Source organism: Adiantum capillus-veneris, chromosome 9 (assembly GCF_014529385.1).
Source record: "Adiantum capillus-veneris isolate H3 chromosome 9, ASM1452938v2, whole genome shotgun sequence".
Lineage (NCBI taxonomy): Eukaryota > Viridiplantae > Streptophyta > Polypodiopsida > Polypodiales > Pteridaceae > Adiantum > Adiantum capillus-veneris.
In genome coordinates this window covers 88,848,921-88,909,479 of record NC_140939.1, presented here as the reverse complement: position 1 = coordinate 88,909,479, position 60,559 = coordinate 88,848,921, and the positions used below count along the sequence as shown (strand labels likewise).

Below are 60,559 nucleotides of genomic sequence, written 5' to 3'. Positions count from 1 at the left end.
TGGGAGCTCTTACGGCGTGGCCTGGAGCAGAGACAGCCGACGTGCACGGAGGAGCGCCTACGACAGCCCCTCATTTGGAACCCCATGGTTAGCACTCGGAGAGGCCACTTGGTTGGCCTCATGTTTCCTGGGGTCCCATGGCAGCAGGTCTAGCGCACTCTCTAGGTGACTGGCTAGAGTTCACACGTTTTTCAGGGAGGTGCAGGGGCTCCAGCTGCTGCAGGGAATGAGAGGGGCGTAGAGCATGTGTCAGGACATCTCAGAGTCAGTTCCAGCTGAGTGGCTCATGCCTCTCGAGCCAGTAGCACCCCGGTGGATGGGAGCCTTCACACGACTGGAGGTTCTCATCTCAGTCACGGCCTGCTCAAAGACTGTCCCAGCCCTGTTCTTCAAGCTTCAGGGTGGGGGACGACTACAGCGAGCTGCAGTAGAGACCGTTTTCAGAGGATCCGAGTAGTGGGCATCTGTGGGAGGACTTGCATCATAGACCCTGACCCAGCAGCTCTTGAGACTGGGCACTGGAGTCTGTGGGCTTGGGAGTGTTGTCCACTAGCACGAGTACAATGGGATCCTGGTGAGTGGCTATGGAGGGACCCCTTCTCTTCTGCAGACCACCTAGGAGTCCCGTTCTTTCAGTACACTGTTTGACTGGGACGTCATATACTAGCAGCACAGAGAGAGGCCCGCCCCACTGCAGCACGTCATTGGCAGGAGGAGGGTCTCACAGTCGAGTTCTTGGTAGCCTTTTGGGAGAGTTTGTGGGACTCCAGACAGCCGAGGCGAGTCACCTTGTTTCAGTGGCTGGTCGCACACAGAGCTACAACAGTAGGGAGCTGGCTAGTGCATAGTGGTCTCTCGGCCGCATGTGCAGCTTATGACCATTTGGTGGAGAGTCAGTGTCACTGTCTTTGGGACTATCCCTCGGCCCAACAGGTATGGCTACGAGTTCTTCGGCTGATGCCTGCTCTCTCCACGGCTCGAAAGTACACTTGGGGGGCAGCGGCTTGGTCCACCATCACGGGTGCGGCACTTCAATTTGAGCTATCTTCCATCAGCAGGATGATAGTGATGCAGGAGGGGAGATCTATACTCCAGCCTGCTACTACAGAGCTTACTCCACAGGAGTGGTGCAGTGAGAGAGAGGAGTGTTGGGAGCTCATCAGTGGCCTGACACTTTGGTTCATTTGGTGGGCCCGTTGTTTCCGCATCTTTGAGGCTCGCCCTGTGCCACCAGCAGAGACTATTTGTGGCTTTTGGCTAGAGCTGATCCATACTCTCAGAGGACAGCTTGAGGGACTACAGGGCAGCTCCGACCGCATGCGGGAGCGCCGCGAGGCTTTCCTTCGACTCTGGCGCCTTGGGCCTTTCTACACCATAGTCCAGGGTGTGCTCAGATGGCACTACCGTCCATCTGTGTGGCTCTTCCCTCCTCCCATCTCTTGATTTAGCCTCATTGTATATATGTTGTTTTTTCATTGGGAGAGTCTCCCCATCATGTTTGTTGTAGCCCTCTCTTGCAAAGGTGGTTGTAGAAGGATCTTTTTCTCGGGAAAAAAAAACTCTATTGTAATGCAAAAATGGAAACACTACAATGATTCTGAAAACTCCTACTAGACGAGTAAGCTATATAGCTTCTTTGCTGGTATCTAAAACCTCAACACGAAATGATTCAGTGGTAGATGGAGACATACATGCTTGCAAATAAGATCGCCATGATAACTACACCACAAGTGGATGTAAGGACATAACGTTTCATAGACTTTTTTTTTCCACATCCCTTGCATAATATGCATTTGTATAGTCAATTACACATGCATCCTTGCCTCCAAAGCACATGCACAACTCTTTTGTAGTGAAGGGTGTGATGAATTTTTCACAAATCTCAATACACCTTTTATTTCATCCCAATGCTTCTTCCCAGCATTCAATCTTCTCACAAATCCCACTACAAATGCAATGTTTGTAGAAGCCCCACTCATAGCGTGCATTAAAGAACCGACCAAAAACGCACCAAAAACGCATAAGGAATCTTGGCCATCTCAACCCTTTCCTCATTAGATTTTGGACAGTCCTCTTGGATGAGTATAACATATGGAGGCAATGGATTAGTTATGAAGTTCCCCCCCTCCATATTGAAATGCTTCATTACATGGAAAATGTGATCCTTTTTGTGACAAGTAATAAATCTTCTTTGATTCATCTCGCATGCATGCCAAGAATATGGTTTGGTTCACCAAAATCATTCGTGTCATAGCTCTCATGAAATTTTAACTTCAATGCATCTATCTCAATTGTATTCTTCTCAGCAATGAGCATATCATCCACATAAAAGATCAAAATCAAAAGACTACCATATGTACCTTTCCTTGTACAGATGTCGTAATCATCAATTTTGCTTTTCTTGTATCCTTGAGACTTCATCATAGCATCAAACTTGTGATACCATTTTTGAGTTGCCTATTTCAAACCGTAAAGATTTAGATACCAACTTCTCTTTGCTAGTGCGATTTTGTATAAATTGGTGGGTTTGTAGATATGCATTTTAGTGCCACCCACCAATACTTATTCTTCCACTCTACTATATAGGTAGCAAAAGGTTTGGAAAATCAGGAAATATCTTTGTGATAGGATAGAGGGTAACTTGTCCCAATTTGTAGAAACCCCCTGGAGATTCCATGTCATCCATAATGAAGCATTATGTTAATGACATGGATATTATTGTTGTGAGTGAAGTTTTCATCCAAGAAGGTGATGGTGTGTAGAAATCCATGAAAAATGTTCCAAATATTTTCCTTCAAGGCCTCAAGAGATCCCTCCACATCCTTGAATCTCTTTCTATGTTGGAGGTTCTTCCCTCCTACAATTTCTCTAGCTATCCATCAAGGAAGCCTCTATTCCAAAAGTGGAAAGACTAATAGAGTTAGATTGAGGGGTGTCTCACCAACCCCACTATAGACATTATACGTAAGTATGTGATAGGCACAATTTTGCACTCATGTAGTGCCTTTAGCTCTAAACCTTGTCCTTGGTCCCCTTTCAGAGCCTTTGCTACATAAGAATGGTCTACAAATTCATCTTTGAGGGTCTTTACTTTGACCATGATACTAAATCTGGATGCGTGTGTGTAATGCATTTTTGTGAGATTACTTTGAGAATATGGAGGGTGAACTTAATTGATGGTAGCAACATAAACATAGTACGTAATTAACTTGTCATGAATAATACTTTTGCAAGAGAGAGAGTATTAGAGAACATGACAATAGATGAGGACTGGATTTACTTGGAGCCGGTCCCCCCTCCAAAAGGCATTTGTATTATAGATTCTCCCATCAAGAAAGACTTTGTTACAATACAACCTTTGTGTTCCTTGTGACCTTGGTGATGCTATGAAGATGGAAAGCTTCATGCATCACGAGCTTAACATAAACTTTGCAAAAAGCATTAACTATCCCAAGCCTCAATCCCAAGGCCTCAAACACCTTCGAAGGTGGAGAGAGCTAGCGGGGAATGAGGGTAGGGAAGAGGAAGAAGAAACATTCCATAGGAGAAAGAAATAGTTCCTCACTTATCATCACTCTTCTTGCTTAGCATAGCATAACAGCATAGTAATGAAGATGAAGAAGATACAAGCTTAAGCATTGAAGCATGGCTCTTGGTTTGATTTGCATTCCATAGCCAAGAGTGTTGGTATAAACTCTCCACTTCTCAACAAACTTGGAGAAAGAGATAGAGCTCTTACATTTTGCACTCCACACAATGAGAGAATGTGTGTGTGTGTGGTAGGAGTATACCCCCCTCTCATGCTTGGTCCACACCTCTCTCTCTCTCCCTCTCTTGTATTATTTTATTATTTCCTTTGGACATGTGTCCTCTTTTTCCTCTTTGAGAGAAAGAACTTAATTATTATTTTTTACGTATCTAAATTCTCATTGGACCCCTTTAAAACCCATCCAATAGCATTCAAACACATCATGAGGGCCACATCTGGATAATCATTTGAACATGTGTCTTTTATGCTTATTAAGTCATTTGGTTGAATGGAATACTTCAATGACTTATTCAATCAAGCATGGTATGTTCGTGTCTCTTGAAAGTTATCTTTGAATTGAATACTTCAAGAACTTTAATCATTTAAGCATGCGAGAAACACCTCAAGCTTTTGGGTAAAGTTCCCACTAAAACTTAGCAAGCCATCAGGCAGCTCATGCTTGGGTAGGATTCCCACCTCAAGGTTAGTCATAACTTGCCTAAGGTCAAAGGACTTTTGAACACTAACTTTTGGAGGTCTTTAATGAAGCTAACCCTACGATATTTAAGCTCCATTAGGTAGCATTGCTATTTGACAAACCATCTCTCATTTGGACCCTTTTACCATTGGCCCGTGTTGAGATAGATCCGTAAGAACATGTCTATATTCTAATCCTTGTTTTCGTTTATTATCCCACATTAAATAATCAGTTTAATATGAGAAAATCATTCGGGTTGGTTATATATTAGAATTTATGACAATGTGTGTGTGTGTGTGTGTGTGTGTTGGGAGGGGGGGGGGGGGTTCGAAACACTTGACATTTACTTTCGGACAAGGGAAGATGCGTAAAACCTTCTTCTGATGGGTAAAAATGTCCTTCAGATCGTCTATGCTTCTTCCTTGTGGACTGATTGAACCAGACCAATTCCCCCTTCCCCCCCCTCTCTCTCTCTCTCTTCTCTCTGAGGTTAAATTTGGGATTAAGAAAATGTGCTTGGTGACACTCTTATCTAATATAAAACGTAAAAAGCCTATGTAAGATAGCTCTCTCCTTACTCAATCGTCATCCTCTCTGCAATATTGAATTCTCTCAACTTGTACTCATTTGTGTCCTTGTTAAAAGCAATGTCTCAAAGCCAAACCCTAACGTTATGTTTTTTTTCTTGGAAAGGTATTTCAAATAGCATTTTTCCTTTTCAAACTAAGACTGATAGCATCATTGAGAACACCCATCTTGGCCCCAACCTTGATACAATCCTATAGGAACTTCTCAAATGAGGTGATACTCTTGTCCTCCATGGGATTTTTTCAGTAAATAGTGGTGAAGATGGACTTCTTTGGCCATGCAGTTTTTGCTTTGAGAGCATTGTCCTCTTTCTCTCTCACACGCTAACCTCCAAGTGTGATTTTTAAGTGCACAATAAATTAATGTGGAGCCAATCCTTGAAGTGGCACCTTACAATGAGAAAGAATCCAACTCAATAGGCCACTCTAAAAAGCTCCTTCAATCACACAAAAAATACAATACGTAAATATTGGTGTGACTCAGTATCTTTTTGTTGATGAAGTCAATATGTAAATATTGGTTTCACTCAAGATCTTCTTGTCAATGAAGTCCTACAACAATAAGCAAGTCGAGACAATTTGGATTTTCCCTCCCCTATGTTTAATTAAGAGTGCATCTTGCTCAATTGTTGTGTTTTTGTTGAGATGATTCAGTTATTTATATCAATCTTGATTGATTTGTGTCACTTGGTCAGTGAGACAGGTTATGTCCAATCTAAGCTTACTTTGTCTTTAATGCATATATTGAGACATTCAAAGCTATTGGAAGCTTATCTCAAACCAACCACCGTTCTTTGGCAACTTATATAGGTATTTTCAAATGTTTGCTTGTATTTATTGGTGCATGTCTGAGCTCACTATTTGCTATTACTAGTAGTTCTTTGGTCTTTATATCTCTTGATATTGTACATTCATCATTTATACGTTGTGTGTGTGGAGCCATATTTGCACTTCTAAGTTGTTTACTTACGGCACGTGTTTGATTTTTTTTATATATTTTTTGCTCCTTTTGTGAGGGTCAGTGTGAGGTTTTTTGAAGTCGCGTGTGGAGTATTCGATACGCACACAAGGTGGATTATATTATTAGAGCTCTCCTTGGACAATTTCGCGATATGACATGTATGGATGGATTTATGTGCTTTGCTCATTCCCTTTTTTATTTTTTTACTTTTTATGATTTTATTTTTTGAGAACATTGCCAGAATTGTTTGAGACTTTTCCCATCACTTTTGAATAATGTCTATGCATGTTGACATTCAGCATACATTTACTCTCTTTGTGCATTGAATGACATTTTCATTGTCGCATGCAAAGCTCTATACTATCAAGAGGTTTAATGGTAGCCGCTTCCCATGTTCAGAAAGTAGGATTAGGAATTCCTCATACCAAAAAAAAAAAAAAAAAACTTGAAACCATTGCATGACTTTAGTGGCTAAGCTTGAGTGTATGTCTGATAAAGAGGTGGAATAGCTTGACACATGACTTAGCGATTGAGTTGGAGCCTAGGAAGAGCTGGACACATTGGCAAAATCTACTGGATTTGATGGAAAGAATCTATATCCTTGTACTTTTTCTCTTTGCGGGATTATGTGAGCTTTCCTATGCCCTTTTGATTCCAGGTGGTGTATGCCTCTGCCGTAGTTAGCCATGAGCAATGGAGATAGCGAGAATGTCTCATAAAATTATTTGTAGTCGTGATATCATACTCAATGAGACGAAAATGCACAAGGTCTCTCCTAGAGATGCTTTAGGTTACTTTCTAAGATATTGTGCCAGATTTTTATCTATAAAGACAATATGTTGCCCATGTGCCACAAGGTTAACAAAAGAGTGCAAAGTGATGCTCTCATAGATCTCTCCCATCGGAAGCACAACATTGTCGTGGCTCTCCCTCACATGTGGAAAATGCAATACATATGATGAAATCCATCACCACACTTACAATGGGTTCCCAACCAAAAAATGGTGACTCACCGTCGTTTAGTATATAGAGAGACAACACCACTTCAGTTGGGACCTGAAATATATTCCCTTCGTCGAATTGCAAGATGAGAGTTTAAAGGGACAATTGTCTCTGAGATGTTGGCAAAAGGGCAATTTTTTTCTAGGAAAAGGTTTGTCACAAAACACTGGACAGATTAGAGAGAAAAAAAGTCGACTTCGTTACTCTGCATCAACCACCACAGTTTTCCTTGCCTACTGAAATAGTGCCAAATCCACAGTTGCATCGTTCTAAAATCTAACAATAAAATCTAGCAATAATTTCCTCTATTTAAGGTACGACTCAAACTTGTATGGTGCCTCTGTGAATCGAACCTCACCTTAACTCGCTGGCTCTTTCACAATGTATTGCTTGAGCATGCCATGAAATTTAGCATAGTTATTAAAAGCTGATACATGGAAGTAGGAAGCCATATGCCTCCCTTTGAGCAAGAGGAAGTTCAAAGCTACACAAGAAAGGAGAGAACCTAGAAGAGATGATGAAGTCTAAAATATACCCATCAGCATCCCTACAAGCAAGGTCATGGGGAAACCTTAATGGCTAGTCTTCAGTGAGTTCAGGACAAGTCTGAATACACATCTGGTTCACAAATTGCAGACACCTGCAAAGAAGAAGAGCATAGTCAGAATTGGCTATGCATGACTTCGGTATTCTCACGTAAAAGAAGCAAAGTAAATTTGAGCAGCATATTGATGGCAAGGGAGTCCCCCATAGACTATGAATGAAGGGACACTGATTTGCTGAGAGCCTCCACTACAATTGGTGCAGACCCTAGTTCAGCCCTAATGATCTCATGTGGCACTGATGCCTTGCAACAGATTGTCTTGGATATCATGGAGACTAAAGGTCTCTCCATCAGTCGCCAATCATCATGTGTGCACCCTATGCTAGGGCCCCATATCTACATTCCATATAATGTTGTAGATGTAACAGGTATCAAACAACCACAGCTTAGTGTGAGGCTCCTGAAATTGTATCTGGGAATACGTCCTCCCAAGGCATCCTAATGTTGCATAGGTCCACATAGTGACAACCGGAAACGGAAACGGCAGAAACGAAAACGGAAAAACCGGAGTTTCGACCTCAGTCAAAACGGTTAAGAAACGAGGTTTTTTAATCTATTTTATAAAAAAACAATATAATACTTAAAACAAGAAGCCTAGAAAGATAAGTCAATGATCATAATTTCATATTCTACAAACCTTCAGAATTTATATGACAAAAACTCGGAACCTTCGACCTACGGTCTACCAACCTTGAACCTATGATCTACAAGAAACCTGCTATCAGGCATCTCCTCCCCAGTGTGAAAAACGTGTTGGTAGGGACTACAAAGGTCTCGACCAAGCACCTCCCAGTACTCCAAGAAGAAACTCAAGAGTCAAACCATCCTCCCCTTGGCAACTACCCCTCTAGAGTGCCCTGAGGGCCTCCTATAGCTCCTCAGTCTCAAGGAGGCGCTCAAGCCATACTCACAAGGGACGCATCCCGAGGAGTGGGAACGGGAAACGGGGGACGGGGCTCAAATGGATATTTAGTGTAAAAAAGAGGACGGGACGGTAAGTGGGGACAGAAAAGTGGGGACGGGAAGCCCAAAAAAATAAGATTCTTCAGATCCGAAACAGTGAGGAAACGGCGTTTCCATTTCGGGCCCCCAAAACACCGTTTCTTGTTACTATGCATGGGCCCTTTGTGTCTTGCATCGGCTGCTCCTTCCATAGAAAAGATGGGTCCACTGAAAACCACTCCTAAATAAGTATAAGAGTTCACATACTCTATCTCCTCATGCCCATACAGAACTATTGGCGCTGGTGCTTTCACCCACCAAGTTGTAGTATTAAACACCATGACCTTGGTTTTACCTAGGTTCGCTCAGAGACCATTCTCATGTGCATATGCATGTAGTACATCAAGATGTCTTTGAAGCCCTTGCGGTGAGACTTTTATAAGCACAATATCCTCTGCATACAATAAAAGGGGTATCCAAGTGCATGAGAGAGGGGCTCCCCACTCTCGCAATATATTCTCATCAACGTATAGGCCAAATAGTGTCAAGGAGAGTAGGCCTCCCTGTTCACCTCAGTAGTGGAGAAGCCAAGCCTTGAGAGACCCTCTGATTTGTGCACTTTACGCACCACTATCTCATAAAGTGCCATACTACCCCATGTGAGCTCCCGAGGCACATCCATGTCACGTAGACGATGCATCAGCCTGGCTCTTGGAACTGTATTGAAGACTTTGCAGAAGTTCACAAAGCAACAATATATCCGTTTCTTGTGTGCCCTACCCTCCTCTATAAACGCCCCCAGTGTGAGGATGTGATCAAGAGTGGAAAGGCCTCTCCTGAAACCTGCCTGCCCCTGTGCTCGAAGACCGTCGCTCAGCCCAACAGCCTAGCTTGTATAGCTTGGCCAATGTATGGCCAATCATGACAGTGCAATAGTTAGTCGGTAAGGTCAGATCTTTAGATGGACACAATGGTGTTTGTGTTCCAACTCTCTGGAAATCCCTCACACATAGCTGTCTTAAATAGACAAGCCAAAAGCTCTCCCATCATACTTCTGGAGTGTAAAAGATGCTCAGCCACTGCCCCATCATGGTCCTGCGCTCTTCCCTTGCGTAGTCTACAAATAGCTTTACAAACCATACTTGCTGTGAAAATTGTAGAAGTCTCCAAACAAGGATTAGGTAGGTCTAGCATAGGAGGCTAAGCCTAGGGAGAGTGTACAAAGTAGCTACATATTGTTCCCATGTGTCAGAGTGTACAAAGTAGCTACATATTGTTCCCATGTGTCAGAGTGTACAAAGTAGCTACATATTGTTCCCATGTGTCGCGAGATGTGATGGGTGTGACAAAAGAATGCTCCGGACTCAAGAAAAGCTGGTATAGATCTCTCTCAAGCTGAACTAAGAAAGCTCTCTGTTTTCTACATACGAGAGATCAATAGTCTTTGAGCTTCTCTATGTGACGTAGAACCAAGACACACTTCGCGCTATAAGTGGGATCCTTTCTCATGGCACGCGTCATCATACCAGCTATTTTGTGGCATGGTCCCATAACCAACTCTCCGTGTAGGCTCTGAGTGTGGGAAGGCTGTGATTGCAGCGCTATGGAGTGTGTCTGTAAGGCGCTCTGTAATCTCTGGCAATAGTATCTGAGGATCATCTTCACAGAGTAACCTATAGATCTCCCCCATGTATACATGATCAATCTCTCTACAGAAATGGTATCTCGGATATTGAGGGTGTCAGGTGCAATGGAAGGGTTAAAGGGTTTTAGTTCAGATCTAGTACTTTGCACAAACACAAGGTTGCTTTCCTTCACTCGAGAGAAATCGAACACACTAAAAGAGATAGGCACATCGAGAGAGAGAGAGAGAGAGAGAGAGAGAGAGAGAGAGAGAGAGAGAGAGAGAGAGAGAGATGACACCGCATGTCGGGTCCTAGCCACACTCAAGGGCTCCCTTGCTCTATTGCAAGAGCAAGTACTTGCTTTAGATTACTTGCACATATGCTAATGCAGTGGCTAAATGCTGAATACTGCGTACTTCATGCTGATGCTTCATGCGGATGAACCGCAAAGCGCTAGGGCTGAATGCAGATGCAAAAATGCTGGTACTGATTTGATGCAAAAACGCTAGTTTGTTGATGGCGATGAAAACGCAGGTGCTAGATACTGAAAACGCAGGGCTGAAAACTGAGTATTGAAAGTGCTCACGATGGTCCTAAGAAAACGCTAAGGATGCTAGAATACTGTGGGCGCTTGATACCCCTGCGGATACTAGGTTCTGATGTCCTAAAAGCTGAACGCCAAGTGACTCTTTTATAGGTTTGTTTTCCGTTTGCCTTGCCTACTTTTTATGAATGTCATGTCAAAGTCACGTATTTATAAATGACTTAACCCTATTCCTATAAAAAAAAATAGCCACTTTTGTGGCTTAAAGAGGCTTTTGTTTTTCTTTTTATAAAAGTCAACAGCTATTTAAAATCTAAACAAAAAACCCTCTCACGAAAATACGCCGCCCAACACATAGTATGAGTTGATAAAAAATGTCAAGAAAATAAATCAAGGGTTGAAGTTGTCCTTACATGGCCATCTCTAGGACTAATTTGGTAAAATGCGTATAATTTTACTAAATTGAGTCAATGGTAGACCAGATTTTTTTTAACAGACTCAAACTACTTTGAAAAATCCCTCAATAGGTATGGAACGAGCCCATCACACTTCTATGTTGATTACATAAAGATTGACAACATTTACTACTTGCCCAAGTAGTAAATGACAACTTTATGGAAAAAGGCTCTTTTTGAAAAAGTAAAAATTTATTTTTAGCATTTTTAACTCAAAATGACTCTCAAAGTCTTAGATACATCCTAACAAGATGCTCAAGAAGTTTCATGAAGTTATGCTTAAAATATTAGAATCTAGGCACGAGCCCTTTTAGTGGCTCCAACAACTTTTATGGCCCATTACAAGACTAGTGTTAAGTGGTTGTTTATGCTTAAGTGACTATATTGTGCAAGTGAGGATATACAACTGTCATAATAATCAATATCTAATTCTCCTAAATGATTTTCTTATGTTAAACTGATCATTTAATATGGGGATGTGCCAGGGGAGAAAAAAGCTAGAATATTGGTTAAGCTAGCAGACCGGCCACAATAGGGATCCAAAGGAGGGAAAATAGGGATCCAAAGGGGGGGCCATCTGCAAAAGAGCTATGTGCAACAACGGACTTAAAAGACCTTAAGGTTCAGCCCATTAAGACTTCCAAAATGCTAAGGTTCCAAAATTCAAAGGTTGTGTCCAAAGGTCAACTTTAGGGAAATTTTGGATGCTTTGTGTGTGTCCCAAAAGTCTCTGTCAAGCCCTACATAGGATGGGGCAAGCCCAAGAAGTAGGAGATGAGAGAGAAACTCACACACACACACACACACACACACACACAAGCTCCCTTTACACAAAGGGAATGAGGGACATATGTTAGCTCCCTAGCCTAGATGCCCACAAGGTGTACCCAATTCCTATTAGATGGCCTTGGAGGTGGACCAATGAGAATTAGGCTAGAGTAAATCTAGTTTAATTAATTTAAAAACACTTAATAAAAGAACCAATAAGAATTAACCTCTCTAGAAGACTATTGGACAATCTCCCAAGGGGACCAATGAGCATTCAGCAACCCAATGGCTTGCCCGATTTCTATTGGCCAGGAGGCAAAGGGGTCCAATGAGAGTTTAGTTGAATTAAATAATTACCTAAAGCTCTCACAAAAGGGGAAAGGGGGACACATGTCAGAAGGCTATCACTTATGCTGCTTAATTACCATTGGCTAAGCCTGGAGAGGTCCAATAGGATGCTAGCAAGAGTAAAAAGCAAGAGGGGTCGACCAAGAGAGAGAGGGGGCTGATTTTTGCAAGGCATTATCACACACACACTCACACAATCTCATGTGTGAAGAAAACAAGGTGAGGAGTCACGATGGCCTGCAGAGATGATTAGTAATTTTTTGTTTAAAGATGAATGCAGCTGAGAGAATGCTTACTTCAAAGGCAGAATAAAATCTAACCCTAAACATGAAAATTAAAATGTGGAATTCAGGCGCGAGAGAGAGGCCTTCAAAGATTTACAGAGGTGGTATGGGGGATGTTTGTTTTTCTATCAAGACAATGCAACACAGCAAGCAGATAAGCAGAAGCAGACCTTCCCAAGACAATGCAATGAGATATAATGTCATGGCATTGTACAAGCCAATGCCAGCCTCCAAGGCCAACCGCCTTCTTCACAAATCCTTGCAGGCAAACTAGAACAGATTTTGTTCGATTATTGCCTATCACGATGACCTTGGTGTGGCGCGGCAGCATAGACAGCTCGTCATCAAAGCCCTCGTCGCTCGCACCCCCTAAACACAGCACCCCTTCCTCACTTGCACCACCTCCTTGCCCATACATAGCTCTTTCCTCTGATCGCACCTCCTCCATCTCCATCTCTATGTCCATCTCCATCATCTTTAAATCAAGTGCCCTTCTTAACAAGAGCTCCCAATATATCTCTCCAGAATGTTCAAATTAGAATTGATTAAAGCCCCAAGAAGCCCGCCTGTGGCCAGTAGAATTTATGTTTCAATTGGTTTGAGTTGAAATTAAGGATCCATAATTTGTCATACAGCTGAATTGGAAAGCGCACGATACAGAATTGGCTTTGTATGATGATGATGATCTTGGTCTACAAGGATCAAAAAGAAGATTGAGCTAAGCTGAGCAGCTCAAAGACATACAAATAAGGTACAAGTTTTGGATAGAGAGGTAGTCTAAAGCTTGAAAAGATTTAACTCAGCAAGAATGTAGGATTTGCGTGGGGATAAAATGCCAATATGCTTGCCTGATCTGATGAAATTGTGCTTACCTCTAGACGGGTACATGTTGGAGAGAAAGGGCGTGTGGATATGCGCGCGCGTGTGTGTAGCGAAGAGAGAGCTTGCACTGTGGCAGCCAGAGCTGGGCAACGCCGAGAAGAGGGCTTCCTGTCAGAGATTGAAAGAGAGACGAGTTGCAACCACATGCGAGCTGGCGGAAGCGTCAGGTGACAACAACATAAACTCGCACGCCTTCTCCACAGCGTTAATGCACTCCTCAACTCTCCATAACCATGGAGCCATGTCTCGTTGCAACAGTGCTTGTTGTCAACAAATTGTCAACCACGAAAGGAGCTTGAGGATGCAGCGATGGTGGGAAATGAAGAAAGTTAGCCGTGGGATTGGGCTGATGGCCATGCAAGTGAAGAAACTTGCTTGACTGTACATCGTAATGATCAAGGAGTGGAACTGCTCTTGCCTGGGGTAGATTGTCTGCATTGTGGTTATAGAGAGGTCCAGAAGCTCCGACAACATGGATGGAGGGGGGTATCTGCTTGTATGACGGTGATGAAGATGATGATGTGGGGAAGGGCGTGGAGTTGATGTTGATCCCAACCTCCAGCGTGGAATGGTCATGAGGGTGATGATAGTACATGCTTTCATTTCCCGCATGGTTAATCTGGCCCTCCAGATCCTAGGAAGTCTTCCAACTAAGGCCCATCTTCGGTCTTCACTCGCACACCAAAGTTCTGTAGAGCCAATATATTACTCGGATGACTTGTTGCCTCTGCCTGGAAATAGTGTTGACAAGGATCGTGACGATCTTCTAAATCGCAGCCTGCATCGCCGTTGCCTCCTACCATATTTACCAAACCTGTGTTCATCAGGTAGTGCGGCTGCACAGGTGCAAACTGCTCCAAAGCTTTAAAGTGAGGCCATTCTGCATGTACAAATACTTGCTAAGTCCCTTTAATTCACGAGTTGCCTCGAACCTTAGGTGCAAGACAGCCAATAGGTAAACTAGCTTAGCCGGCATAAGGACAGATTTGTGTATGCGAGAGATAACTACAGAAGGCCAGAAGAGAAAACATGGTGAGAGTTAAGGAGCTTCGCAAAGCAACGCGCAAAGGTAATGATCGATTTTCGGAAGCAAGAAAACTGCATGCACATTGTTAGTAGGCGCTGTGGATGTTCGATGTCTTCATTTAAGAGGCAGGAATAATTAAGGCTCAAAGAAGCGTGATCAAGGAGTGACTAATTACACTTACTTCAGGGAGTCGCTACTTACACTGACGCAGATAAATGAGGAAAAGAAATTGCTAAACGACCATGAATGCTTACCAGATGAAGAGGACGAGTTGGGAAAAGCTTCTATGACAGCTTCATGACTGCTGGTGCCTGCTGAATGTGGCCTGATGCGAGCAATATCAAGCATCTGAGAGGTGAAGGAGCCGTGATTTTTTGCAGGTAAATAAGCAAAGCATAAGGAAGCCGATGTGCAGCCGCTACTGTAGCAGGCAGAACTCAAAGGAGAGCTCAAACTTTCCGCATGCAACTGAGCTAGCGGTTGGTGTTGATGATGATCATGATCGCTGCTTTGATAAAGGTTGAGGTGAGCGCCTCTGTACACACCTCCTGTGCCATGCATAGCATTATGATGAGCGACAGATGCAGCTTCCTCCGCAGGGGATCTTTCCTCTATAGCCAAGTAAGGAGACAACGAGAAGGAAAGCCAGTTGTTGACAGAAGTCCCCATTAATAATCAACACCCCCTAGATGTACTGTGATATCTGCAGGTCGATGTGCGAAAGATGCTCAAGAAACAACATTGCCTGCTACATAGCTTGTAGCAAGCTTGACCTTGGTACTTGAACGGTTTAAATCGACACTAGTTAAGCAAAGCTGGAGAAGTTGCATCGACGCTACGATTCTGAAGTCTTCAAATTAGGAGGATTTGATGACCAAGTTATAATGGGTGAAGGGGGCAAGCTGTAGACCAGACTGATGCAAGAAGGTGCGGCCCATCCGGAGAGAGAGAGAGAGAGAGAGAGTGCCTATGTGTGTCACAATCTGTGCGCGCGCGCGACGGTAGAAGAGGCCTGCCCTTGTTTTCCTCCTCTATCACATCGAGGTCATGTCGTCCTGCAACCCTCGCCTTCACACAAAGCTAAAAACCTACTCGCCGTCCACGTGGACGCCATCCGTCAGAGGACGCCCAACCCAACCCAACACTAAGGCTTTTTCTTCAACAGGCCAAAAAGACTATCTCTCCTTCTCAAGCTTTAATGGAAAGCTTATCACCTACTCCAAGCTTGTCAGAAGGAAGGCCTACACCAACAACTCTTGGCTTTGTGATGCAAATCCAACCAAGAGTCAAGCTTCAATGCATGCTCACCTCCTCTACCATGCTAATTACTAAGCTAAGCTATGCTAATATGAGTGATTATGTGAGGAGATGTACATCTTTCTCGTAAGAATACTCCTTCCTCTCAATCTACTCTCATACCCCGCTAGCTCTCACCATCTTTGAAGGTGTGTGAGGTCTTGGGTCCGAGACCGTGAGGGAATTGATGTTGTGTTTGATAAGTGTTTTGCGTAGTGCATGAAGCTTCCATCTTCATTGCACTAGCTAGTATTGAAGGAACACAAGAAATTGTATTGTAAAATGTCTCTCTTGATGGGAGAAACCATAATACAAAGCCTTTTGGAGGGGGGACCGGCTCCATGCAAATCCGGTTCTCAACTGTTGTCAATTGCTTAATTTCTCTCTCTTTTGAAGTATTGTTCATGCTATCTAACTAGGTGTTATGCTTTTTGTTGCTCTCTCCACCCAAGCACTCTTGTTAATCTCATTAGGAAACTATTCTAATGAAATGCTCACTATGTTCGTGCTATTTTCCGCTACACACAAGTTACTAGGCCATTAAATGTTACATTGGTATCAGAGCACAAGGTTTCTCTTTTCTTGCTCAAGAAGGGAGGTCCTCAAGCTAGCTATAAATGGTTGGTACTATTAATTGCATGTAAGTAAGTAGAATAGGGATTTTTCAGCCTTGCAGTGCGCTTGCCTTTGTGCAGTTAACGGGGCAACACCGTCGAGAGCTATGGTCTTAATAGTGGAGTCCTACGGGGCTTGCCTACGGCTTAACCACTATTGAACTATTAGAAGCTTGACAGGAGCCGGTGCTGTTTTGGTATTGAACGACCCTCTCTTCTATTCCTTGCAATTAATGGTATTCGAGCCACGGGTACAATAGCTTGAGTGCTTTTTCTAAAGGGGTAAAGAGGAGTAGCAACTAGGGCTTGAAGTGCTAAGTACACCTAAAAAGTTTACACCTAAAAGTTGTTAGAATGGCTGACAATAGTAAAGAGAGTGAAATTAATGTTGATAACTTTGATTTTGCTAATGAGCAAGCTACTAATGATGCCCCGATGCTTGTTAACTATCTTGTTTCTAGGCTTCAACAAGCCATGGGCAATCCATCCCTCCAAAGTGAAGTGCAACGGCAACTTCGTGCTCATGGGATTCTTCAAGCTCCCCACCATAACGAGAGAACACCTAAGAAGCCTCCTTGTGAGACTTCCAAAAGAGGTCTCTCTCCAATTCGGGAAGAATAAGAGGATCCCTATGAAGGGCTCAAAAATTTGCTCCTTGATGACGCATCTCCTTCTCAAAGGAGAATTCAAAAGCCTCCACCGAAGGAACGAGAAAGAAGTGAGTCTCCCGCCACCTCAACGGAGATGGCTCCACGAAGACGACGGGCTAAACGCTCTCCATCACCTCCAAAACGGAGAAGACCATCGCATACTTCTCCACACCATACTTCAAAGAGGGATGACAAAAAGCAAGAGAAGAAAAAGGCGAGAAAGAGGACACCCTCTTCTCCATCTTCTTCATCCTCTTCCTCTTATGAAGGTGATGGTCAAGACAACGAAGATCAAGGCAAGAAAAAGGCGAGAAAGAGGTCACCCTCTTCTCCATCTTCCTCAAATTCTTCATCCTTTGAAGAAAGTGATGGTGCAACCTTTGAACTATCAAAAAGAAGAGGCCATAGGAAATCCTATGCCGCGTGGAAGAGGTCATCCAAGCTCAAGAAGTTCAAAGAGGGAGCGAAGAGCATCTCTTTTCTTACCTACGATGGCACTTTTGGTGCTACAGACAAAGTCTTGGCCTTTATCCAACAATTCGATGTAGCGTTTGGAGATGAGGGCTTCACGGAGTCCTCTAAGCTACGCCATGTAGCTATGCACTTTCAAAAGTCCGCCAAACAATGGTGGTCTAGCCTACGGGCCAACGGTGAAGCTCCACGAACATGGAAAGCTTTAAGAGCTGGCCACCGATGCCAAAGACAAAGTACTCACCGAATGGCGAAGCTTGAAGCTCTCTCTCTATGAATCCATCCACAAATATGTAGACAAGTTTTGGGACCTACAACTCAAAGCCACTGTCTTCAAAAAGTTGGATTTTGGAGAGCAAAAGCAGCAATTTTGTGCGGGCTTAGCCGAAGAAATGACGGAGTATGTCAACTCCCAAAGGCCACCTACCATATCGACAATAATACATCATACTATGGTGGCCTCTCGAATCAATTTCCAAACAGGGGCTAAGAGGAATTATAAGCTCCCTGAAAACAAGGGTTCCAATGAGCCTAAGGGGAAGGACAATGTCCAAAAGTCTCCTAAGGGCAACTCCAACAAAGCTGAAGAGAAGGGAGTTTATAAAGGCAAAAATAAACTCTCTCCTGAAGAGCTTGAGCGTTATCGCAAGGATAACCGATGTTTCATGTGCGGCGATCAAGGGCATGCGTACTGCGCTTGCCCCCAAAAGAACAACCGCCATGATCCTCCTAGAGCTACCTTGGTCGAAATCCAAGAGGAAGAAACTCACCACAAAGTATGCCATGCTTGGGGAAAAGTAAGAGAACATGATGCTTTTATTCTCTTTGACCCCGGTTCTACTCACAATTTTAAATCTATAGAGTTGGCCACCAAGCTAGGCATACAAACCTACGAGATGGGAGATGTCCTACCCGCAGACGGTGCTTTCAAGGGGCAAGAAGCTTCAGTCACTCCCTTAATCGGGAAATTGAGGCTCCATGTCCAAAGCTATGTGGACAAAGAGGACTTCTTTATCTCTCCTCTCAAGCATGAGGATGTAATCCTAGGAGCACCGTGGTTTGATCGCATGGCTGCCAATGTTAAATTCCCTAAAAGGAGAATCTCCTTTAAGTTCAGGGAAAAAGATATGTATATAGATGCTAAGGAAATAGGTAACACTATATCCATTGTATATACACAAGCTTTTAACAACTCAATAAAGAGCTCTATTTCCGTGTACATGATTTTTGTCAAAGATTCTCAAAATGAACCTAATGTTTTAGCAAAAGAAAATATACACAATCAAAAGGAATTAGAGTTATCCAATTTTCTCAAGGGGTTTCAAGATGTCTTTATTGACGACATCCCTTGTGAGCTACCTCCTAAACGAGGCAATGATGACCATGCAATTAAACTTCTTCCAGGAAGTTCACCGCCTAACAAACCTCCTTATAGAGTTTCTCAAGCTCAACAAGAGGAGATTATGCGGCAAGTGCATGAGTTAGTTGAGAAGGGCATGGTTAGGCCTAGCTCATCTCCATTTTGTTCTCCTGTGCTACTAGTGCAAAAGAAAGACGGGACGTATCGTATGTGTGTCGACTATAGAGCACTAAATAGGATCACTATCAAAAATAGGTTTCCGGTTCCGCGGGTAGAAGACCTATTTGATAAGCTACATGGGTCCACCTACTTCAGTAGGATTGACCTAAAAAGTGGCTATCATCAAATAAGGATAGTTGATCAAGACATTGTAAAAACCGCATTTCGCACTACATTTGGTCTTTACGAATACATTGTCATGCCTTTTGGCTTGACCAATGCACCAGCCACATTCAACCGCTTGATGGAGAAGCTATTCAGGCCTCACCGAACCTTTACTGGAGTGTTCTTTGATGATATCATCATCTACTCTAATTCATTAGATGAACACCAACAACTTCTCAAGGTAATATTTCAAGTTCTAAGAGAGAATAAACTTTATGTTAATCGAAAGAGAGAATAAACTCACATACACACTCACAAGCCTCCTTTACACAAAGGGAATGAGGGACACATGTCAGCTCCCTAGCCCAGATGTCCACAAGGTGTACCCAAATCCTATTGGATGGCCATGGAGGTGGACCAATGAGAATTAGGCTAGAGTAAATCTAGTTTAATTAATTTAAAAACACTTAATAAATAAACCAAAAAAAATTAAGCTCTCTAGAAGACTATTGGACAATCTCCCAAGGGGTCCAATGAGCATTCAGCAGCCCAATGGCTTGCTTGATTCCTATCGGCCAAGAGACAAAGGCGTCCAATGAGAGTTTAGTTGCATTAATTAATTACATAAAGCTCTCACAGAAGGGAAAAGAGGGACACATGTCAGAAGGCTATCACTTATTCTCCTTAAACCCTATTGGCTAAGCCTAGAGAGGTCCAATGGGGTGGTAGCATGAGCAAATAGCAAGAGGGGTCGACCAAGAGAGAGAGGGGGCTGAATTTTCAAAGGCATTATCTCACACACTTACAAACAAGCTCATGTGTGAAGCAAGAAGACTCTCTCTCTCATTCTCAAGATTTAAAGGAAAGCTTATCACCTACTCCAAGCTTGTGAGAAGGGAGGCCTACACCAACAACTCTTGGCTTTGTGATGCAAATCCAACTAAGAGCCAAGCTTCAATGCATGCTCATCTCCTCTACCATGCTAATTAATAAGCTATGATATGCTAATATGAGTGATTATGTGAGGAGATGTGCATCTTTCTCGTAAGACTACTCCTTCCTCTCAATCTACTCTCATACCCCGCTAGCTCTCACCATCTTCGAAGGTGTGTGAGGTCTTGGGTCTCAGACCATGAGGGAATTGATGTTGTGTTTTATAAGTGTTTTTCTTAGTGCTTGAAGCTTCCATCTTCATTCCACTAGCTAGTATTGAAGGAACACAAAGAATTGTATTGTAAAATGTCTCTCTTGATGGGAGAAACCTCTAATACAAAACCTTTTGGAGGGGGACCGGCTCCATGTAAATTCTGTCTTCAACTGTTTCCAATAGCTTAATTTCTCTCTCATTTGAGGTATTGTTCATGCTATCCAGCTAGGTGTTATGCTTTTTGTTGCTCTCTCCACCCAAGCACTCTTGCTATTCTCATTAGGAATCTATTCTAATGAAATGCTCACTATGTTCATGCTATTTTCCGCTACACACAAGTTACTAGGCCATTAAATGTTACATTGGTATCAGAGCACAAGGTTTCTCTTTTCTTGCTCAAGAAGGGAGGTCCTCAAGCTAGTTATAAATGGTTGGTATTATTAATTGCAATTGAGTAAGTAGAATAGGGATTTTTCATCCTTGCAGTGCGCCTGCCTTCGTGTAGATAACGGGGCATCACCGACGAGGTCTATGGTCTTAATAGTGGAGTCCTACGGGGCTTGCCTATGGCTTAGCTTACCTATGGCTTACCCACTATTGAGCTATTAGAAGCTTGACAGGAGCCGGTGTTGTTTTGATGTTGAACGACCCTCTCTTCTATTCCTTGCAATTAATGGTATTCGAGTCACGGGTGCAGTAGCGTGAGTGATTTTTTTATAAGGGTAAAGAGGAGTAGCAACTAGTGCTTGAAGTGCCAAAGTACACCTAAAAGTTGTTAGAATGGTTGACAATAGTAAAGAGAGTGAAATTAATGTTGATAACTTTGATTTTTCTAATGGGCAGGCTACTAATGATGCCCCTATGCTTGTTAACTACCTTGTTTCTAGGCTTCAACAAGCCATGGGCAATTCATCCCTCCAAAGTGAAGTGCAACGGCAGCTTTGTGCTCATGGGATTCTCCAAACTCCCCACCATGACGAGAGAGTACCTAGGCAGCCTCCTTGCGAGACTTCCAAAAGAGGCCTCTCCGATTCGGGAAGAAGAAGAGGATCCATACGAAGGGCTCAAAAATTTTCTTCTTGATGATGCATCTCCTTCCCATTGGAGAATTCAAGAGCCCCCACCGAAGGAACGAGAAAGAAGTGAGTCTCTTGCCACCTCGGCGGAGATGGCTCCACGAAGATGGCGGGCTAAACGCTCTCCATCACCTCCTAAACGGAGAAGACCATCACACACTTCTCCACACCATAATTCAAAGAGGGATGACAAAAAGCAAGAGAAGAAAAAGACGAGAAAGAGGACACCCTCTTCTCCATCCTCTTCCTCTTATGAAAGTGATGGTGCAGACAGAGAAGATCAAGGTAGGAAAAAGGTGAAAAAGACCTCTTCTCCATCTTCCTTAAATTCTTCATCTTCTGAAGAAAGCGATGGTGCAACTTTTGAACCATGGAAAAGAAGAGGCTATAGGAAATCCTATACCGCGTGGAAGAGGTTGTTTAAGCTCAATAAGTTCAAAGAGCATGGAAGAGGTTGTTTAAGAGGGAGGAAAGAGCATCTTTTTCCTTACCTACAATGGCACCTTTGGTGCTACGGACAAAGTCTTGGCCTTTATCCAACAGTTTTTGGCCACTGACGCCAAAGACAAAGTACTCACCGAATGGCGAAGCTTGAAGCTCTCTCCCTACAATCCATTCACAAATATGTAGACTTGGGACCTACATCTCAAAGCCACTGTCTTCAAAAAGATGGATTTTGGAGAGCAAAAGCAGTAATTTTGTGCCGGCTTAACTGAAGAAATGACTGAGTATGTAAACTCCCAAAGGCCACGCACCATATCAGTGGTTATACACCATACTATGGTGGCTTCTTGAATCAATTTCCAAACAGGGGCTAAGAGAAATTCTAAGACCACGGAAAACAAGGGTTCCAATAAGCCTAAGGGGAAGGACAATATCCAAAAATATCCTAAGGGCAATTCCAACAAAGCTAAGGAGAAGGGAGTTTACAAAGGCAAAAACAAACTCTCTCCTGAAGAGCTTGAGCGTTATCTCAAGGATAACCGTTGTTTCAAGTGCAACGAGCAAGGGAATGTGTACCGCGCTTGTCCCCAAAAGAACACCCGCCATGAGCCTCGTAGAGCTACCTTGGTTGAAATCCTAGAAGAGGAAGATCACCACAAAGGATCTCCTCTATGCCATGCTTGGGGAAAGGTAAGAGAACATGATGCTTTTATTCTCTTTGACTGGTTCTACTCACAATTTCATATCCACAGAGTTGGCCACCAAGCTAGGCAAACAAGCTTACGAGATGGGAGATGTCCTACCCGCAGATGGTGCTTTCAAGGGGCAAGAAGCTTCAGTCACTCCCTTAATCGGGAAATTGAGACTCCATGTCCAAATCTATGTGGACAAAGAGGACTTCTTTATCTCTCCTCTCAAGCACAAGGATGTAATCCTAGGGGGACCATGGTTTGATCGCATGACTACCAATGTTAAATTCCTTGAAAGGAAAATCTACTTTAGGTTCAGGAAAAAGATATGTACATAAATGCTAAGGAAATGGGTAACACCATATCCATTGTACATACTTAAGCTTTCAATAAGTCAATAAAGAGCTCTATTTCCGTGTACATGATTTTTGTTAAAGATTCTCAAAATGAACCTAATGCTTTAGCAAAAGAAAATATAAACAATCACAACGAATTAGAGTTATCCAATTTTCTCAAGGGGTTTCAAGATGTCTTTATTCACGACATCTCTTGTGAACTACCTCCTAAACAAGGCAATGATGACCATGCAATTGAACTTCTTCCAGGAATTTCACCGCCTAATAAACCTCCTTATAGAGTTTCTCAAGCTCAACAAGAGGAGATTACGTGGCAAGTGCATGAGTTAGTTGAGAAGGCCATGGTTAGGCCTAGCTCATCTCCATTTTGCTCACCTATGCTATTAGTGCAAAAGAAAGACGGCACATATTGTATGTGTGTCGACTATAGAGCACTAAATAGGATCACTATCAAGAATAGTTTTTCTGTTCCATGGGTAGAAGACCTATTTGATAAGCTACAAGGGTCCACCTACTTCAGTAGGATTGACCTAAAAAGTGGCTATCATCAAATAAGGATAGTTGATCAAGCACCAACCACATTCAACCGCTTGATGGAGAAGCTATTCAGGCCTCACTGAACCTTTACTGGAGTGTTCTTTGATGATATCATCCTCTACTCTAATTCATTAGATGAACACCAACAACTTCTCAAGGTAATATTTCAAGTTCCAAGAGAGAATAAACTATATGTTAATCGAAAGAAAAGTAAGTTTTTCTTACAAGAGATTCAGTATTTAGGTCACATTATCTCTCAAGATGGCATCCAAATGGATCCTTCAAAGTTAGAGGTAATAAAAAGATGGCCTAAACCAAGGAATCTTCATGAACTAAGAAGATTTATAGGTATGTGTGCAAACTATAGACGCTTCATAGAAAAGTTCTCACAAATTGCAGGACCATTACATGACCTAACAAAGAAAAAAGTTAGGTATACATGGTCTGCCAAGGAGAACAATGCTTTCAAAAAGCTTAAAGAAAAGCTTATCTCTCAACCTATGCTTACACTACCGGATCTCTCAAAGCCATTTGAGGTCCAATGTGACGCTTGTGGTGATTGCCTTGGAGCTGTTTTGCTCCAAGAAGGGAGCGCCATAACCTATGAAAGTCAAAGTCTCGACCCTGTTGAGCAAGCTCTAGGCATATATGAAAAGGAACTCCTCGCAATTCTACATGCCTTAGACTCATGGAAGCACTATTTATTGGGGACTCCTTTCATTCTGCAAACGGATCACCAAAGTCTTAAGTACTTCATGATGCAGACCAAGCTCTCCGACAAACAAATGAGGTGGGCAAATTTCCTCTTGCAATTTCATTTTTATATTGCTCACATTGCTGGCAAGCATAATCAAGTACCTGATCCACTCTCAAGATAGCCGAGAGTGAGTGCGGTTTCCATAGCAACTCACAATGATCTATCTTCTATGATAGATGAGTATGCTATTGATCCCTATTTCAGAGATGTGATTTCAGCCCTTGCACTAGGGAAGACAGAGGAACCATTTACTTTACAAGATGGTTATCTTTTCTATGGCAATAGACTATGTGTTACTAACTCATTACGTGAGAAAGTAATGTATAAATCTCATGCTCCACCTTATGCGGGGCATAGAGGGATTCAGTCTACCCTAAAAGGGATTGAAACCATAGTTACCAGGAACGGGAAACAGGAACGGGAACGCCGAACAAAATGCCATTCCCTGTTACGGGTACTCACGTTTGAAACATGGAACGGGGATTCGGAACGGGAACTTGGAATGGAAACGGGGAACGGAGACCTGAAAACGGCCATTCCCTGTTACTATGATTGAAACATATTTCTATTGGCCTATCATGAAAGCAAACATACAAGAGTATGTTTCTAAATGTGTGTTATGCCAAAAGACAAAGTTTGATAGAGGGAAGCAACCTGGATTGCTTCAACCTTTGTCAATCGCTAATTCACCATGGCAGAGCATATCCATGGATTTTATCTTTGGATTGCCTAAGTCTATCCATGGGAATACATAAATATGGACAATAGTAGACAGGTTCAGTAAACAAGCTCATTTTATACCTGTCAAAAAGACTATCAAAGCCCATCAAATGGAAATCCTCTTCATTTCACAAATATTCAAGTACCATGGCTTGCCAATGTCCATAGTGTTGGATGGAGATCCTAGAATGACCAATAATTTTTGGAAGGGTCTCTTTGAGAATTTAGGGACAAGGCTAAACTTATCTTCGGCCTATCACCCACAAACGGATGGCGAAAATGAAATAGCTAACCTAACAATTCTTGATCTACTAAAAGCCTATGTAATGGAAGTAGATCAAAGATCCAAATGGGAGAAGTACTTACCCTTAGTGGAGTATGCCTACAACAACATTGTACATACTTCCACGGTAAAAGCACCTTTGAGGTGATTGAGGGAAGATCTAAAAGTCCCCTGCTACTTAAGGTACACGGGAAGATCTTCGCTACAGATGGGTATAGCCGAGACCTACAAGAATCTTTCCAAAAGATTAAAGATGTTATTTCTATCTCACAGCAAAGGCAAAAGGCTACTGCTGATAATAAGCACAAAAGAGTCCAAGCCTTTAAAGAAAATGATTGGGTTTTACTCAAATTTCCCAAAGCTTGATTAAGGCACATTAGGCAAGAATCCTACGGGACACCAAAAGTACTATGCTAAGTTAGCAAAAAGGTATCATGGTCCCTTCCAGATTCTTAGGCCAATCAATGAGATGGCCTATCAACTCAAGCCCAGCCATTGTCTCATACACAATGCTTTCCATGTGAGCCTACTAAATCCTTACAAAGGAGAGCCACCTCAAGAACCAACTATTGAAGACCCACTGGAGATTGAGGACCAAGAAGAGGTACTACAGCTCGAGTCCAGCTCGAATCCATTCTCCGACATGAAGACAAGGTACTAAGCGGCGGTAAGACTATTCGACGATATCTTATTAAGTTTAAGAATTATCCTTTTGAAGATGCTAGATGGATGCAAGGCATACAATTAAAGGATAACCTAAACCTTGTCAATGCTTACAATGCTTACAATGCTTCCCAAGAGTAAGCAAATGTACAAATGTTAAAAATGAACAAAATTTTTGTCTTATAAGACTCTTTTTTTCTTTATTGTGCACAAAAATGAAGTAGTATGCATGCTTAGATCAAGTTTGCGGAGAGGACGCCTCCCAAACACCAAGTAGACCTTGTCACTCTACTATGGAAGATGATAGGACTAATGTGCAGACATGCTTACGGTAGCCTCAAGCTCTCAAGCGCCAAATGGACTAGTCATCAATTGTGAAATGATGTCGTAGGGTAACATAGGGATCCTCTACCCTATCTTCTCTACCCATAGTCAAGGACGACTATGATTTCAAGAGAGAGGTAATGTCATAATAATCAATATCTAATTCTCTTAAATGATTCTCATGTTAAACTGATCATTTAATATGGGAAAGTGCCAGGGGAGAAAAAAGCTAGAATATTGGTTAAGCTAGCAGACCGGCCACAGTAGGGATTCAAAGGAGAGAAAATAGGGATCCAAGAGGGGGGCCATCTGCAAAAGAGCTATATGCAACAATGGGCTTAAAAGACCTTAAGGTTCAGCCCATTAAGACTTCCAAAATTCAAAGGTTGTGTCCAAAGGTCAACTTTAGGGAAAATTGGATGCTTTGTGTGTGTCCCAAAAGTCTCTGTCAAGCCCTACATAGGAGGAGACGAGCCCAAGCAGTAGGGGATGAGAGAGAAACTCACACACACACACACAAGCTCCCTTTACACAAAGGGAATGAGGGACACATGTCAGCTCCCTAGCCTAGATGCCCACAAGGTGTACCCAATTCCTATTGGATGGCCTTGGAGGTGGACCAATGAGAATTAGGCTAGAGTAAATCTAGTTTAATTAATTTAAAAACACTTAATAAAAGAACCAATAAGAATTAACCTCTCTAGAAGACTATTGGATAGTCTCCCAAGGGGACCAATGAGCATTCAGCAACCCAATGGCTTGCCTAATTCTTATTTGCCGGGAGGCAAAGGGGTCCAATGAGAGTTTAGTTGAATTAAATAATTACCTAAAGCTCTCACAAAAGGGGAAAGGGGGACACATGTCAGAAGGCTATCACTTATGCTGCTTAATTACCATTGGCTAAGCCTACAGAGGTCCAATAGGATGCTAGCAAGAGCAAAAAGCAAGAGGGGTCGACCTAGTGAGAGAGGGGGCTGATTTTTGCAAGGCATTATCACACACACACTCACACAATCTCATGTGTGAAGAAAAGAAGACTCTCTCTCCTTCTCAAGCTCTAATGGAAAGCTTATCACCTACTCCAAGCTTGTCAGAAGGAAGGCCTACACCGACAACTCTTGGCTTTGTGATACAAATCCAACCAAGAGCCAAGCTTCAATGCATGCTCACCTCCTCTACCATGCTAATTACTAAGCTAAGCTATGCTAATATGAGTGATTATGTGAGGAGATGTACATCTTTCTCGTAAGAATACTCCTTCCTCTCAATCTACTCTCATATCCCGCTAGCTCTCACCATCTTTGAAGGTGTGTGAGGTCTTGGGTCTGAGACCGTGAGGGAATTGATGTTGTGTTTGATAAGTGTTTTGTGTAGTGCATGAAGCTTCCATCTTCATTGCACTAGCTAGTATTGAAGGAACACAAGAAATTGTATTGTAAAATGTCTCTCTTGATGGGAGAAACCATAATACAAAGCCTTTTGGAGGGGGGACCGGCTCCATGCAAATCCGGTTCTCAGCTGTTGTCAATTGCTTAATTTCTCTCTCTTTTGAAGTATTGTTCATGCTATCTAACTAGGTGTTATGCTTTTTGTTGCTCTCTCCACCCAAGCACTCTTGTTAATCTCATTAGGAATCTATTCTAATGAAATGCTCACTATCTTCATGCTATTTTCCGTTACACACAAGTTACTAGGCCATTAAATGGTACAGCAACTATTGACCTACTTGATCATGCACATCCTTCTAGAGGCTCACAAAATTGCCAGGCTAGATCCTAAGCTAACTAAGACTGATGCTGACTTGTAGCAGTAGCTTGTCCGCGTGGCTCAATTGCAATGTGCACGTGCCATCCCGAGGAGCTTGCTAGATCTATTTGAGATTCTATGCAAGGAACCGAAGTACAAGCTATGTGAAAAGGCACAAGCTCCAAAGTAGCTTCTTGCCTAGCTATTTATGGATCTTCAACCACTGAACCCAACCCAATGTTTGTACTCTCACTCTCATCAACGTGATTATAAGAATCAATAGAATCTTTTGTGACAGACACTAAACTGACTCGATCATTGCAAAGAGGATCATGAGTCACGAAGAGGCGGGATTGCATACACATAGATTGAGCAGCTATGAAGGGAATAACACAGTAGTGCAAAATTACAAGTTTTTTCCCTAAAATACAGCCCTCTCTCTCTCTCTCTTCCCCGTGGCATTTTCAGCTGATGCGACAATTTTTGGGCCATTTTTCCACTTTGAACCAAAACTAGGTCCATTTCAGCTCATTTTTAACCGAAAAAAGGCCATTTTTGACATTAAAAAATCCCAAATAGAGTCTGAAAAATCCCTAAATTTGTGGGATCACTCGCATAAGCATAAAAAGCATAGATAAGCTTCATCACTATTCCATTTTAGGTCACTTTCCATGCAATTCTGCAATGATGCCTGTTAGTTGCTATTTTTGGCAGTTTTTGCCCGCATTGATCTTTGTAGGCGAGATGAGTGTGCCCACCATGAAACACTTGGAATATGTACATCAAAAGGCCAAAATAGGCATCTTATCAAGTGGGAAAGCACGCAAAGGCGCCACCTCCAGAGCCACGATTCCTGGCAACAACCATAGTAGCCGCATTAGCATATATCACAATATGTACATTATTGCTTTCCATGCATCAAGGACTGTCAAAAGTGAGGTGAATGTTGTATTTCACACTATGTACAGGCCACAGCACGACACCCATCCCCTCTGAACCTGCACATCCTCCGGTGTGTTGCACAACATCATTTGTTAAGCATTAAAACTCATGGTGAGACACCATATCTTCACTTCCATCCTCAATTTGCATATAGTTAGACCCTTCATCCTCTTCAATATGTTATGCATCAAATGGATCAGAATCCACTCTTCTTTTGAAGAATTTAACCCTTTTTCCTGCAATGGGATTTTTCATTTCTGTCCCATCCAATTCACGCAAGGTGTAAGTTGCATTTCCATGCACATGTTTGACAACATAAGGGCCAAACCATCTCTTTGCAAGCTTCCTTATTGTAGAGTGCTAGTTGTCAAGGCTACTATCATACACCAACACCCAATCGCCCTCTTCAATGGCTTTTGGTCTGAGCTTGTGTCTCTTATCAAATCTGTCTTTGTTTTTTAACCTTGCATCCTTTAGTCGAGTTTTTGCAAGCTCAATGTCTTCAGGCCTTCTTTCCAATTGTCGTATGCGCAATGCAAGGAGGTCTTCTATACTCATTCTATCTTCCCATGGCAATACATTCCATGTAAGGACTACAGCTTCAATTGGCATCATAACCAATGACTGAACTATGTGTCGTAGGTCAGCCCACAATGCAAACGGCAGTAACCTTGGCCACTCTCCAAGCTTACCTTCACAAGCCTTAGCTAAAGCTTTAATAATTGGAGGATGCCCTCTTTCACTTTCTCCATTCCCTTTGGGTTATAAGCACAAGTTAAAGCTAGTTTGATGCCCATTCTAGAGAAGAATTCCCTTGCTTCATCAGCATCCAATCCTTCATCTGCAGTTATTTTTCCCACACATCCATAGCGACATATCACTTCAAATCTTCTCTTGCAAGCACCAAATACCTCATTTGCCAAAGTCCCAAAGGCATTGTGACCAAGCCCACAACACATTTGTAATGCATGGCCAATGGATAAGTAGGATGTAGTCCATCACGATGCCGTGCATTGAATACATTTGGCATGTCACACAAGACTCCACAAACTCAACAATATCCTTATACATCCCTTTCCACCAGTACCTTTCTTTTACCTTGGCAAATATTGCCCATACTCCTCGATGTCCTGCCCATAAACTTTCATGAAACTCCTTGATGATTTGTTGTTGAGTAACTGTTGCTAAATTGGCTTTATCTGACAGAAAATTAATTCTAAATGAATTATTGGATTTATAAGTGAGAGGGTTTTCTCGCTTGGAACAACATGAAAAATAATTCTAAATGAATTATTGGAATTTTAAGTGAGAGGGTTTTTCTCACTGGAGACATCCGAGTACAGAGTATTCCTAGTGCGTCATTCAAAGTAATGACGGGAGCACTGAGAACGGGAATATCTGTAAGGCCACCAGGAACGGGTACTTCTGATGTGTCACATCGGATGGGTGACAAGGAGCATCGGAAAGAAGTATCCGACCATCCGGGAACGGACATCTCTGATGCGTCATAGGATGGGTGACATAGAGCATCGTGAAGGAGATTGTGCCGTAAGTTCGGTAGGAAAGGACTAGGTGATGGGTATTCTTGACGCGTCACAAGGTGGGTGACGGGTGCATCGGAAAGGGAATATCCATAGTCAGGAGGAAATTCCGAACTGTGTTAGAATTGTGCACAAGGAAAATGTCACCAACGTGTGACTACTATCTATCCTTTTTGTTGATTTCTTTCTTATTATCTATTTACTTTCACTTTTTGGAAACACCCCTCGGAAAATCTAACTGCCTTGCATTGCATAGCTAGTGTGGAACTGTCCAGAGGGAGTCCAGGCTTGAGGGCAAGAGAGCACTAAGGTTGGACAAGGACTATGGTTAGCCAAGTGGGGTCATTGACTAGCCAAAGTGGAATCCTTTGCTACAGAGGCTACATTTCAGTTCTGGATGTGGCCGCAGTGTACAAAGAGGGTCGGATGACCTAGAAAGATACAATGGTAGCATCTCCTAAAATTTAGGAAACTGCTATTTTGGGACCTGAAAATGTGTTGATGTCATTACCTCCGGAATGACAAAGGGAACATTTTCTTACTCTGCCGTGAAGTCAACTGGGCAACCGGTTGGGATATTTTTAGACCCACCCCAAAACGGGAAAATGCTTATAAATGTGCCAAGTGGCACCTTCTGGTGCACTTGCCTCATGCAACAAGAAGTGGCGCTGAATTTAGGAGGGGGAGAGCCTCATTTTCAGATTTGTCACAGGTTAAGAGCTATGGAGTGCTTGCTTTCCCTCTTATGCACAGTGCGGTGCCGGGAGTGATGCCCTGCACGCTACGCACTGCCCTCTCTCTCCCCTTTGGCAATATGTTATGCCCCTCTAGTGGGCTCTTCATTTGACCAATGTACAGTTGTGTGGGTTCATGCGCGATTGCCGAGGCAAGAGCCTCTTGCACAGGTAATGGATTAGCTAGCGGCTGATCCCCCCGCAGGTACAGGTGAATTCGGAGAGGTTTCATGCCAGAAATCTCGTCCGATTCAAAGGGCAAGTAGCCCTACAGGTGCGGGAGCTCGAGGACTTGCTACGGATGCGACCGGCACGCGAAACGGAGCCCGAAACAGCAAATTACAGCCTGCTGTGTATTTTTGCAGGTTTAGGGTTTTGGCCCTAAACGGACCCTAATACCCCCAAGAGGTTCGGGGACGCAAGGGGACCGCTGTACAGGTGATCTGGCGCATTTTCAGGGCTGAAAACAGAGAATTCAGCGTGCTGCAGATTCTCGCCAGGTTTTGCAAAGTGCCCGTATGCGTCGGGAAAGTCGGCCAATGCGTGGGAATACTGACTGTGAAGGGTTCTAGTACAGTTATGCTGCCGAAATCGAGCTGGAACAGTGGAAATTCAGCCGAGTTTGTGCGGGGCAGCTTGTAGGGAACCACAGCGTTTATTTCCCTCTTTTGAACAATAAAGAAATACCGAAAGGGGCGCCTAAGTTAGGGGCCAATCTGGTGTCTGTCTACTCATACAGGTGCAATCTAGCAGCCTGTATCCCTCTCCCCTTTGTTGTGTATTGAAAGTACAGGTAAAATAGACGACTAATAATGGGTGAAAGCTAAATCAAGGTTTGAAGTAAAGATTACCGCCCTTTTTGGATTGAACAGGCCGGTTTCAGAAAAAGCAAGCACTTGAATGAAGATGGGTTCAGAGGAAACTTTGAGGAAAAACGGATGCTTTTTGAGAAAGCGGAATTGCTTTTCGGGAAAGCAAATGCTTTCCCGCGAGGAAGTCTATGTCTGCATTGCAACTGTGCGTGTGATTGCATCCAGGAACGCCTGGCAGGTGCTGTGAAAGCATTGTTTTTAACTTATAAGGTTTTCTTGAGTTTTTGGACAGATTCATACCATTTTTAAAGGTGACCGGCCGCCCACTTAATAAGTGGGCAGCCATCCGATAAATAAGGCAATAGATCAGCCAGCGTTTTCTCTCTCTCTTTTTTTCTGACGGAACAACGATAAAAATAAAATTATTATTATTAGAAAAGAAAAAAAAAAAAAACGAAAAAACGGCCGCGATCTCTACGCGAGCAGCTATTCGTGCCCGTGGCCGAGAGCTATAAAAGCATCTCATGCCCTCACTCAGAGGGAAGGATCAGCTTTTTACAAGAAGGAGATGTTGCTGTAGAGTTCACCCGCAAAGAAGACATTTGCCGGTGATGCCTATGGCTGTTCCAAGTGTACCCGATGTCGCCAAGACCCAGTACGCGAGTTCCCTCACGAAGAAGTGCCTACGGAGCGTGTTTCCATCGCGACAAGCTGCTGTTTTTATCTGTTTCCAGCCCATAAACGTCGTAGACGGGGCTGATTTACGAGAAGGAACCCGAGAACACACCTCTTTTGTGTGTAGGATTGGAAGAGAGGAATTTTCTATGAAGAGATCTCTTCCGGGGAATTGCTTTTCGAGAATCGAGTTGCGTTTCGAGCATCAAGACTTTGAAGGTAACGATTTTCATGTTATGATCTTTGAGTATTTGATTGCAGGTGTACTTCCTCTTCGTGAGGGAGTAGGAGCAGAGGAAGGCATGAGCCTCTGCAGGAGAAAAGCGCTCTGAGAAACTAGAGCCAGATCAGCCCAAGGGTTTCGTACCCAAGTTTGGGAAGTAGATCCACGGATCGGAGAGAGGTAGTCTCTCAAGTTGTGATCCGGAAGTTGGGATTCCCAAGTAAGGACTTCGTGCCCGGGAAAGCAGAGTTGTTCTGCGGGAAGAGAACTCTGGAGAGAGAGTTGGAAAAGAGTTGCAGGGATGCCATGCCCTAAGTCTCGAAGGTGAGATCCAGAGGCGAGAACCTTGATTCTCGAGGAATTGGAATAAGGAACGGAAGTTCCTTGGAATAGGGTTTTGCCCTAGGAATCGGAAGCTGAGGCTTCCGGGAACCATCAAGTCTTATTCTAGAACGAACGTGGTAATACGTTCGGTTCAAGTGCTTGTCCTCAATAATAAAGATACTATTAGGGGGGGACCAGCCCATCTTCTGGTCCCCAGTACTGTGTCGATCTTCTCACTCTCTATCTCTCTCCCTTTATCTATTTCTCTCTATATACTCTGGCTTCAGTATTAAGTGATAAATTCTATTTATCCGAGTATATTTTATATTGTTATGCGCTCCCATTTGTGACAATAACCTTATCGCATACTACCCGCAATGGTGTTCCATCTCTTCGTTTAAGATGCTTCCATAAGTAGCCATCCCTCAAGAAGTATCCATATGCTTTTCTTCTTATCCTCTTAAATTCTTTCTCAATCCAATCATCCTGCTTCTGCAAAGTAATTAAGTAGTGACCTATCAAGAGCAATTCACGCTCATATAGCTCCTCTGAAAAGGACTCAAGTGAAGACACAAAACATGCATGATTACTCTTTGCATGAGCAATAGTGTAAAACTTTGTGCCTACATCATCTCCCTCGACAATCATGTCATGTTCATCCTCATACCTTGCCCTAGATAGCATATTTTCCATTGGGTTGTCCTTCCCTACGATAATTTTATGTAGGCTATCCATCGCAGCATAGCAATGTCAGGAGTTGAACAATTTGTAATCATTCCAAGAAGAGGCAAACAAACTCTTTCCACAACCACTAATGCCCCTATCAAGTACTCCTTGTCACATCTAAATGCTATAACCACCCCCCATAGTTCCCTTTTTACTTGCGCATAATTTCGTGGGCGAGAACTCAGAACCTTGGCCCCAAACCTCACCACATGCCTTTTTCCTTGGTCATCATCTTGCCCAACTGCCCATCTTATCTTTGTAGAACTCGTGTCCACTGTCACAATGACAGGTTTCTCACATGCATAGTCTACCTTTCTCAAGGTTGGTGATTAAAGAAGTAGCTTCTTTAGCTTTCTCATGGCGCTTTCTCATGGCTTTTGTGTGCTGTTCTTCGTCCCATTGAAACTTATGATTCTTTCTCAACAACCTATAAAGAGGATCTGCTACATGTGCATAAGGACCACACATAAGCCTTCTACCATAAGGACCACACATATGCCCCACAATCAACACTCCATTAATCCCAAATACAGGTCTATACTTCTTCCAACCTTGACAAAATCTTCTCACAGTCTTTGATATGGTCTAGAGCAAACTTACGGCACCTCCTTGAATCCATATCTTCATCTTTCTCTTTGTCTTTACATCCTTTGATGGGCACATCATCAAGAAATGGCATTGTGATTTGAGGTATGAAGTCACGTACAACCTTCATCCCATTCATCATATGTGCAACTGAATTCGTTGCTCCTTGAGGTAAGGTACACATCCTTACCATCCCCAAAGGTGTTTTCATAGTTGTCAGATCTCTACTCTCAACATCTAGCTGAAATTGATCGTACCCTGAATAGAGATCCCCCATTGAGTAAATTGACGTTCCTGCAAACGCTTATGTAAATTCATCCACTATTGGTCATGTACCCACATTCTTGATGGTACCCTTGTTTACAAGTTGCAGATCTTGTATGAACCGCAAAGCTCCATTCTTCGTAGGCACAGTAAACCACCGTTTGAAATGGGGGGAGGGAAAAGCCACACAGGTGGTCGGTAGTGCCATCGGAGTACACCCTGGACCATGGTGTAGAAAGGCCCAGGACGCCAGAGTCGAAGGAAAGCCTCTCTGCGCTCCTGCATGCGGTCGGAGTTGCCCTGTAGTCCCTCGAGCTGTCCTCTGAGAGTGTGGATCAGCTCTAGCCCAAAATCGCGAACAGTCTCTCCTGGTGGCAGAGGGCGAGCCTCAAAGATGCGGAAGCAACGGGCCCGCCAGATGAACCAAAGTGTCAGGCCACTGATGAGCTCCCAACACTCCTCTCTCTCACTGCACCACTCCTGTGGAGTAAGCTCTGTAGCAGGCTGAAGTGTAGGTAGCCCCTCCTGCATCACTATCATCCTGTTGGTGGAAGATAGCTCAAACCGAAGTGTCGGGCCCGTGAGGGTGGACCAAGCCGCTGCTCCCCAAGTGCACTATAGAGCCGTGGAGAGAGCAGGCATCAGCCGAAGAACTCGTAGCCACACCTACTGGGCCGAGGGACAATCCCAAAGACAGTGACGCTGACTCTCCACAAGATGGTCACAAGCTGCACATGCGGCCGAGAGACCACTATGCAGTAGCCAACTCCCAACTGCTGTAGCTCTGTGTGCGACTGTGCGACCAGCCACTGAAACAAGGTGACTCGTCTCGGATGACTGGAGTCCCACAACCTCTCCCAAAATGCTGCCAAGAACTCAGTTGTGAGACCCTCCTCCTGCCAATGAGGTTCTGCAGAGGGGGGGGCCTCTCTCTGTGCTGCTAGTATATGACGTCCCAGTCCAACAGTGTACTGAAAGAACGGGACTCTTGGGTGGTCTCCAGAAGAGAAGGAATCCCTCCATAGCCACTCACCAGGATCCCACTATACTCGTGCCAGTGGACAACACTCCCAAGCCCACAACCTCCAGTGTCCAGTTTCAAGAGCTGTTGGGTCAAGATCTATGACACAAGTCCTCCCACAAATGCCCACTACTCGGATCCTCTGAAAACAACACTCTGCCAGCTGCGGGGCCTAAACTGCAACTCGTTGAAGGCGTCCCCCACCTTGAAGCTCGAAGAAAAGAGATGGAACAATCTCTGAGCAGGCCTGACTGAGATGAGAACCTCCAGTCATGTGAAGGCTCCCATTCACCGGGGTGCTACTGGCTCGAGAGGCATGAGCCACTCAGTTGGAACTGACTCTGAGATGTCCTAGCACATGCTCTACACCCCTCTCATGCCCTGTAGCTGGAAACCCTGCACCTCCTCTGACAAACCTGTGAACTCTAGCTAGTCACCTAAAGAGCGCGCTGGACCCGCTGCCATGGGACCCCAGGAAACATGAGGCCGACTACCAACCAAGTGGCCTCTCTGAGTGCTAACCATGGGGTTCCAGACGAGGAGCTGCCATAGGCGCTCCCCCGTGCACGTAGCATGTCTTTGCTCCAAGCCACGCCGCAAGAGCTCCCAAGATCCAAGCAAACTCACAGCGAAGCGGTCCTCCAGTCACCTGCTCAGACCAACTTTGCGCATCTCTGTAAAGATCCATCTGGTCGAAGGTTGCCAAGGGCCTCCTGCCTGAGGCACCCTAGCACGAAGCCACTGTAGCAAGAACTCCTTCTAGGGCTTCTCACCTGGAAGAAGTCCTCTGACGATGAACTTCCCAAGAAAGGCTCTGCTCTACTGTGCTGGATCAATGATCCCAAGCCCTCCCTGTGAACAAGGAAGAGTAATGACCTGCCAAGCCACTTTGGCTCGGGCTATCTGAGTGTCACGTCCTGACCAAAGGAAGTTCCTGATCAACCTCTCTACCTGGCTGATACAAGAACTCAAGAAGATCCAGCAAGAAGTGATGTACCACATAGTAGCCAACAATACCTCGTTGGCAACTACTACTCTGCCAGCCAAAGAAAGTCGTGCTGAGCTCCAATGTAACAACTTTCTCTTGATAGACAAGAGAAGGGGAGCATTCTGCTGCTCGGGAGACAAGTCCAAACCAACCTGACAGCCCAAGTACCGAACTACAGTCCCGGGGGGAATCCACCTAAAACCCTCTCCTGGCATCCAATCGGGTACAGGAGCACTACCAACCGAGAAAACCAAAATTTGAGCTAGGCCTAAGGCCACTCTGTCAGCAGGAGAATCCTGCCTGTCCAAGCTCTTTGTCCAGAGAGCCTCTACCCGCTCTCCGAGTGCTGAGTCCAACAAGACTCTCTCTGGGATGCGAAGCATCGTGCTCCCACTCCTCTGCCTGTCTGCCACTATGAAGGTCACTGGTGCATGGTCCGAGAAGGAGGTCCCTACCAGAATGCCCACTGTCCCTCCCAAGTCACTGAAGTGGTCACTAGTGTAGAAGCGATCTATCCGCGATAGATTCACTCCTCCCACTCTGTGGTCCGACCAAGAGAAGGCAAGGTTGTCTGGGGACCTCACAAAACCAGATTGCTCCCAAACATCCGAAACCCTCAAGAGTCATACAAAACCTCTCCCAAGCTGCCAGCTCAACTCCATGCACAATAGCATGGCTACCACCAATCCTGTCAGAAGGGTCCTCCAACATGTTGAAGTCCCCTCCTATGCACCAGTGTTCTGCCTGCGGCGGCAGAGACTCAACTATCTGTGACCAAAACTCTGCACGAGCACTTGCCACATTGGGCGCATAGATGTTCAGGAAACCAACTAGGCCACCTTGAACCTGCATAGTAATCCACTGAACCCTGCCTGGCACAATAATCCCTCTGCCCACAATGGCCTGCTGCAAAGAGTCCGCAATAGTCATACATACCCCACCCTAGATGCCTCCAGGTCCAAAAGCAACTGACCAAGATCAACACACCTTGTATCATGTGGCTGGAAAGAAAAAGCCTTACCATGTCTTGAAAGCATTTCTTTAAAACTCTTCTTCTCTTCTTATGTTAAAAACTCCTCACAACCAACTTTTATCTCTTTTAGGGATTCCATTGTAAACTTGTGTCCAGTTCTTTTTGGATCCCTGAGATTTGGTTGCAAAGAAGCTTGCTCTAGCTTTTTCCTGCAATCTGATGGTAAAGGTAAGGCCACTGGTCTCACTTTCTTTGCCATCGTTTTGTACTAGGTCTCCGAGGTGTCAAGGAGGACATATACCCACTATACACAGAGACTGACTCTTACAGCACAGATCCATGATCGTCCATGTACAACAGCCAAGCCAAGCCTCTCAGTGGAGGAGATCACCACTTTACTAACTCAGATATTGCATGATGCAGCTACAAAGGCATAGCCACACACTCAGCCTGACCAGAGACGCCGTCATGGGAGCATGCCCCAAAACAATTGGTATGACGAGTGTAGAGAGACGAGAGCACAACTTCATAGGGATCTTCTCCTAGGGGTCATCAATCACAGATAGTCTCGCATAGCCTTCTCGCACCTTGAGCGATGGAAAAAGCCGGTGTTCCTAGCTCAAATGGAGCGAGACTTGTTCCAGTTGTCTTAAGTAGAGACTCAGGAGAGGCATGGCATCTCTTCCATAAGCACTCCCCTCCCCCAATGATTACTTCCCTTGATGTGTGGGATCAGTACGCAACATCCTTATATACGGTCCCTTGGACAAACACCCCTTCCAGATTTTCTAGGCAATGCCCATCTACGAGTACCTTCTTTACCATTGAGATGGTAAAGATGGCCATTGATAAGATGAGGAACAGGAGGGCATATGATCATAATGGTCTAGTAGCAGAACACTTTATACATGCTAGTAATATGATGATAGAGGTTCTCACAGTCCTGTTCAATCGTGATGTGCGAGGGTCTACCTAAGACCTCGAGACTGTCTACTCTTGTGCCTATCTCCAAAGCAAGTGATCCTACGGAGCCTGGAAACTAGCGTACTACTATGATTGGACACACATTGGCACGGTTGTATGCATCTATCCTTGAGCAACAGTTGAGCAGATGTGGGCAGAGAGTGAGGGCATACGGGCAACAGGACAGGCCGGTTTCAGGAGAGGCTTCTTCATTGTTGACTATATTTTGACCCTCACAGTCATCATTGAGGAGGGTAGGGCACATGGGAGACGGATATATTGTAGCTTTGTGGATTTCCGCAAAGCGATTGACAAGGTTCCCAGAGCAAGATTGATTCACAAACTACTGGAGATGGGAATGCCCAATGAGTTGATTTAGGCGATCATGGCTCTATCCAGACCAGTGGTGGGACATGTACACACTCCATAGGGGATATTTGATTTAGTACACTCCACTATTGGGGTGAACAAGGTTGTCCATTATCCCACTCTATTTGGTATATAGATGAGGTTTTTGATTGCATTGCCAGAGAGAGTGACAGAGGTGCCCAGCTGACACGGACATGGATTCCGTCGTCGTTATATGTTGATGATAGTGTTGAACTCGGACTCACCGGAGGGTATGCAACGACATCTGGTTGCATTACATAGCTTTGTGGAGGATAGTAGATTGCCTGTAAACCTTGGTAAAACCAAGGTTATGCTGTTTAACACCACACCGCAATGGATAAAGAGATCAGCATCTACATTCACTTATGGTTAAGAGACTGTGGAGTACACAGACGCATAAACTTATCTTGGGGTAGTCTTTATTGGGCCAAGGTTTTCTTTGAAGAGAGCAGCAAAGACTAGACTGACCAAACCGTATGCGGCCTTGGGAGGATTGGAGAGGATGCATTCCTAGGTTCAATTCCAAGAACCCCAAACAAAGCTCTGGCTCTTTGATACCTTGGTAGCCTCAACTATGCTCTATGGAATTCAAGTTTGGGGACCTTCTGTGGGTCAAGATGGATGGAGAGGTATGAAGAGGCCCTTGGTATCTATGATCTCTCACCTAATTAGAGCCAAGGCCTCCGTGCCACATGAAATCATTAGAGCGGAGTTAGCACACCCCCCCCCCCCCCCCCCCCCCCCCATGGAGATAGAGGCGCTTACTAGATCAACCTCCCTTATGCACAGCTTATGGGATACTACCAGAGACAAATATCCTTGTCCTCCAGAAATTACCTTTAAAGGGGGACACATCATGCTGGTATGCACGAGGATTTCCAATCAATGAGCAAAGAAACCCAAGCGAAGCCAATTTCCGAGCAAATAGGAACAATACCCGTGACAAATTGATGCAAGCGCAAGGTATACTAAAGAAAATAATCGTTTCATGTTGGATTCAACCATCTCAACACAAAAGGGTCATACATCTAGAGGGCCAAGTTCTTTTTCTTGCAGGTGGGTGACAGGAGTCGACATCGAGGGAGCCTCGATGAGCATCTAGCTTCCTTTAACTCTTTGTGGGCTTACAAACTGCGACTTTAATGTACTTGCTATACACACACACACACACATAGGTCAAACCCTTGACCCTCGGAATATAGCCTTCCCACCACCGTGGTTCAAACCCCAGCTATGAGGACGAAGAAGGTCTATACTTATCTCAAAGAGAGAGAGAGAGAGAGAGAGAGAGAGAGAGAGAGAGAGAGAGTTATATCCCCTTGCTATCACAATGAGACTCATCGTTGGTTCTCCTTGCTACCCTGCAAGGAGCCTCTTGTGGATCCTGTACTGTGATACATTATTCATAGATTTGTCAAAGCTCACTTATTACAATCCTCTATCTTTCAAAGTCAAGCTAATTTATAGGCAATCGACGTCTCTCTCTCTCTCTCTCTCTCTCTCTCTCTCTCTCTCTCTCTCTCTCTTCTTCTCGAGTGTGTGTGTGTGTGCGCGCGCGTTAATAAGGAGAGGAAAATGGTATAATTTTTTGATCACCCGAGTGTGGTAGATTGGTTATGCCATTTCCCTCCTGAATAACATGTCTTGAGTTCAACTCTCCTCGTCGGATAGATCTTTATCAAGGCCCCTTGGGGTAGTTTTCTACGACGTCAAAATTCTCTTCTTCTCTCTCTCTCTCTCTCTCTCTCTCTCTCTCTCTCTCTCACACACACACACACACACACACACACTTTTTTTTTTTTGTAAATCTGCTTTGGTTACTTTACAAGTGGGAAACCTCAAAGCAAGGAAAACCCACGAAAAGAAAGGGATACAAAAATCTGAGCACTATAAGGCTCCGAAAGCTAGAAACAGTCAAAGTAAATCCTGTAGGCATCAAGAGTGATGTCTCCAACATCATGAGCAAAATGTAATGCTTCACCAAGAGATGATTTGAAATAGGGGAAGGGGTCAACATAGGTGCCTTGGAACATTAAGGAGTTCCTATGGTCCACAGGGTCCAAAATCTGACCCAGGTGAAGAACACCGCAAACTGAGAATGCGATGACCGAAGCACTCCAAAAAGCCAAAAGCGTCTATGAAAAGAGCCGAAAGGAAAACGCAGCCGACGAGCAGTCGACACTTGCCGAATGAAGGCTCTGGAGTGGCGACAATGCCATAGCAAGTGTGGCACGGTCTCCTCAGCTTCAAGGCATCTGGGGCAGTGGGAAGGTGCAATATGCTGAGTATGTAACACACTGCCAACAAGTAGAGCTCCCACCAAGCAACGCCACAAGAAAACCCGTTCCTTCAAAGGTAGATGACTCTGCCAAATACGAGACATTGTGTGTTGTCACCACAAGGATGACTCGGAGAGCAACCACAACCGATTACCATGATGCACAATCCATATGTCACACACACACACAAGGCAATCTCTCCCTCCCTCCCTCTCTCACTCTTTCTCACACTCACACAGCAGGCAATCTCTTTTTTTTTTTTTTGTGGAAAAATCAGGGCTGTATATTACTCAGTACAATATAATCCCCAGTGGATGCCAAAATAGCCTATCACGTGGGGTGTACAAGCTGAATGTAAGGTTGAGAGCCACTATAGTGACAACTCGACTAGAACAATGTCATGGTGGTCTGTATGATGAGTGGAGGAGAAACCACTGAGGAGGTGCATCATGCCATGTAATCTGTCCACCTGTAAGAGTGAAGAAGAGTGGAGATCGGGCCCAACGCCGAAGAAAGGCAAATCGACGAGCCTTGGCTGCCTAGATGTACCTGAGGAAGAATCCCACTGCCAAATGAGGGTGTGAATGATGTCCAGCCAAATGGCAGTGAGGGTATCCGGTAGGAGCTGTGGAGCCGCACTGAGAATGTGAAGACAACGAGCTCTCCAAACATTCCATAGTGCAATGCTAGTGATGACGGAGAAGATTTCATCACCTATCTGAGGATCCCCTTGCCAAGCAATCTGTGGTAACATAGCCACCAAAGTCCCTCGCCGATAACTAGTCGGGGTAAGCATAAGAGCTGGATCGGTGTCTGAGCCCTCGTAGAAAAGATGCGGTCCGGGCATCGGCATCAACCAGGAGACAGATCCCCAAGTGAGAAATCCATGCTAAACACCAGCTCTGCTAAGTAAAAAGCAAACTGCGAGCCACACTACCTGAGAAGACGAGCATGACCACAAAGACAGGTGCAGGTGACTCAGGTAGGCACAAAGAACAGCGAGTACATAACGGATCATGACCCATAGAAGCTAACCAAGTCCCAACTGGGAGTCCTGCATGTGCAATCATCCACAGGAAAAAGGAAATACAACGAGCCAAATGTAAATCCCAGATAGCTGACCAAAACTGCTGTAGATAGGCATGGGAGAGACCTGAATGTAACCAGAAACGCATACGAGTGGGCTGCTCTAGGTGCTGTCTCATCAATGAAAATCGTCCAATTCTGACTGTGTACTCAGAATGATACAGCAGGCAATCTCTCCCTCCCTCTCTCCCCCCTCTCTCTCTCTCTCTTTCTCTCTCAAGTGTGCACATAAATTCTAAACAGGCCCGTGAGCCCCAGCCCCAGCCCCAGCCCCAGCCCCAGCTCCAGCTCCAGCTCCAGCTCCAGCTCCAGCTCCAGCGCCAGCTCCAGCGCCAGCGCCAGCTCCAGCCCCAGCCCCAGCCCTAGCCCCAGCCCCAGCCCCAGCTCCAGCTCCAGCTCCAGCTCCAGCTCCAGCTCCAGCTCCAGCTCCAGCTCCAGCTCCAGCTCCCGCTCCCCGAGCGAGTCTTTGCAAGGACATAGAGAAGGTGAGAGGATCACGTACATTTAATAATATCCGTGTTGCCTCCTCATGCATGGCGCAGGGCAGCCCTGCCCAACCCTCTCCCCCTGCCATCCTCCTGCCAGCGTCTTTCCACAGGATGGGCCACTTTGGCTGCAGATAAATGACAAAGAGACAGTGCTCCGAGGCGTACAGAGAAAGCAAAGCAGTCGCGAGTGTTTTGGAGCACATCGTTGACATATTGATGTAGAGTAGGATAGCAGACGTGTTGATGTCGTTTTGTACATGGTGATACAGAGTGATGGTGGGGACACATGATGGTTTTGCCAAATAAGTACATCTAAGCCTGGAGACCTTGCAAAACCTGTCGAAACCAGTCCGCGCCGACGCGGACTGGTTCCAACAAGTTTAGCACAATAATTTATCAGCTCATCAAGACACTGTACAAAACAAGTTTTTTGTGTTTTTTTTTGTTAAAATTGGCTCCAACAAGTAGTCATTGCCACATATGGTGTTAGAAATTGTGAAATCCTGGTTGGATTTTGAGCTTGTCTTTAAGAAAACCGGAAACTTACACAAGTTTTATAAATGTAATTATCGGCAAAAACTTCAAATTTGTCTCCCTTATTCTCACTGGTTATGGAAATTGTATTTTTCTAGACTTGGGCCTTGGTGAAAGTAGCATAAACCAATCTACACTAGCATGGACCGGTTTCAAGACAGGGTTGGTGGCGTTGGCGACGGCAAGGGATTCGAGCAACATTGCGACAGGACTGGCGGGTGGTACTCATGTGGCAACTTCTTGGTATTTTTTTATAAAAGTGACTCCTTGGTTAAATTGGATTGCATTTATATGAAAAGAAAAGCCCCTGGGTCATGTTGGAGAAGTCAGATCGCTACCAAAATTATAGGTTGCAATAGATTCAAAAAGCCCTGATATGGCCTTCATTCAAAACAATCCAAAGGCTTCCTTGGCCACTCCTTGGTGGAACTTTGGTACTAAAAGTGAAATAGACGATAATGAATTTAGTGGGAGAGAGTTTTACTACATTTGCAAAAAGAAACCCATAGTTCCTTAAACGTAACTTTGTTGTCCTACCTTGCATTCATGCAATTCCAACACACTGCATCCTAGACATGACAACCTTTGTAAATAGATTGGTCTTCAATGTGCAAGTCAATAGATACTTTGTTAAGCACAATTATTTATTTCACCAACCCGTCGTTAACAGTGCCATCTTTACTATTCTTACATACTCAAGGTAAAGATGGCTCTCTCTCTCTCTCTCTCTCTCTCTCTCTCTCTCTCTCTTGCCAAACTCACAACTGTGAGTTGTGTAGATTAAAATAGCATAATAACAAGCCAGATTACAACCAGTCCATGCTCAACCCGAGCCATGGAACCCATACAATAGTTCTCGGGCTTTTTACAAGGAAGCCCCTAACCCAAGACTTACATACATACAAAGCCATCCATGGCTGCCACCATGTTGGAATCTCCTGCCACAAACTTCCAACATGCCCATGGAGAGCTCCCAAAACCAACACAAAAAAGAAACACAACCAGACACAGTTGCAAAGAGAGATCCACCAACTGACGCAGCAAACACTAAAACATCCACCAAAGGAGAACCACCAGAAAGGGCCAACCGATCATGACCTCCACTAGGGTGCCACCACCACGGAGGGCCTTGCCACCCACCAAGATGCCCATAGGGAAACTATCAAGAGGACAAGCAGGAAAATCCTAGAATCAGACATACCTTGCTTGGGAACGAAGAAACCTGAGCCAGACTAGCCCGAACCACCCATCCACAACATCCATTGCACAAAACAAAACTGATGTCACTCGTTTTCCAGCAAACAGGCTTGCTCAAAACGGAGCAGTCCCTGGCCAAAAAAAAGGTCCACCTGAGAGGGCAAGAGGACACCTGAGTAAGCAAGGGCAGCCAGGGGGCCACGCCTTGAACCACCCCTGTCCACCGGTCGGAGACCACGCCTGTGAAGATTCCTAGCATGGCGTGCAGGGCCACCACACTCCCTAATGCTGAAAGAGAACAGCCCCTGGACAACTCGTCCATGAGGCCCCCACCTTGTCACGACATTGCCAGAGCTGTCACCCCCTCCCAGAAGCAGAGCCAAACCCTCCCCTGCTCCCGACGGGTAGAGCGAGCTTCTCCCACCCATTCTCTCTCTCTCTAGGTGTTCTTCCATCGTCCTTCCATCATACACTACATGATTCTCTCTCTCTCTCTCTCTCTCTCTCTCTCTCTCTCTCTCTCTCTCTCTCTCTCTCTCTCTCTCTCTCTCTCTCTAGCCCGTAACCCTAGCGCAGACTAGAGCAGACCAACATCGTCTACCTCAGCCCCCCCTGGGCGAAGGGCTGCGCTGGGGGAGGCGTTAAGCTTTAGCCTAGCCCCCCTCAACAGCCCACGCAGCTCTGTGCGAAGCTCTGCCCCAGCCCTGCGAGGACGGCCTCAGTCCGGGTTCCGGACTCAGCCCTGCGAAGTACAGCAGGCCGCGGTGTCCTTCGGCAGGGAGAGATTCCAAGCATTGTGCACCCTTGCAGGGGCGAGCACACCCGCAACACGAGCTTCCACTCTACGCTGTTGTTTTTCGACAGGGGAGGCGTCTGCAGGTCCCGATACACTCAAAAAAAAAAAACCTTTTCAAAGGTTGTTGTAGCCTTGGGCATTAGAGAGGTTTTTCCGGCACTGGTTTTTGGTTTTCGGCTTCAGCCCTGCGAAGTACAGCAGGTCGTGGTGCCCTCCAGAAGATACTCGACACAGTTAAATCTGCAGGTCACGACACAGTTCAAGCCTTCTCACAGTCCTGAAGTTCATAACTTTTTCAAAGGTTGAAGCCTTGAGCATTCTCAAAGGGTTTTCCCTCTAGAATTTGCGAGTCAGTGGTTGGTTCGCTTTTATCCCCTCAAGCACAGGGATGGCTACTCCAAAGACCCCCGCCAAAACAAGACCGAGTTTTGCAACAGTGCTGGCAGCCCCTAGCAAACTTGATCGCATCACGCAGTTGCAAGCAACTCTTGATCGAGTCTTGGAGGAAAACTTTGAACTCAAATCTCGCCTGTGCAAATTAGAAGAACAATTCAAGTCTATGGCTGACCTCACCACCGACAAGGTAAAGGAGGTTGAGGCAAAGGTTAGCCAAGTTCACTCAACAACCATTGCCCAAGTAAAGACGTGTGTAACAAAGGAAATCTCCGAACAAAAATCTCAAGAAGATAATGCTCTCAAGGTACGCATCGGTGGGCTCCCCTTGCAGTGGTGCACTATTGAGGACACCCTTGAAGAGGCAATCATCCAACTTAACAACATTATTGAGCCAATCAACATCAAGTCAGAGAATGTCGCTTGGATCAATGATACACATCGTCATGTGCGTCCCGAGCATTGTGTTCTTACCTTCAAGAACAAAGAGGAGCGGGTGAAGTTTCTACGTCAGTCCCGCCTTCTCAAAGAAACCAAGCTTTGGATTGCAGAAGAATTGACCATGAATCAACTCAAGAGTAAAGCGAGTGAGCTTAAGAAGGTGCATGAAGCGCGTAAGCAAGGAAAATGGGCAATCTATCGAGGTGGCAAAGCGATCATCCAGGAATTCCGAAATCCCAAACCAGCTCTCCCCCCAGCCGACCCTTAGGTTTTTGTTTGTTTTCTCCTACCCTACCCTCTTGATGGACCCTCAGTCCTTAACTGATATGTATCAGCACACACTGAGAATGAATTGTTGTAATGTTGTGTTCTTTGTCCCATAGGTCATATATGACCTCCGTGGACGATAATCCAATCTCTCTCTCTCTCTCTCTCTCTCTCTCTCTCTCTCTCTCTCTCTCTCTCTCTCTCTCTCTCTCTCTCTCTTTACAGGATGTGGGCAACCAAGCCAGTATATACTGTAGAGGAAATTACTTCTCAGCTAACAGAGATACTACATGGAGCAGCACAAGAGGCATACCCACATACTCAGCCTCATCAGAAGAGAGGATCTGGGAACATGCCTCAAAACAGTTGGTACAACGAGGAATGCAGAGAGAGGAGAACCCAGGTCCAGAAAGAGCTTACACTTGGGATCATCACATATAAGCAGTCTCGGATTGCTCTTCGGCGTATAGTACGTCGCAAGAAAAGGGCATTTTTAGCCAAACTGGAGAAGGATTTATATCAGCTCTTCTTGAGTCAGGACTCACATGAGGCCTGGCGTTTATTTCACGAGCACTCATCGCCTCCGACAATTACTTCTCCTGAGATTTGGGGTCAATATGTAACATCATTATATACGGTATCTGGACAGCCTCCATTACCAGATCCGCTAGAGCCATGCCCTGCTACTAGTACTTTCTTTACTACGGAAATGGTGAAAAAAGCCATTGATAAGATGAAGACAAGAAGAGCATATGATCATGAGGGTGTAGTAGCAGAACATCTGATCCATGCAAGGGATATACTTTCAGAAGTCCTTGCTCGTCTGTTTACTCGGGTCATGTGTGAAGGATTACCTGAATCTTGGAAATTATCTACTATCGTACCTATTTTCAAGTCAGGAGATCCTATGATACCCGGGAACTACCGTACCATTATGGTGGGTCACACATTGACCCGACTGTACGCATCCATTCTGGAACAAAAACTGAATAGATGGGCAGAGAATGAGGGCATAAGCGCAACAGGACAAGCTGGATTTAGGAGAGGTTATTCCACTTTAGATCATATTCTTACGCTCAGGGCCATTATTGAGGAAGGAAGAGCAAGCGGGAGAAGGATGTATTGTTGCTTTGTGGATTTTCGGAAAGCTTTTGATACAGTACCAAGGGCCAGATTGATGCGCAGCATGCAAGAGTTAGGGGTCCCCAAAGAGATTATCTGGGGGATCATGGCCTTATACGGGTCAGTAACTCGTTATGTACATACTCCAGAAGAGGATTCCGACATTGTTCATTCCACTGTTGGAGTAAAGCAAGGATGCCCACTGTCCCCTACTTTATTTGGTATGTATATAGATGAGGTATCAGATTACATTGATAGAGAGGGTGACAAGAGGTGCCCCACTTGCAGGGTCATGGATCCCTTTGTTGTTGTATGCAGATGATATTGTATTGATAGCAGAATCACCAGATGGAATGCAGAGGCAGTTAGATGCATTACATAAATTCGCGGAGGACAGCGGACTGTCAGTAAATTTGGGTAAAACCAAGGTTATGGTGTTTAACACCACACCGCAGTGGGTTAGGAGAACGGCACCTACATTTGCATATGGCCAAGATACAGTAGAGTACACAGATGCATACACATACCTTGGTGTGGTATTTACAGGACCGAAGTTTACTCTTAAGAAAGCAACAGATGCTAGATTGTCCAGAGCCTCTACGGCCTTGGGACGGTTGGAGAGGATGTGTTCACAAGTGTAGTTTCAAGAACCACGAACAAAACTTTGGCTCTGTGATACTGTGGTGGCTTCGGTTATGCTTTATGGGGTCCAGATTTGGGACCATCTGTGGATCAGGATAATTGGAAGTCAATGGAGAGACCTTTGGTATCTATGATTTCCCGAATGATTAGAGCCAAGGCCTCCGTACCACACGCGATTATCTGAGCGGAACTAGCTGCCCCTCCGATAGAAATTGAAGCTCTTACAAGATCAGTGTCCTTTATACATGGTTTATGGGATACAAATAATTGCTGATATACTAGATTGGCCCTCGAATCCTCTCGACAATTAGCAATGAAAGGAGATACATCATGCTGGTATGCACAACTGTCCTCGTGGTTTCAGAGACACGGGTTCAGTATGGAAAGATTACCCCCCTTCCAATACTCTCTTGAAGCTCCATCACTGGCAATCACACAAGCGGAGATTAATAAAATCATCCGCCAGGATCTTATACAGTTGGACACTAAGAGGACATGGGTAGACCCTACACAAGAATTGGGCACGAAGATGGCCGACTACAAAGAAAACTTCCTACAGCTATCTGAAGAAGGTTTTGTGATTCGCCCGAGCTACATGGATACCCACCTGTCTCATGGTTTGAGATGTGCTATTGATCAGATTCGTACATCCTCACACCAGCTGGAAATTGAATTTGGCAGATTTAGGGGAATCCCACCTGAGAACAGAATTTGCAAGTTATGCGGAATGGAGCCGGAGACAGAATTACAGTACATATGCCATTGCACCGTATACTACCGTATACTATGAGATACGTGGGCGTTTCCATTGCCTATTTAAAGAAGGCTTTGGACCTCTAGATAGAGTCATGCAATACCAAGATCAAAGGTGCTTAGGCCTGTACCTACTGGAACTACATCGGCACAGGAATAACCTAATGAGAAGACAAAGAGCACTACAGCCTCAGAGGCAGATCACAGATTTCTTCGGATCGAGAGAAGCAGGAATGGAAGGAGAAGCAAGAGGCCAGCAGCAAGCACAAAGGAGTGCCCACATTCATACCAAAGGCACCCTCATTGACAAGGCGATTGAGCTTAGGAAATCGAGACGACCACGACCGAGATGCAGAAGTACACTTCATCGAAGGAGACTACAACAAAGGATTAGAAGTATTCTAGCCAGACACCAAGAATGCTCCTAAGAAGTTTATCTAATACTTTGTATTTAGTTTTTCGCATTTATTTTTCACACTCTCACACTTTTCAGACATTGTAACAGATTCACCACTTTTGTATCAGTTTGGTCTCATAGGTCACTCTGGCCTTTTGAAGACGTTAATATAACATTTCATTTCATTTCTCTCTCTCTCTCTCTCTCTCTCTCTCTCTCTCTCTCTCTCTCTCTCTCTCTCTCTCTCTCTCTCTCACACACACACACACACACACACAACTAGAGTGTTTTTGTGTGTGTGTGTGTGTGTGTGTGTGTGTGTTTAATTTGCTTGGAATAGTCGCTTGCTTGAAAGTTGTCGCTCGCCTTATGGTAAGACTCATATGCACAGATGTCATCATGGTTCCAGATACGTGCTTCAATATGGACAGCTTACCTCCCTTCATGCACCATCGCAGTCTCTTACACAGATTGAGATTACAAGACTCATTCTCCAGGACCCGACCAAGTTGGACATTAAGAGGACATGAATTGAGCCAACACAAGAGTTGGACACAAAGATGGCTTTCTATAAAGAGCATCTTCTCCAACTCACAGGGGATGGGTTTGTGATTCAACCGAGCTATATGGACACACTATCTCATCGGCTACGGTGTGTCATTCTTCAGATGAGAACATCTTCACACCAACTTGAGATTGAGACTATTAGATTTAGAGGGATACCAACAACCAACAAGATATGCCACCTAAGCAGGATATGCCTCCTATGCCATACTGAGCCAAAGACGAAGATGCATTACATACGTCAGTGCACAGTGTACTATGAGATACGGGGTCGCTTCCACTGTCTATTCACAGAAGGCTTCGGACCCTTTTCCAGAGTCATGAGCTATCAGGACCAGAGATGTCTTGGACTGTATCTACTTGAGTTACACAAACATAGAGAAAATTTACTGAGGAGATCTCAAGAGCGACAATCCCATAAATAGATTACTAATTTCTTCACACCAAACACTCGAAAGATAGAGGAGCAGCCACCACTACAAAGCTCAATGCATACTCACACTCACGGTACTCTCATTGACCGAGCATTGGAGCGAGGTATTGCGACACTCACGACTGGGGAGAGGAGCTTCACAGCATCGACGAAGACTACAGTAGAGGATAGATTCATGACCTATTATATCACCCTCTTGTATTGGGCACCCAGTGTATCAATGATCGCACATACCCCACATAGTTCCATCTAGTAGCACTTCTAGATTCAATTTAGAAGCTCTTTTTTGTACCCAGACATGGTATCAAATTCACCAGTTTGTAGCAGATTGGTCTCATAGGTCATTTTGGCCTTTTGAAGACACTATTCTCTCTCTCTCTACTTGGTTGGCCTAAGAGCTTTTTGTCAAATGAGCCCAAGCGCCACTCCACGTACCTTTAAAACTACTAACGCAGATCGTATGGTGCTCAAAAGTGGAGAATATAACCTATGCAATTGATAAATGTGTCTGTGCTTTTCACAACCTACCGCCAACAATAGACTGCCGCTGTTTTTGAAGTTATTGACCTGCCGCGCAGCTGCTCTTGGTTAGAGTTCTTGTCTCCCGTTTCAAAGAGGCCTGTGATGATCATCATTGAGTGAATTAACAGCTTTTAAAGTGGATACGCTAAGCCTGCAGACCAGAGCATTGTATGTCCGGAATGTCCTCTCTTTAAGTGCATTGACTACGGATTAGGGACAGGGCCAGGAAGCTCTGGCCGGCTGTTTTCAGGATGTGAAGCAAGGGAATTTCTCCTCATGTAATCACCTATGCTTGCATATTGAAAGCATGTGGCACTCTGCAGGACTCCAATATGAGCAACGATAATATTGTTAGACAGGGGCTGCATGCTTGGCACGCCTTGATCGACATGTATGTCAGATGTGGTGTGCTTTAGAAAGCACAAAGAGTGCTTGAGGAGCTTTCTGTTCAAAATGTCATCTCTTGGAACACACTGATTGCGGGATATGCTCAACAGCGGCAGGGCCAGAAAGCTTTGGGCTTTTTTCAGTGAATGCGAAGCAAGGGCATTTCTCCATATGCAATCACCTATGCTTGCATCTTGAAGGCATGTGGTACTATGCAGAACACCAATATGGGTATTCACGATGATATTGTTTGTCAGGGCTATTGAAACAAAGCGTCGTGCTTGGCACTACATGTACACCAGACGTGGTGTACTTTAAAGTGCACAAAGAGTCCTTCAGGAGCTGCCTGTCTAGAATGTTAAGTCTTACAATGCATTGATTGCAGGTTATGCCGAACAAGGGCGGGACCAGGAAGCTCTAGACTGTTTTCAGCTGATGCGAAGTGAGCGCATCTCTCCAGATGCAATCACCTATGCTTGCATCTTGAAGGCATGTGGCAATTTGGAAAGCACTGAGATGGGCAATAAACTCACAATGATATTGTTAGCCAGCGGCTGTCGAAAAAAAACATTATGCTTGGCACTGCCTTGTCCAACATGTATGCCCAATGTGACAGGGCCAGGATGACCTGGGTTGTTTTCAACAGATGCGAAGTGAGGACATCGCTCCAGATGTAATCACCTATGCTTTCGTCTTGAAGGCATGTGGCACTACGCAAGATGCTGATATGGGCAACAAAATTTACGACGATATTGTTAGTAAGGAGCTGCTACAAAAAGAACTTGTGCTTGGCATTGCCTTGGTCAACATGGATGCCAAATATGGTGTACTTCAAAAAGCACCAAAAGTGCTTGAGGAAATTCTTGTACGAAATGTCAACTCTTGCAACGCACTGACTGCTGGATATACAGAACAGGGGAAGGGCCAGGAAGATGTGGTGTACTTCAGAAAGCACAAAGAGTTCTTGAGCTGCCTTTCCAGAATGTTAAGTCTTATAATGCACTAATTGCAGGATATGCCGAATGGAGGAGGGGCCAGGAAGCTCTAAACTGTTTTTAGCTGATACAAAGCGATCGCATCTCTCCATATGCAATCACCTATGCTTGCATCTTGAAGGCATGTGGCAATTTGGAAAACACTGAGATGGGCAATAGAACTCACGATGATATTGTTAGTCAGGGGCTGTCGAAAAAAAAACGTTATGCTTGGCACTGCCTTGTTCGACATGTATGCCAAATGTGACAGGGCCAGGATGAACTGGGCTGTTTTCAGCAGATGTGAAGCGAGGACATCACTCCAGATGCAATCACCTATGCTATCGTCTTGAAGGCATGTGGCACTACGCAAGACGCTGATATGAGCAACAAAATTCATTTTAAATATTGTTAGTCAGGGGCTGCTAAAAAAAGAATTTGTGCTTGGCATTGCCTTGGTCAACATGTATGCCAAATATGGTGTACTTCAGAAAGCACCAAAGTGCTTGAGGAAATTCTTGTACAGAATGTCGACTCTTGGAATGCATTGATTGCAGGATATGCGGAACAGGGGCAGGGCCAGGAAGATGTGGCGTACTTTAGAAATCACAAAGAGTTCTTGAGGAGCTAACTTTCGGGAATGTTAAGTCTTGGAATGCACTGATTGCGGGATATGCCAAACAAGGGAACGGCCAAGAAGCTTCGGACTGTTTTCAGTTGATGCGAAGCAAGTGAATCTCTCCAAATGCAATCACCTATGTGTCACAAACTGCTGACGTGTCAAGCCGCTGAAGAATGGAGCTAACCTGCAGAGCCAAGGGGCGTAAACCCTAAGTGAAGAAGTAGCAACAGAAGAAGAAGTCTTACCAACTTATGGGACCCCGTCTGATGGGGCCCAAGTGCCTAGAGATAAAGATAAAATAAAGCAGGACCACACACACTCTATTGCGTAGCAACTGATGACGAGGCAAGTCAGTACAGAAGACCCGGATTTTGCGTTGGACTGCTAACGTGGCAACCTGTACGGAATTCTGCCTGGTAAGACTGATGGGGCCCAAGTGCCTAGAGATAAAGATAAAATAAAGCAGGACCACAAACACTCTATTGCGTAGCAACTGATGACGAGGCAAGTCAGTACAGAAGACCCGGATTTTGCATTGGACTGCTAACGTGGCAACCTGTGCGGAATTCTGCCTTTCAGGCTGACTGTGCTATCGTGGCAGTCTGTACGGATTTTCGTGATTTACGTTGGGCAGCTTTTAGTGCCATTTTTTGAGGCAAGATGCTTTTGAGTTTGCAGCTTTTCATGTAACTGCTTTTCATAGGCCAAGAGCCTTTAAATATGAGCCAAAAGCTCATTCTCTGGCACGCTTCCGGGTGAAGGTGCAGAGGATGGAGTACCGGTGTTGTACTGAGTTCAGGCAATATAAAGAAATACCACAAGGGGCGCCAAGGTTTGGGGCTAGTGCTCTCTTGGGGTGGAACACCGCCACTCCTCGTCTCGTGTTCCTATCTCTTTCAGTTCAGTTGTTATTTGAAATGCTTAAAAGTTGTTCAATCTGTTCTTTTCCGTTGGCACGTGGTGTCCATCCCCGTTACACTATGCTTGCATCTTGAGGGCGTGTGGCCATTTGGAAGAACCTGCAAGCGATGAGCAAAGGAACTCACGATGATCTTGTTAGTCAAAAGCTGTAAAAAAAAATCGTTATACTTGGCATTGTCTTGTCAACATGTATGCCAAATGTGGCAGGGCCAAGTAGCCCTAGACTGTTTTCAGCATATGCGAAGTGAGGGCATCTCTCCAAGTGCAAAGATGAAGGCATGTGGTGTTACACTCTCGGGCACCCCAAGTCGGAAATCGGGAATGACACACGAGAGAATCACTTAAAATACTTCACAATTTTATCACAATTTAAAGTAGAGTTGACACGGCCCGACATAGTTCCGTGCCCAGAGGTATTGGCCCCAAAAATCTGGTGCCCCTTGCGCAAAATCACAACTCCCGCGGGCCCTCTCTGATCAGTTGCTCGTCCCATCAACTGCTATATGGATTCAGATTTCTGTAACAAGCAATAATCTCGTATCTCTTTGGGTAGTCCACAGCAAAATCGCTCGATTTGCTGCTTAAAACTTATCTTTTTAAAGGACGAAGCAAGTAGAAAAACATCCCAAAATCTCTCGCAATAAGTATCCAAAGTATCTGCCTTGGCCATCCGAAGATGATTCCAGGTGGTGATCACGTCGCGTTTGTACTCTTGAGTGAGCCTCGAGGAAATAAAAAGTCTCTTGAACTTTAGCCACTTTGTCGAGGCTTCTTTTCGTAACAGAAGAGTAGACCACCATGTTCGTGCATTTCCTTTCGAATAGGATGCTACCCTTCTGATCTTGGAGTGCTCTGAGTAGCGGCCTCCAAAAAAAAGCTACGTCAAACTGTTGAATAAAAGCAAAGGCCTTGTGCGCATCTCAAAAACTTGAAAAGGTATCAAATTTTATTGCTTGTCCGCCCTCCTTGAATTCTTTGGTCTTCTTGCTCTTATCTTCGAGAAAGTCATATTGATTGGCTCTATAAAAGAGTGCTCCCTCTTAGAATAAAACATCTAGTCATCAGAGTCCAAGCTCTCAGAAGACGATGAGTCCTCAGAGCTGTCAGAATGGGATCTGCTTTTCTTGGCCGTCTTCTTGTTCTTTCCATGTCTTTGGTTCTTCTGTCGTTTCTTGCCCTTTTTGTCCTCATCATTGGAATCAAAAGAGGAAGAGTTGTTGGAACTATCAGAAGAGGATGAGGACGAGCTGGACACACCCTCGAAGCGTACACGCTTCTTTTGTTTTCGTGCATTTGCAAAAGAAGACTATTGACCCAAATAACCGGGGTAATTTGTTCCCTTGCTGCGTCTCTTTGGAGGCTTCGTGGTCTTCAATATTTGGTTGACTCGTTGTTCGATCACATCATCAAGTTCATCTTCAATGTACATCCGCGGGACGGGTGGTTTCTTCAACGCGGATTTTATGGTGAATCGATGTACACCATCAGGAATGCACCTCATCAATCGGATGCCGGGTCAAAAATTTCGCGTATCAGGGATCCTTCGAATATTGAAGCATCTGCTTAGCACAAGCATCAACCTACTCTTGACGCTACATCTCCGTTCGTTCATACTTTGTACACCGTGGAGGCCCATATTCCTGTTCTGATTGTCCCTTCGAATTGTTTGTGCTTTCACCCGATCCGAAGTTGTAGAGTGAGTTCGTCTGACTCTTGCCAGATTTGTCGTTTGAATCCATGTGTGTGTGTGTCGCGGTAAAAGGATCGGACTTCCCGGTGGAAGAGAAATCGGCTGAGCTCTGACACCACTGTTACAGACTCGGACACCCCAAGTCGGAAATCGGACATGACACACGAGAGAATCACTTAAGATGCCTTTTGAGTTTGAAGCTTTTCATGTAACTGCTTTTGATTTTGAGACCAAGGGCCTTTAAATAAGAATTCAAGGCCACTCTTTTACTCAGTGTGCTGCCGAGCAAATTAGCAAAGAGGGCCCGCGGGAATTGTAACTTTGCTCAGGCATTAATATAAAATTAAATACCGAAAGGAGCTCTAGATTTTTGGGGCCAAACCTCTAGGCACGGAACTACGCCGGGCCGTGTAGACTCTACTTTAAATTGTGCACTGGCCCAAAAGCAACTAGCGAAGATTGCGGAAATCCGTACAACCTACCACGTGGCATGTCAGCTCAAAATGCGGAGATCCGTACTGCTGCCATGTCAGCACTTGACCCCAAGCCATACTCTATGCATAGATCTCTATACAGATACTTAAAATACCCGAATCGCAAACCAGTGTTGAGCGTTCCTTTTATCACCTTCCCTACTTGCTCGATCAGTTCGCGGGGATGATGCCCTCTAGCTCATTGCTGCTAAGATCTAACCACACCAGATACCTGTAGTTTCCAAGTGTGGGTTGAATTGTGCCTGATAACGAATTGTTGCCAAGGTGCAGAAAATTGATTCTTGGCATAAGCTCCAGCTCTAGCAGAATGTAACTTGTGAGACGGTTGTTTGAAATAGTTAGCCACTCTAAGCTGCTGCACTTTGACAGGGTGGGCGGGATGGTGCCGGACAAGGGCCCAGATGCAAGTAATTGATTCGCCAGCATGAGACCGCTTAACTTTAAAAGAATGTTGCCTGTGATGTAAAGAGGTTACTTGTGATGAGGAGAGCAAGCTACTATAAGCTGCAGTTTGCCGAGGTGGGTAGAATTGTGCCGTGCGGTTGAAAAGGTGAGAACCATCTCGTTGAGCAGATGTCAGGTCTTCTCCCTCAATGAAATGAGATTGGCCCACTCCTTCCTGCAGGTAAGGCAAGACGGGCAGTGGCTTTGCCGTTCACAAAATTATGATATCTAATGTAACAAGGTTAAACCGTCCGAGGGCACTGCCCCAGACAATTCATTATCTGCAAGCAACAACTTCTTGAGAGAAGGACCACAAAAGAAGGGCAAGATGCTTTCTGTGGTATGGGATAAAAAGTAAGTTTCTTTTAGTCTAACAAGAGAGAAGAGAGCAGCTCCCTTCCGTCCAAATTAACATGATAAGATATCAATGAAAGAGCTCCCTTCAGTCTAAATTAACATGATAAGACGACATCAATGAAAGAGCTCCCTTTAACATAATAAGACATCAATGAAAGAGCTCCCTTCAGTCCGAAGTATCATGATAAGACATTAGGAGCTTCCTTCAGTTCAAAGAAAAGTAGCTCCCAAAGGAAAGCTTTCTTGCCAGCTTCCTTCAGTCCAAAGGATACTAAATAGCTTAGCTCCCTTCAATTTAAGGTGAGGTGGCTTCCTAGCCTAGGGTAGTTCTCTCCCGTCCAAGGAGAAAGAGTTCCCTTCAATCCAAAGTTTATTTTAGTTCAAAGCTCCCTTCAATCCAAAGAAAGTATAATGAAATATTTTCCTTACCACAAAAAGCTTTCGATGTTGCATAACCACCTCACCGGCACCATCTAGCTCGTTGCCACTGAGATCAACCCACGATAGATACTTGGAGTTCCCAAGTGTAGGCAGTATTGTGTCCGACAATGAATTGTTGTTGAGATGCAGAAAATTGATTGTTGGCATAAGCCCCAGCTCTGGCGGAATGTGACTTGTGAGACGGTTGTTTGACTTTGAAAAAGTTAGCCACTTTAGGCTGCTGCAGTTTGAGAGGGTGGACGGGATGGTGCCGTTGATAAGGTTGAGGTTGAGCACCAGTAGCCATAATTGCCTTGTTGCGCCACGGATGTCAACAAGGATTTCCTGCTCAATAAAGTTGCCCTACATAACCATCTCTCTCATGTTAGGCATAGTCGGTAGCGGTGTCAGGAAGGCGCAAGTCATAGAGTTGCAACTGACATTTGTTGCAACAAGGCTGTTGCAGCTCTCCAAGGCACCACCCCAGACAAATCATTGTTTGCTAATAGCAATTTGCGAAGCAAAGGACCACGGATCTTGCCAAGAATACTTCTTGTGAAGGCATTTGCATTGAGGTCAAGTACCTTTAACCTACTGGAGTTGGGGAGGGATGCAGGAAGAGGCCCTGTGAACTTGTTGAAGCGCAATACAAGCTTATGCAAAGCCGGCAATTGGGATTATCTTGTTTCTTCTTGTTGTTGCCGACAGATCCAGCTTCTTAAGCTGGTGTAAAGAATCCCCAAAATCGGGTAGTATTGTGCTTGTGAGATTGTTTTTGGAGACGGAAAGCACCTCTAGGCTTTCTAGCTGGTTGAAGATGGTGGGAATATTTCCAATGAAGGAGTTCAAGGAGATGTGGACATGGTGCAAGCTTTGGTAGGAGCTGAGGGATGTGGGAATTGGGCATGTTATAAAATTTTTAGAGAGATCTAACAGAGTTAGGTCAGAGAAACTACCAGCTATGGCAATTGTGAGGTTCAAGGTAGATAATAAGAAGGCTTTAAGAGATATTTCGCTAGTTCCTTGATTAAAGGAAATGTTAAGATGTTTAAGTGTCTTGCATTGGCCGATACCCATCGGGAGGCTGCCTGAAAGGCTGTTGTTTGAAACGTTAAGCCATGAAAGAAAGGGCGCCGCAATGGAGGAGAGAGCGCCAGAGAAGGTGTTGTGCAAAAGCCTTGTCAAGCACGCAATCAAACCCTTCCCTTCCCCAAGATTACAAATCCACTCCTTGTCGTACTGCGCTTGTTCAGCTCCGCCATTAAAAGAAAATAGCGGTTGGATGAACCGAACCCGGGTGGGGTACTTTTTAACATTGATCGTCGATTTCTGTCAACAATCTGATGATGAATCATCGAACCCACTCTGCGAAGCTACCATACCAGTTCTCGTGAAAGTGAAATGCTCAGGGCAAGACTGGAGCTACTCTATTGGGTTTCTCCATCTTTCGAGATAGATCATATAACCTATAGGTTAGGTGGTTTGCGGGAGGAGAGAAATTGGCCTTTAGTCGACTCGACTTTTAGCGCGTGCAAGAAATCTCGTGGAATTCCTCCATTATTAGGTGCTCTCTCCCACGAGTTGCGGCTAATTCTTCAAGTAAGTGTCTTTTCTCTGCAATTTTTGTCGATATAAACCAAAGAAAAAAGAAGCTTGCACGCGATTTCGACGGTACATTCTCTCGAACAGGTACTTCAAGTGAACTAGCTTTAGTGGATGAAAGGTGTTGTTACTTCGAGCGAAGTACCTTTAGTGGATGAAGTCATGGGTGAAGATGCAGGTGCTTTAGGTAAAGTACCTTTAGTAGATGAAGATGCGGGTGTTTTAAGTAAATTTGAAGTAGCTTGAGTAGATCAAGGATTCGTTTTATTTGCTTTCCGCACTTCTGAATCCCGTCACCCGCTATCCCTTTCACGGAAACCACAAGTCCTGTGAGCAAAACGCAACCTTAAACCATATCGTGCCTTCTTTTCTTGTTAGATGGTGTTGGTCAAGGGCAAGCCACCGTCTGGCCCTATGGCTTATCTGAGTTAAGCTTATCGTGCTTATCCGAGTTAGGCTTATCTAAGTTGAGCTTATCGGGGTTAGGCGAGCCGGGGGTCATATAGTATAAGAGGGGTTACGAGAGCTATCATTCAATAGTTTTTTCGGTTGCTCCCGACGACCATGTTGGCTGCCTTTTTGTCATTAGCTCTAAAAACACCAACCACCCTAAAGCTGTGCACATTGCCTTTGTATGTGCATTTGGAAGTCTGATAGTACCGGCACATATCCAAGTGTCCCCTACGCTCACAGCACAACACGATAAGAAATGTGTCACATTCACTCACTAAACGCGCCATCTTGAAGTCGGCGACGTGAGCCTCTAGCGCCTCGTCAAGAAGCCAATTTGAGGTCTCGATGCAAGATGTTTGGACAGCAATCATTATGGTTGAATAATAAACCATCGGCTGTGCCCAGAGCGATCCTTATCTGACTCTCTCGACTAAGCCCCATTGCGGCAGCGGCCTGCTTATTGGGATGATCTTGCTTCCTATTGTTGCCACGAAGCCACATGTTTAAGCTGCCATTTTCCATATATTCATAGATGAGTAACCTATCATTTGTTGTCTTGCAGTAACCCAACAACGAGACAAAGTTGGGATGCGTGATATTCCCTAATGTTTCCAGCTTTGCCCTGAAATCTCTAAGCTCACCCCTATCATTGATATGATGGCAAAACTTCTTGACCGCGAAGTTTTATCAATCAAGGTGGCACTTTGCCGCAGCCCCCAGAGCCTATGATGGCCTCTACGCAAAAGCCAACCCTTGGCGGCCTCCTCAAGCTCTCTATAGATTGCGGAGTGGCGTGATCTTGTATGTTGCGAGGTTGATGTTGAGTGGCTCGCCTGTTGATTTTCCTTTTGTATATATTACTACCACATTGATAGTCAGAGCCTGAATGCTTGTCTATACAATTTTGCCAAGTCATTAATCCGCCTGTAATGCCACGTCATCAGTTTGTGACATGTGGCACTATGCAAGACGTTGATATGGGCAACAAAATTCACGATGATATTGTTAGTCAAGGGCTTCTGAAAAAAGAAGTTGTTCGTGGGATTGCCTTGGTCGACATGTATGCCACATATGGTGTACTTCAGAAAGCACAAAAAGTGCTTGAGGAGCTTCTTGTACCGCATGTCGACTCTTGGAACGTACTGATTGTAGGAGATGCAGAACAGGGGCACAGCAAGGTAGCTCTGGGTCGTTGTCAACAGATGCAAAGTGAGGGTGTCTCTTGGAATGAAATCACCTATGCTTTGGCCTTGAAGGCTATGCTTAGGTCTTGATTGCATGTGGCATTTTGCAAGACACTAACATGGGCAAAAATTTTCGATCAAATTCTTAGTCAAGAGTCGTTAACAATTCTTTGTAATGCAAAAAACAGAATTTTGGAATGTTTTGAGATGAGAAGAGATAGCTT

General features: G+C 44.6%; 1 pseudogene; it reads right to left on the bottom strand.

Moving 5' to 3' along the window:
• Window positions 1-13,433: 13,433 nt before the first annotated feature.
• Window positions 13,434-14,924, bottom strand: LOC147450775 (uncharacterized; annotated as a pseudogene).
• Window positions 14,925-60,559: the final 45,635 nt, after the last annotated feature.